Here is a 70,904-nt window from a genome sequence, read left to right on the forward strand (position 1 = left end):
GTAAAGCAATAAGCGAGGAAAGTTTCTGGCTCCTATCTAACTTGTTATATCATCGACTTGGTGCCACTTTGTTGTGAAATGTTCCACTTTTGTCTTACATAATACTTACTACATTTACCAACAGTTATTTAAAATATGGAAAAATGCAGAAGGACAGGACAGGAAGGATCTTTACAAAATTCATAAAACCAATTTTCTTGTTATGACAAGATATTTGCGTTACTAACAAGGATATTTTTCAATGGTAAGTGCTTCCCGGATAAGGTCTAACAGTCAACACAGTGTACGCAGAGTATGTTCGGATATAGGGTTGCCGCACAGATGCCACATGCAGCCACGAAACGCCCACATTTTATCAGTACTCATGGTTGACGCTGGTGGTCGCCTCAAATTGGCGTTGCTCGCTTCTTACGGCGGCGTTCATAGCTCTCGCGCTGACCTTTGTCCGATGACCCTTGAAGTTACAGAATGGATAATAAACATGTGACGTAACGATTTGAGTACATACTAGATCAATTCAATGGATCGTAAGAGAACAAATTTTCTCCATTACAGAAGTGAATTTTATTAAAAGTCGCAGCTGTGACAAGTTCGACGTCCCGGCCGGCGCGGCGCAGCGTGATACTTTCCTACTGAGCAAATTTTGACATCGTCGAAATACGAACTCAACATGAAGTTGCAAATTGAAAGTTAATGGCGAAGTTAACTAAGTTAATTACTTTAATGTTTTATATTACTTTCTATCTGAGTGAGATTAATTCTTTTTTATGACACTTTTTTCGTTCGACTAACAGATTATAATCCGTACTTTTAGTTGTTTATTAAAAAATATCATGTTAAAAATGTTACCAGAATTAATATTCAACCTCAAACAATGACAGGACGATGAATATTGCGATGGATATTGAAAAGCCGTCATTTCGATAGTCAGCGTTCACTGACGAGAGAGCTCAAACACGAATTCATTCTCCTCGAAAAGATTTGTGAAAAACGAGACTAAACGGAAAAAGGCATTTTCAATGGGTTTTAATAAAATTTTCTCTATCACTGCATTATAAATTAAATAAAAAAATTACTAACTATATTTTGCTTCTTTATTTTTAATTTTAATGTTATATTTCGTCATCATTTATATATTGTGTATACTTATATTAAATTTAATACAAAATAAATTATTCAACACGTACAATATCACCTTTTTCATCCTTTCACATTACAATCTAACTCTATTTTCAATTTGTTTAAAAGGAAAAACGAGATTGCACACAAACAGTGAAGCTATCATAGTAATCATTGGTAATCTATCGGGCGCGCAAACTAGTCATAGTGTAATGCTAGTTACACACGAGGGCAGAACTGAAGCAGTACTGAACAGTGCAGTATTTAAACGCACACGCTATCAAAACAGTATTGATATAGGTCTGTCTCGACGTGTGATTAAATTCCAGTACTGCAATGTCATCTTATACTAAGGGTTTGTACCACCCCTGTGTGAAAATCTGTAGTTGTTAAACTCTGCAAACTCAACAAAGGATCCATTAAGTAATTGAATACGATAGGAAATTATAGTGTGTTGCATTTGAAAATAATTTTATATATTCTTTCAAGTCTATTTGCGACTGTAAATAGATTTGAATAACTAATTTGTTTAAGTCCTTTTTATGTGAAAAACATGTTTGATTATTACAGAAATGCGAATTTTAAATCAACAAATAATTAAACAAAGCAGAACGTTGTGTTAAAAATAAGATTCTCATAGATTTTGTTTTACACAGTTTGTTAGGTAACCTACTGGTATTTCAAAGTGACCAAGTTATGCTTGTATACATCAAACCTAAGTAACTTCTATAGTATTCACATACAGTCTAAGAAAATGTTTACCGTGTCAATAACGATAATTTCATATTTATGTTGTTGTGACTTTTCTTCGTAATTGCTCTGTGTGTGTAATGAGTTGAAACGCCCTCGGCTGTACTTCAGTAAACATTTCTGTATAAATAATATCATTTTCATTTTCTAGACACCTTAATTGAATACAAGAACGTGTTAGACGTTCACGGAAAATATATCGTGTTCACCTTTCCTACGTGATCCGCCTTATAACAAACATTGAGTAATTTACTGCAAATGTTTAGATAGAAAAACTCTTTCATCCGTTACTAACTTTTGCCTCCGACTTCGTCCGTTAAGAATTTAAAATATACTTAGTTCATGTATGTATTCGAAAGTGTACGTTTTTCTATGGTCCACATATATGACAAATTATTGTTTAGTTATTGACAAACGTTCAAAATTTGTTAAGTTTTGCAGATATGTAATAACATACAGTAATCCAAACTTAAGCATTTATTAGTATGACTGCGAAACAAAGGTTAACTCTAAAACAACTTTTATAAATCTTGTGTTATTTGTATAGTATATTAGAACTACAATGTGGGTTTCCATTTCATTTCGAATACATATATCTCATCTGTTTTGTTTTTTAACTAAACAAAAAAACACTTTTGTTCTGTTTCAGTATACTTTAATATTTATCATTAGATTTTACACAAATTGTTATACAAATATATCTTGCTAAAATTATAAATGTGAAAGTTTAGATGAAGGGATGTTAGAGTTTGTAGCCTAAACGGCTTAACGGATCTTGATGAAATTTGGCATAGAGTAGAGGATAGTCTGGAAGAACACATAGGCCACTAACTTTTTTTTTGTGCTCCACGCGGACGGAGTCGCAGGCGAAAGTAACATATAATTATAATGAATGTTAATTTTTAAAGTTCAAACAGTCAAGTTTTGAACGTCTAAGTTTAAAAGTAATATCATGTTTGAACTACGCAGAATTCCTCACAGCCGGTTTACGCCTTAACGCCTCAGGGTTGACTTTGTACCACAATATCCCGCTATATTTGAATGGCACCGCCACACCGTTGCCTCCGGCATATGTCTGCGTAGTCTAAAATATTATACAGTGCAAAGTCCATCGTAGTATGAAAATTCTCTTTTAACTTTTATACGAACTTTCGCACTTTTGAAGATTATGTTTACTACTAGTTTTCGCCAGCGACTCCATCCGCGTGGAATTAAATAAAACAAAAGTGAGAAGTCTATGTGTTCTTCCAGACTATCCTCCACAACTATGCTTAAATTTCATCGAGATCAGTTTAGGCTACATACAAACAACCATCCATCTAAACTTTCACATTTATAATATTAGTAAGATTTTTATTATTTAAACATTTTTCTAAGATCATATGTAGCATTATTGAAAACCTTGGATACCATGACGTAGATACTGGTAGCTTAGGTTCAAGCTTTCGTTACTATGTCGTAGACCCACGTAGAAGTCTACAGTAACATTGTCGTAAATGCAATTGCAAGTTGCAACACGGAACTTAACTGTCATTATTGAAGCTATTCGTAGCAATAATTACAATTTATAGCATCAGAATAATCTTTCGTAGCCCTGATGTAGACAAACGTAGCACATGTGAACTTTGGTTACGATGGCGTAGATGCGTGTAGCACTATTCGATACTGCGATTGTGATGGCGTAGATACTCGTAGAACGTAGTAAAATAACAACAAAAGTAAACTATCATTAACGTGAAGGCTTTTGACAATATATTATTGTAATAGGCACTCATAGCACTACACGATAGTACCTATTATTAAAGAAAAAATCAAGCTTTTACAGATGTCAAATGCTGTTTACCATATTCTGTTTGTACCACAAAAATGTTTGCTATAAAACTAAATATGTTGCAAAAAATCACAGGTGATCGCAAACAGCCGGTGTGAAATTAATAATTGATGTACAATAGTGACCTCTGTCGACAGAACGTGTAAACTTTCAACAAAAGCTTCATATAAACCATCATATATCTTCATATCTGATTAAATTTTATTGTTGATTAAATACAAAATTTCTGTTTACATTTAAAATTATTTTTAAATCTCAACAAATTGAGATATAGGAAAATTGTAAAATTCTGAAAAATGTTAACTGAATTCAATTAAAATATTAAATTATGTTTTAGTACAATCGTAAGTTTTATTGAATTCATAACACTTTTAAGGTAAAAATAGTAATAAATAAGTTTTTGTCTGGAATAATTCCAGTGTTACGTCTAAATTAGTCAATAAAGGAGTATAAAAGATAATCATTCTTTTTTTATTTATAAAAGATATTTTAAAGATATGAAAAAAAAGAATTGGAGGTGCCGAGTATCGATCCCGGTACTTCTCGTATGCTAAACGAGCGCTCTACCATTTGAGCTACACCCCCTGTGCTTAAAGCTCTCAATATCGCCACTGTTCCTGCAGGATATCGATTTTTACTAACGTGGGCCTTCAAAACGTATTGTCATCCCGTTCATTTTCTTTGGAAAGAACAGAGATAGTGATATCATTATTACAAGTGCGACGACAGTACGCAGCAGCAGCGTATATATCCTGGGAGTCGATCAAGGGTATTTGCGAGACAGTTCAGGGAGGTATTCGTAACGCCATCGACTTTTGTATGAGATTCCTTGACGTATGTTACGCTCCGTACGCTATAATAATAATACATATTTTGTCGATGACGTTACGAAAACTTTCTCACAAAAAATATTTCTATTTCTATTTTTCTTCTTATTATTTATTGTTAGTAATCCTAAATAAATAACTGCGCTTCATTATTTTCCTGATTTACAGCATATTGAATAATTACTATTGATGGATTAATAAATACTTGCAAAAGTTATTTTTTTTTGTATTTAGTGTAGTTTATGCTTGCTACAGACGTTCAGTTATAACTAAAGAGTTAAACGGATCAGGTAAAACGTTCCGTTTTGCCTACGCATACACTGATCAGTTATAAATTTCAGAGCTTCGTATAGCGGACTTTATGAACCTTACAATAGAAGGTTCTTATTCATAGTACCACAGTAAACTTGATAGATGGCGGTAATAAATAAATTTGCAAATCGATACATGTGGCAATTCTCGCAACAATACATGGGAAGTAACTAAATATTATTTAAGGCCTCATCCGTCGCCACAGATAACTATTGTGTTTAGTATAAGTCCAAATATTGTTAGTTACTTAACTTAAAATATAAATAAAAATAATATGATAAAAGAGAATACAAGTAATAAAGTAAATAACACAAAAAATAACTCATTAATGTAACAAAGATTACGCAACAAAAAAAGACAAACTGCAAAAAAGAGTACGTACCAAAAGAGTCTGTATATGTTAAATTAAAAAAAAAACTAATTATTATCAGAAAAAACTTCATTTTAATAATACCTGAATGTCTTCACAAGTTTATAAGCAGAGTGTTAATTAAACTAAGTACTGTAGACACTACCTAAGTATTACAAAAACTTTAACGAGAAAAGTTAAATTAAGGTGCACTTTAGAGAATGTTCCTGAAGTTTCAACGACAACATTTTCGCCTATTTTTTAGGTCAGCAAACGCAACTGGCTGTGATTGTAAAAATGTTTTTAAAGTTTGAGAAATAATAATCACATCTACAGGAAAATCTATGGTAATATCTTACTTGTAACCATCAATTATTACGCAAAACACACATCTGTGTTAGTACCTACACACTTAGCGGTTAGCTGCATGCGACTTTCTGTATACAGTCGCTTGCTACCACTGTTACAAGCGCAACTACTACGCAAAATGTTACTATTTTATTAATGACGCTTTCGCCCGCAACTCCGTTCGCGTTGAATTAAAAAAAACAAAAGTGAATAGCCTATATGTTCTTCTAGACTATCCTATACGTCTGTACCTAATTTCATCGAAACCGTTAAGCCGTTTAGGCTACAAACTCTAACAAACATCCATCCATCTAAACTTTCTCATTTATAATATTACTAGCTGTTGCCCGCGACTTCGTCCGCGTGGTATTAGAAAACATACGAACTATATAAATAACAAAAAGCTACGTATCCCTCGGGATCCGGACATTTCTCGGGGATGAACCTTATCCCATGTGTACTCCAGTTTTAGTTTTATATCCGTGCCAAATTTCAAAAAGATTTGTTGAACCGTTGCAGAATAACCGAGTAAACATTAAAAAAAACTAAATTACTGTCTCGCACGGAAACCGTAACTATTTTCGGGGTAAAAAGTAGCCTATGTGTTCCAGACTATGTTCTACATCTGTGTCGAATTTCATGGGAACCGTTCAGCCGTTTAGGCAACAAACTCTAACAAACATTCATCCATCTATCTAAACTTTCACATTTATAATATTAGTAAGAAGTAAGATAGTATGAAGTATGATTAGCCGTGCGACAGAGTCGAGAAAATGAAAATAGACACTTAACCCAGACGTGTGTATAAAAGTCTATCTATCGAAGGTAGACTACAGTAAAAAAACATATTCATATACCTCCTCTTTTCGTTTTTAAACCTTATGAATTTTTATTTCACAAAGTATTTGAGTTCCATTAAAACATTTTAAATGGATATTTTAGCAATTCAAGCATCATAAAAAGAACCGATGCGAGCCGTTAGTCACGCGTACAACTGTGCTTCGGGAAACACGTAATATTTTACAGAGACGCAATAAATAACACGAATTTCAACGGTAGAGGAGTAAAAATATTGCCTCTTTTCTATAGTACGCTTGTGAGCCAGGTTTACTTCTACAAAAATAAGAAATTTTAAGTTTCTCGTTGCACATAATCACTAAATGGACAAAGGATTAGACGAAGTTGTCATTTTTTTCATGCTTTATTCCACAAGCATAAATAAACTTTATCTATACCTACTAATATTAAAAAGCGGTAGGGTTTATTTGTATTGAAATACTTTAAAAACTACTGTACCGATGTAAAAAATATTTAACCATTAAAAAAGTACGCTATTAGTGAGTAACATAGGCTATATTTAATATTATTTTTTTAATTGCACGAAAACGAAGTCGCGAGCAACAGCTAGTTAATTATGAAGTGTATGTGCTATCACTTTTTAGCTTCATAAATGATAATCCTAATGATAAAAACAATTACTATCGCAAATATGTTTCTAAAATAAATAAAACCCTCATCAAAAACAATAGAACCTTAAAAACGATAAAAAAGCTTCAAATTCGTTAGTAACATTGAGTAATATTTCGCGCATCGCTCGGCAGAATCGTAACAAGACCTTCATCAAGCGCAACAATGGATTTAATTAAATCTGTAAGGCTGTTGTACTGCGCGTGTCGACTAAAATACGTTCGAGCTTTTTTGTGAATTCCTGTTACCCTTCTCTCGATACCTACATTCAAATGGAAAATAAAACAATTCAGATTATCTGAATTTACAGATATTTGTTCGTAGTAAAATATAAAAGAAACGAAATCACAAGAACATTGCTTTTATTATAGTAAGCAAAATAATAATTTTACACAAAGTAAAGCAAATCCTCTAAATCATAGTAACAATTTCTTCTAACAGATCGACGAAGGTAAACTTTTTAACTTTATGCAATATTTTACAAAAGTTCGGATCCGCAACTAACTTACAAACATAAATATCTTTGTTATCTGTGTCACATTCTAAAGTCTTCAATACTTCTTCGACTTGTTTTACATACAGAGATTCTGTTGTTTCTGGTAATATCACAAAATGCCAGGGCAGGCAAATCTTCAAAACATTCCATATAACTGTTTGACTTACCTCTAAGCAAATGTTGGGATCTCTATACGGGATTGGTGGCTCTTCAACCGGGGGCTTGACAACAGGTTCTTTTTCCGGTTCTTTAGGTTTTTCAACCGGTTTCTCACACGGCGGACAAATCATTGCAGCTTGTGAAACAACTATAGAAGGTGCCTTTACATATTGAGATCCGCGCTTTTGAGAGACATCCGATCGTCCGCTCTGGTTGCCAACAGTTTTCCTTATTCTCGTGGTTTTTCTCTTTTTAACATTCTTTTCTTCGGGAACCGATTCCGTGTACATAACCTCTTCAACTGTTGTACCTTCACATATACTGACGACTCTGTGAATTAGTTTATTAATGAATTGCTCAGTGCACTTTAAGGCACACGCTAAACATTCGTCTCTATATTTCTTCTCATTTATTAGATAAGTGACAATATCACCACAATCATCTAAAGAATGACATATTTCTTGTCCAACCGCCATAGATAATGCAGCAATAAAACCTTTTATTGGATCTACATTTTTACAAAACGCTAACAAAAACGCAGAATAATTCATCATGTCTTCTTCAGTCTCATATAATTCGAACAAGAAATGTTTAATCAAATTCAATTTTAATAAATCCTGTTTATCTTCAGTAATAAAATCTTTATCAAACCATAGTTCTTCTTTTATAAAGTTATCTCTCGATATCAGCTCTGTAGATTCTAAATCTATGCAACGAAATTTTTTTCGAACTTCCAATAATTCCGCTATCGTTGGAAAACTAAGCTGAAGGCAGTAAATTAGAAACTCCCTCCAATCCACGTAAGCTGTTTCACCAAATAAAGAGAACACAAGTTTTTGAACCTGTTCGGGATCAATATTTTTCCAAACATCAGGAAATAGGGAACCTTCTTTACTTTCATTACCAAAAATGATAAAATCTTGCAGTAAATAAATAAAAGCTTTATGCATAATAGTGCCTGAGGGTGCAACCAGTTGAAATTGGGATCGTAACCGCGCTAGCTGATTAGTTTTAAAATTAGAATATCTTTTAATTTCAGATTTACTTTCTGGAATTATCGTTTCCACTGATGGAGCAAACTGGAGAACATTATTGTCTATAATTAATGTATCAAACTCAAGTAGTAATGATTCTGGGATTTTCCTTCCTTTCTCTATGGCCATATGAAAGTACTTACACAACCTATCCACAGCCAATACCTCATTTGAGTAATATGTGTCAATTAAGTTTTGAATTTCTATGAATGCTTTCAATACTTGATCACTAAAGAGCTTCATATCCGCGTAACATTTGTGTTGCAACGCTGATATGCGCAAATTGAAACGTAACATTTCTCCATTAACACCAATAGGCCATTCTTCTAAACATTTTAATGCGTTTTCTTTTAAAATTTCCTCTTGGTGGCAGGACTCAGTGGAGCCGTTTCCTTCCTTCTTCTTCATTGGTGTTATTTTAGATTTTTCACTATATTCCTTACTTATAATTGATCGATAAGATTCACCCAAATCTTTTACAATTTTCGTAGCAAATTTTACATTGCTTTCAATTACCATGTTAAATGGATTGTTGTCGAAATCGAATTCAATGCTCTTTATAAAGAACTCTTGGAAAACAGATTTTAAATGCTTGTACAACTTTTCATCTCCACCTTTCTTACTAGAATGACTGGTTTCCGTTTCACGGTATATCTTTGTTAAATCTTTAGAAGAAAGTCTATCAGAAGGCGGCGCGCCTTTAAGCATCGTAAAATAAAAATCGTTTAGTATTTGAAACGTCATAATTGATCTGAAAAATAACAACTGTTTGTAACAGCAGCCAATCATTTTAATTAAATACCATTAACCAAAAGCAACGTTTGAAGGCAAAAGCGTATTTATATAAAGAATATAAGAGAGTATTGTAGACTAAGTCGTAGATTTGTGTTCGTAGACTTTGACGTAGATGTCTCGTAGACCTAGCCGTAGTAGCCGTAAACATTAACGTTGATTGTATTTTTGACATTTGATTTGTATTTTTACTATTTTATTAGTCCTAGTAAACATATTTAACCGTTTTTTTCAAAATTATTAGTGTAAACTTGTAATTAATATTATTTCGGAAAAATATCTTTTAAAAGCAAGATAAAACGAAAGATTTTGTAATATTTTTATGAACATACCTGTTTAATTCCATTTGCATTAAAGAAATATATGTATTAGCTAAAATAGTGAGTTCTTCAATGGTCCAATTATCACATATTAAAGAATGTCTCTTATCTTCAGCGAAAACTTTTCTCTGGTCACAAATATTATATAATTTATTCTGCAACTCTTTCACTCTACAATGCCATTCATTTCTAGCAACGCTTAACGGTCGCCAGTCATTTTCGAATTCGTTGTATTTCTTTTGAAATTCCGTCACTATATTCTGTTTGTCCGACGGCAATGTTATAATTTGTATCATTTTGTCTTTCAAAAATCGTGTGTATGGTATAACATAGTTCATTTGTAGTCTTGTAGTGAAAAACATTTGTTGTATACTATCAACATATGACTTCTCAAATTCCTCCCAATAGCTAGCTAAAGCTGAACCCATCGGTTCAGGGATCGGCAAAACTCCATAGATCCAATCTTCTTCCCCTGGTAGCACTTTAATTTTGTCAACGCTATATAAAGATTTACTCTTATTATCTTGCGCAATCATACTTTCTAATGTTTTAATACGATTTTGTTCAACATCACCAAAAGAAAGAGGTGCCTTAATTATTTCTAATTCTGTCTCTATAGTAGTTCTACTAAGTTTGGAATTTCTTCTTATTTTTTCTTTCGATTTACTGTTGACAATATCAGATTTAACAATTTTTGAACTAATACGCTTCACTTCTGAATTGGGGAATTCAATCTGGTTTACAATATTTTCGTCGAATAACTCTTCAAATGACTTTATTGGGATGCTAAAGTCGCCAATGACAAATTTACATATCTGACCTATTAAATCTCTATCTATTACTTCATAAAATAAACTGTAGTTAATTCCCATGACGGCATAGAATCTGTCTATGATATCAGAATTTTCCTCAGTAAGTTCCCAAATCATCAATTCCTCTGATATATCTGTAGTCTGCTTAAGATTAATGTAGGCTGTAAAATAAGTTTCAAACGGTTTATCAGCCAGTTTCTTGTGTGGATCTTTAACTATTTTAGAGACCCTCACTTCTTTGTAAACGTCTAATTCTTTTAATCTATGCTTCAGTATGCATTCTTCTAAAAGTTCGTCCTCATTGTCATTCAATTCTTCAAAATCAGGTGGACCGAAACCAACGAAAGCTTCTTCCAGTATTTGGAGTTGTAGATAAGTATTGGGATAGTTAACAATAACAAATCCTACAATATCCTCTTGATGTTTAAGATACTCAACGATCATTGCAGCTAATAAGTAATCAGTCAAAGGCTCTCCAGCTGTTAAGGCATCGTATGCATATTGTCCTAAACTTGCAGCAGGTGACATTATCATTTCATCTTCTGGCAGTGATTTTGGCGTTTGTGTTTGTTTTGTATTAGGTAAAGGCGAAAGAAGTGAACCAGAATTATCAATATCACGACTTTTCACGAGCACTTCATCTTCAGATTTCATAGACTTAATCAGATCTTTAGTTTCCTCTTCTTGTGTTGCGGCTAAAAAACTGTCATATGATAATTGGATTTCAGTACGCCCAATCATATCCATTTGATATTCTCTTAAACAATAGTTAATAACAGATTCAAGACGCACAACGCGTATTTTCTGAGAATTTAACAGAGTTTCTAAAATATTGCTCAAAGACTTGTCTGGTAAACTGCGTAAGAGTACTTTTGATGTGTAATCTGGTAAATCAGCTGGTAACCTTTTCGATGGATACGGATATTTCACTTCTAATAAAGTGTAAACAGCATGACCTAATATTTTAAGTCCTAAGCTCTCCGCTGTGCTCTCCTCCGATTCTGGTTCATAATTTGGTATTAAAACATCCAAATTCCACGGGTATAAGTAATTAAGATATTCTTGAAATTCACAATCATTCATCACCTGCTGTCTATCACGTTCTACATATACAATTTCTTCATAAGTAACAGAGGACGATTCTTCAGCGTCTCTTAATTTTAATATATCTTCAGTAGGAACGAGTACTTCGAAAATAGGTTGTTGCTTGAAAAATAAACATTTCCATTCATGAATGAAATGCTGTGGAACATCGTCTTCCATCAGTTTTTTAAAATACCCATATTTGACCGCATAATCAATCAGCGCTAAGAGAGTTTCGTAACATATGTCGTAATATATTTGTCTTTTACGCTTCATTTTTTCAGCATACAATCTTTTATGCAACTGATTTTGTCTCCTTTGTTCAAAATCAATCTCTACAATGCCTGAATCTATCTTCTCTTTGAGATTGTCGAAAAATATGTTTAGTTGATGCTCTCTTTGTTCAGTATATTCAATTTCACCTTGTATTCTGTTCTTAACTAAATTCCGCGCCTGTTGCTTCGTCTCCATAATTTGTGTGCACATTTGCTTCTCGAATTGTGACAACTTCATAACCTTTTTGGCCAGTTCCATGTCCGCTTTACTTTCTTCTTCAGCAACGCAAGTATTCCATAAAGAATTACTTAATGCACTTGCAACATGTCTTTGAAATTCTTCAGAATCGGATCTTCTTCGAATTCTTAGGAACAGATTACTCAAATATTCATTTGTCCAATCAGAATCCACAAATGACTTCTTTCGCTGTAAAGCTTTTTCTTCAAGCGCCATTAATTCCTCATATGTGTAATTTTGATACTTACAGGGATGTTGCTTCTCAAATTTATCTATATCTTCGTTCTTCTTTGGAACTTGGCGGGAACCTTTTTTCACGTAACAAGGTTTCGGAATTTTGGAATCTTCTATTTTACTAATTATTTTTGAATATTTGTGATGAAGATAATCAAACGATTCTTTAATCTCTTTTGCTTTTCGTTTTTGCCATTCAATGAATTGCCTTTCGTCTAGTAGAGGTTTGGATAGATAATCAACAAATGGTTCTTGTTCTTCAGTAACTTTCTTAACTGTAAATCTATTTTCTAATTTCTCTACTAAACTTGATACCATTTTTCTTTCTCGTTTAATAAAGTTTATGCGGTCGCGTTTATCTAAATGAAGAAAAAGCTGGTAAAACAAACGAAGCAATGATGAGCCTTTGCCCATCATAACATTATTTAGATCTTCATCGGTTAAGTTTACTTCAACTTCTTTCAACCACTCCCTCAAATGTTTCCAATTATTTTTTATATCAGCCTCTTCGTTGCTAGCTCTAATAATATAATGTTTTTCGTCGTTTATAACGTGGTAGGATCTCAAGACTGTCGCAACGACATGTCCATTTTTCATCATATTTCCAAATTCTTCTGCTTCCCATGTAACTGGTCTTTCCAAGGTTTGAGAAAGCCAATCTTTTAATATCTCGGCCATTTTAGTAAAATAGTGAATATTCTAAGAATGTAATATGTGTCAAAAAGATATGCAATCCAACAAAGAGCATAGAAATAATAGAAAACATACGATCACAATAACTGTCATGACAATTTTAATTAAAAGTAAAAACGGAAAAATGTAACGTTACAAATTGTTTTTAATTAAAAACGTAAAAAGAAATTGTATGTGGTAACTTCATTCGTAATTCTTATGTCACTGTCAGTACGTGTGTACTTATTATGACTTTTTTGTGATGTTTATTTTCACACGGTTCATGCAGTTTTGTTAAAATTCGCTTGATTCTATTCATCATGAAATGTAATGAATTTGAAAAGAGTGTATGTAAATCATAACTTTTATAAATATATGCTTCTTTGTTAATATTTTGTCGTATTCAAGGTTTTAATTACGTTGTTTACAGGTACCTCGCCATCACATGAATCTGTCTAACTTGGATAAAGCGCTGCACGATCTGGGGATGTTGAGTGCCATAACAGAAGCGCGTCGGGAGTATTTAAGGGAATCTAGAACTAATTTCAGCGTAATGCGTCTAAATACTCGGTATGTATCTAACGTAACCGTGGGGTATTGCATGAAAAGAACCGCAAACAAAAACAGACTTTGCCCATATGTTATACCAGTCAGGCATAGAACTAAGAGTGAAAATTCTGATGCAAAGAGCGATGTGAGCGACAGCGCATGTGAGTATAAAAGCAGTTACCTCGATCCATCGACAAGCCACAGTCCTTTTGACGTGAAGAGTCCAGCTAAACGATGTCAGTCCCTGGAGAACCTGAACTTGTCCTTGGAACCTCAAACGAACACGGAAACATCACCCGAAATGGATTGTGTGTCAACAAGGATTCAGAAGTTGCAAGTTGATGAATGACAAAACAATATTCTATAAAAAAAAAACCTACAAATCAGTGAAATGACACTGTTTATGTCTGTTCAGTATTGTTGAGTGTAATCACAAATATGGACATAATTGTAGAAAAACAAATGTTCCTAGATTCATGAAACAGTTAGTAAATGTCTTTCTATGTGGGAACTTGAAATCTCAATTGATTTTAGATTATTGTCATTTGCTCAAAATTGTCTTCAATTTGGAAATAATTATGTCTGTGTGTAAACAAAGGTTGTTTGTGTAGTTGTCATCCGATATAGTTACCTCGAATAAGTACCACCATTGTGATCATAAAGAACAAATTTATTATTTCCCTAAGTTGCAGCTAAGCATTTGCCGGAATGTAATAAATATTAGAGTTATTATTTATATTTGATTCTAAATACCATCACATAATTTATTGTTAATTATGTTTACGACACTTAAGTGTTTTTAGATCTCATTTCTTTGTGAAATTTAAATTGAATATGATTGCAATTTTTGTCACTATATTTTTTGCTTTTGTGACTTAGAAATAGTTACTTATCTTTGTTAACATATTTTGTTATTTTTCTTTGTTTAATAAAAATATTTAAAATATAAATAACACTTTGAAAATTATTAATGTCATTTCATTCATTCATCTAGAACTCGCTAGAAACAGTATTTTACTGTAAAATATATTTAAGAGAATTTGTTCCATCGGTTTTACCCTAGTGAACAATCACTTATTTATTTACTAGCTTTCGCTTGAGACTCTGTCCGTGTGGTAGTAGCCTATGTGTTCTTCCACACTATCCTTTACATCTATGCCAAATTTTATTGAGATCGGTTCAGCAGTTCAGGCTACAAACTCTAACAAACATCCATCTAAACTTTCACATTTATAATATTAGTATGATTTAAACTGTACAGTTATCAGATTTTATAATTCCACACAGATTCGCGGGCAAAAGCATCTAAATAATTATGGTATTACTACTATTTCTTAATAATTATAGCTGAGTACTTTAAAAAATCTCCTGGAATTTTCTTTTTAAGTTTTTGTCGCTTTATATTTAGTTAAAAATAATCGATTTTGCACTTTCAACACATGCAGTACATAGATTTTTATAACTAAGAAAACAAACAAGTTTTTTTTAATAGGAAAAAGGAAAAAAATCAATGGAGTACTCCTTATTATTTAAAATTGTTTATTCATAGTACAGTTTAATATAAACGATTATGCACTTTCACCACACAAATGCACTACATAGATTTTCATTATTTATAGTTTGTCTAAATAATTTAGATTAATCTGACAATTCATTTCAAATTTAGTAGGAATAGGTTGTGTAAAATCAGTCATGAATCTTATCGATGTTCGATTTTTATTCTTATAGATGGAATCGACAGATTTATAGTTATAACTATGAAAAAAAGAAAAAAACACTTTTCTCATTAATAATGACCATAACAAATGAGAGTAAATAAATATCTATTACTACAACAGCCGTACGTAATCGAATTGGATTTCGCTATTATTTATGTCATCGCTAAATTCTCTACACTATAATCAATACTAGAATTGTTCTCTAAATTAGTGAATAAGAAAATAATAATTTTAGTTGAGTTTGATAATTATTTAAACCGATATCGATAATTCTAAATTGTTGGCTGTGTGTTTGTTTCGTCACTACTATACCTATTAAGTATGGCATTTGACTTCATATAAATTCGGTACTTCATATGCGTCATTCATCAAACTAATCTAAATTATTTAGACACAGTATAGTTAGAAAACAAACGAGGTATAATTTAAAATTGTTTATTTGCAGTTCTTTGAGTATATTTAACACTTAATTATAATTAACAAAAGGAAACACTGCACATGATTTGTATGACGTTAACAACGTTCACAGTAAATAGATACATCAAAGGGCTTTCACTTTGAGTTGCTTCATCTTGGGTGCTTTGCGTTTGCGCTGACGTTTCTCTTCCTTCAGCTCCCAGCGGCGCTGCTTCTCGGGATCATCCTCCTGTAATTACAATTATATATAACTAGCTGTTGCCCACGACTATATCCACATAAAATTTTAAAATATAGCATATGTTTCTCAGCGATAACGTAGCTTTTTAATAGTGCTAGGATTTTTGAAGTCGGCATTGTATTTTTTGAGTTATTTCAATACATACAAAAATCCATCTTGCTTGTTTACTACTATTGGCTTTTTTTTTATAACATAAGGTGGCAAATGAGCAAGCGGCCACCTGAATCCGCCAAAATGGCGAAGCGACCGCTGCCCATAGACATCCGCAATTGCAGATGCGTTGCCTACCCGTATCCGACAGAGGAAGAGACACACATAAAGAGGATATTTTCCCTTTCTATGCTTCTCCTCTACCGTCAAATCCACCCTCCCTTCCCATCCTCTCCTTATAAGAAAAATGTGGTAAAGAGAAAGGGACTTAAATTAGACCTCCGGCACGAATAAGGCTTGTAGTTTTTATCCTTTTCCTGCATGACAATTAATTTACATAGTCTGGAGCGGCTTTTTTGACATTTGACTAAACTATCGCACAACTGTTACACGATTGTCGATTGTTTCGCAGCCAATTCAACTGTTTAGTTACAACTAAAAATCGAGTGGTGTGCACCTCAAAAGCTCATAGTAAGCGATGAAACAGTTGTGCGATAATTTAGTTTCCAGTGCACATTTGATAAATCGATCTGTGTATTTCTGTGTACTTACAGCGAGTATGCGTTCCTTCTCCTGTTTACGTTTCTCCTCTCGCCTCAGCGCGGCCTGCTCCTGTCGGGCCGCGTGCGCGCCGCGCTGCCACGCCTCCGCCACCTTCTGGCGACGCTTCTCACACTTCGCTAGAGCCTACAAATCATCAAATTATAAACGAACTGTCGCCCGTAAACTTCGTTAGCGTGGAATTTTAAAAAAATGGTCTACAACATTCCCGCGTGCATATTTTACCAGCAACCTTCCAGTCAAAGACCCGTTCCACAGATAGCGGTCCGGTCGACATTTTGACAGCACGGAATTTCAAAAAAATGTAGCCTATAATATGCCCATGAAAATCAGCTACCCTTCAGTGAAAGTCCGGTCGTATTCACCTAGCCGCTTCTAGGATTACCCGGAACAAACTCAGGGATAGACAGACAGGCAAAAATTTTTTAAATGCGATTTTCGTTTTCAGCAAGTCAAATACACATTACCCGTAATCTGGAATTTTTCTTTCGATATTACAGACACTCCAATTTTGTTAAATGTATGTATAGATATAGACATAGATACAGATGCTAAAGTTTTGATGAATGTTTGCTAGAGTTTATAGGCTAAACGGCTGAACGGATTTCCATCAAATTTGATACAGATGTAGAAGATAGTTTGGAAAAACACATATGCTACACAATTTTGTTTTTTTTTTTTTAATTTTACGCGGACAAAACTTGGTGAATTATAATTAACTCATTAACCCCAATTAAGGTTTAAGAGTTCCTTGCCTACAATATTACAAAGCACTGTGAGTATGGTGTGGCTGAGTGTGTTACCTCCTTGCTAAGCCTGAGCCGCTTCAGTTTATCCAGCAGGTAGAAGATGAGAAGCAGCAGAGGACGCAGCTCCTCGCCGTCGCCGGTCAGCGCGAAGCTCGCCAGCAGCACGCGCTCCGTCTCCGGAGGTTTCGTCATCGCTGTCTCTCTGACAAACAAAAAATACGTCATCATGTTTTTTATTTTTTTCATCTGCCCACTACTAGACATAAGCCTTCCCCAATAAAGGTACAGGGGAAAAGGATTGGAAGGCCACGGTCCTCATACGCATCCAACGACTATTCGAAAATAAAATAAATAGCTAGGGAACCAAATATTTGCCATAAATAAGATAGAAAAGACTTGAATTCGACAAAATAGCGAAACGACTGTTCATAGACATCGTAACAAGCAGATGCACTGCCTATTTTTAATCGACGGAGGAGCGGACAGATAGACTATTTTAACCTCTTCTAAGCCTCCCCTACGTCAAATCAACTGCTATACCATTTTCATGAAAATGGATATAAAGGGAAAAAATACAAGCCAATAGCAGCAAAAAAGCAAGATTGCTGGAAATAATTGTTAGCTAATGTCAAAGGCCTTTATTGTTATTCATGTAGTTTTACAAATGTATACAAAAAAAATCTTTTTATAATGTGATGAAGCCGTACGGGGACTGTTAGTGTATTTGTGGTTCAGAACATTTGGGTAAGTATGAATGAAAATAAACTACAAAGTATGAATTGTATGGACTTCTAGCGCTGGTTAGTTCACACTATACTTTTTAGTTACCAGTCCAGTTATTGACCGCTGGCCAACTGTACTGAGCAAGTGTGAACCGTTATACAGGTTAGTTTCCTACCGTTAATAAAAAGTAACTTACTCCATAAGTTTGGGTCCGCAGTATCTATCTGAGATGTGTATGTAGTGCAGGTGGGCGTGGTGCTGCGCGAGCGCGGCGCACACGCGCGCGTCCAGCACGCCCGCAGTCGCCTCCGCGCACTCCGACAGCACGGACATGCCGCCCGGCAGACCGTGCTTCTCGCCCGGACGACGCTCCGGGCAGAACACGCTCTAACACAACAAAACTAATATAAACATTCACTAAACACACTCTAACACACAAGAAAACTAATATTATAAAATTTCTCTAAACACACTCTTACACAAGAAAACTAATATAAACATTCACTAAACACACTCTTACACAAGAAAACTAATATTATAAACTTTTAGTCGTACCCGCATTAAGTTACTATTATATACTAGCTTTTGCCCGTGAAGTCTTAAACATGGTATTGAAAACAAAAAAAAACGAGTAGCCACTACGTTTATGCCAAATTGATTTGAAATCTGTTCAGCCGTTTAGACTATAAACTCCATCCATATAAACTATCGCAATTATAATATTAGTATGAAATATGATATATTTTTTAATGTTAAGGTGGTAAAATAGCGAACAGCCACCTGAATTCGCTAAAAAAACGAAGCTACAACTGCCCATAGACATCCATAATTGCAGATGTCTTATACTGTTTGCATTAAAAAAAAAACAAACACCCGTTTATCCATTCTAGTGACACTTTCTTCTATTTTCCATCCATCTAAAGTTTTGTATTTATAATATTACTCAGATGTAATTATTATGAACAAATGGTTTTAAGGAGGTAACTCCAAACGGCTAAACTAATCTAGATGTAATTTGGAACAAAGATAGATAATTGTCTGGAATAGCGTATAAGCTATTTGTTAGTATAGTTTTTTTTTAATTCCACTACAAAGTCGCGGACAAAAGTAATCGTGGTATCCATCCTGAAAAAGTAATAATTACAGTCTCCGCTACTACAAAAACTGTTTACTCTTACCAAGTCCTGCATCTCCTTAGCCAGTCGTGTGGCGACCTTCTTCTGCGCGACACACAGCACGAAAGGATCGCAGTCGTCCTTGCCGAGTTCCACGCGCACCAGCAGTGTGTCAGGCGTACGCCGGCCCAGGTCCATCGCCACGTGCAGTAAATCCTGACGCTGAAATATAAATAACAATTAATACAGAGTGCTACTAAAGATGTAGTGACATTTTACAGTTCAAGTATTTTTTTTTTAATATAATTCTAGCTCAAGTACCGCGGCAGGCCGATATCGGCCTGTTACGCAGTGAACATTTACCTAAACGATTGAAAAAATTTTGAAAAATGAGTTTCACTCTATTAGATTTTTTAAACATTTTTTTATTGATAAGTAATGTTTAAATACTATTGTGGTTAAACAGAAACCTGAAGCTATGATCATTTGTCACAAACGTCAATAATCATTACAGAAAAAGCCATACATTAACTAAACAGTTAAAGTGACAGTTAAATTTTGCCAACCAGTATTACTGAGCAGTTCGGCTTAACACTTAAAATTACAGAACCATAGCTTAACATTAACTTAACCGCGACTGTAACGATACCTTGATAAGTTTGAGGGTAAGCAGCATTCCTTCGCAGCAAACGCGGCCGCTGCACCACATCGTGAAGCAATGCTCCGCCTCGCGGCGCCACCCGCGCTCCCCCGCCGCGCACGACACGTCCGCCTCAGACTCACCTACGGACACGTAACCCCCTATTATACATACTGAACCACCACAATAAAAAATATAGAACAACAAAGACATTAGAAACATATGTAGGCCACCTGAATTCGCCGAAATGGCGAAGTGACCGCTGCCCATAGACATTCCCAATAGTGGATGCGTTGCTCTTAATAGACAGAAGAGGAAACGCACATAACGAGGATATTTCCTCTTCCAATGCGTCTCCTGCAACGTCAAATCGACGTCCTCTTTTCATATAATTATGAGAAAAAGGGTGGGAAGGAAAAGGGACTACATGGTAGGAGACCCGAGAAATAAGGGATCCCGCGCAACAACGCCTGTCCGTAATAAAATATCTTGCATGTCTTAAACGCGCATATAAGGGTATCCTAAAATTTAAACATATAAATAACATGCATATTTTTATCGTATACATTCCATCCATATAAGAATAATTTGTCGTTATTATTACTATCTCTAAAATATATTATATTCCAACTCATAACTTATAGCATACTATAAAATTTTATTCAGTGTGCCTACCTCCTTAAGGCCATGCTAATTATCATATGTAATAATTAAAATAACTTACCGACTAGAGTAAAATTATCTTCTAACAATGGTTTATGGAGCTTCAAGAAGTTAAGTGCAATAGATGTGTTCTTAGCTCTGCCGACGACGTAGGAGATGGCGTACGCAGCGAGGGCGCAACACAATATACCCTCCAACCAATAGGCATCCCAACGGGGACGCACGGTTATAGGAACCTAAATAAATAAATATCATCATCAGCTCACTATCCGCACTAAGCAGCTCGGACCCTATACAAGTTTATACATTAAAAATATGTTCTAAAAGTATTATGCATTAAAAATATGTTCTAAAAGTATTATCCATTAAAAACATGTTCTAAAAGTATTATACATTAAAAAATATGTTCTAAAAGTATTATGCATTAAAAATATGTTCTAAAAGTATTATGCATTAAAAATATGTTCTAAAAGTATTATGCATTAAAAATTTGTTATAAATGTATTACACATTAAAAATTGTACTGAATTAAGTTGTATGACACTCACTTTAGATATAGTGATTTTTGGTTGTTCAGAACTGCGAGGAGTACTGTCTTGGAAACCTTCAAACTCTTCTGGATCTTGGAAATGTTCAAATTCATTATCTTCGTCCTGGAAAATAATAATAAATCTTACATTAGTAAGCAAACCCAACTTTTTTATTAATCTATACTAATATAATAAAGAGAAAAAATTTATATTTTTATGTTTATTGAAATAACTCAAAAATTTAGAAAATTCTTTCACCATTAAAAAGCTACATTATCAGTGAGTAAAATAAGCTTTACTGTATTGTTTTTTTTTAAATAAATTAAAAATCTGCGCGGACGAAGTCGCGAGCAAGAGCTAGTAGGAGATAATTAACAAACCTCCACAAGCATATCATCTTCAACATCTCTTTGTTCTGAAAATTTCTCTTTTGTTGGTGGTTTCTTTTGTACAGGCACCTCTTTCTCTTCTTCACTGAAATCTAAATAAAAGGAATAATTAATTAAATAAGTTTAATTAAGCATAGATATCATCTTGCTTATTAAAATATATACTGCGGAAAAATAAGGTAGTCATTTTATTTCACCAATAGAGTTTCCACTATTTTTAATAAAGAAAAAAACACACTTGTACCACTGAGCCCTAACACACATATTAAAATGAGACACAGCAGATGGTATAATGCTGATTGCCTACATGTTCCACCTTTGGTAACAACTTTTGAAATTCCTAGTTAGACTATACCTATTCTATGTTTTTTATAACATTAGGTGGCAAACGAGCAAATGGCCACATGAATCCGCCAAAATGGCGAAGCGACCGCTGCCCATAGACATCCGCAATTACAGATGCGTTGCCTACCCTTATCCGACGGAGGAGGAGACGCACATAAAGAGGATATATCCCCTTCCTGTGCATCTCCTCCACAGTCAAATCCACTTCCCCTTCCCATTCTCTCGTTTTAAGAAAAGGGTGGTAAAGAGAAAGGGACTTAAATGAGGCCTCTGGCACCACACTCATCAGACGAAACACGGAATTGCTTCCATTTCACGCCTGTCTTCTGTGTGGTCGTGGTATTACACCGGGCGTGCCGGCCCATTCGTGCTAAGATGTTAAAGCGGGCACTACCACTGTTCCTATTCTATGTAGATTTGATTATGATTATAATATAGTTAACAAGAACTTTTTGTAGTAAATGTTTCTTACCTGCTACAGTTGCATCATCATCCACATCAAACTGTTCAAATTCCGCAAAATCGTCATCTTCCAATGTCGTATCTTCGAATCCTCTAACAACAACACTGCACGCAAGTAGCACTATTGGTAATAGCACTAGACGCATTGTGCTGAAAGATAATAAATACTTTCATAATCTAAACTGTTGATTGCCAAGTTATAAACAAGCATTTACTACCACCCACCCTTTTTATAGAAAAAGGATGGGAAGGGAACGCGGATTTGACGGTGGAGATGTGTCTCCACAGGGAGTGTGTCTTCTCCTTTGTTGATAAAGAGTAGCCATCCATTATTGCAAATGTCTATGGGCAGGGGTTGCTTCGCCATTTCGGCGGAAACAGGAGGCCACTTGCTCATTTGTCACCTCATGATATTAAAAAAAACCAAAACATCACCACTAAACAGCTGAGATGATCAAACACTGGGTTAATCATTATACTGTAATTGGTTGACACATAAGGTTTTAAAGCCCTAAGTTTTGGTTAATTTTTTATGACTGGCCACCTGCCTGATGGCAACCTTACTTTGGAGAAAATAAAATGAAATATTCATTTTTGAAACAAAAAAGATGTAATTATAAATACTGTTTGTTGTAAGTCAACATGAGATCACTGTGCTAGCAAACTTAATAGAAATTTTAATTATATAAGGATAGTGTTTTATTAGGGTAAGCTATTTAGTCAATGTTGCCTAAAGATGTTATCATGGAGAATTCTCACATCTTAGTCTTGTGATTCTTTATCTGTACCTCAAGGTTGAATACAAATAAACTTCTTAACTATATTTAGACAAGATTACATTCAAATCTTTGGTCTTAAAAATTGAGTTTAAAACAGATTGTAACTCAATAATCCATCATCCACAACATAAGGATATAATAAAGCTTCTAATCACTGTTTGGAAAATATAATGGTTATTTATTCATGATCATTATTTACAAATACATTAAAACAGAAGGCATAAAGCCTTTTTACCTCTGTATGATTTTTTTTTTTATGAGTAAGATAAAGTAAAAAAATGACATTGAACTGCATTACAGTGGCATTGAAAAATGTATCTAAACTTAATATACTTAGCACAAATACGACGATTTACAGTATCACGTTACGAAGTAATAGGATTAAGGTAAGGGTCATTAGCCATGGCCTGAATTGGCAAGTCATCAAAATATTTTCGACGTCCAAAATCCAAAGAGCGACATTTTAATTAAAACAAATATTATTTTTTTCAACACCTGTACCTATCCATACACGGAAGAAATCAGCTAGATAAAAATTATACAAACCTTAAATGTATTTATTGACGTAAATTTTGAACACTTTTTGTTCAATTAAATTTTATGCACATCACAATTTAAAACCAAAATATAGGTATATTAAACGTTAACCTTTACATACCTTTCGTTTTTATTTTAAATATTATTTTTTTATCTTAAATAATACTGTTTGCACAAAAATGTAACCTATTTATAAATTATTCTACAATTCTACTTCTACAAAATTGACTAGTTTGTTTTCGTTTACAAAATGGTACTTTCTGATTCCTTTTACAAGTATGAACAGCAAATTACCCAATAAAATTTAAGCTTTGAAATGGCTTATCCAATGAACATGAGCTACGCAAGCAGACAACGCAATTAAGTCACGTGGAGTTTTTTTTGCGGAGGTGAAAACAAACTTGTTATCTTGACAGTTGATGAACTGATGTTGCCACCAATTAAAACATGTTTTTAATGAATTTTAGGTTTTATGTTCACAGTGAATATAATTTGGATTTTATTTTATGAATGTAAACAAATAATATAGTTGAACTTAATTCAACATTTAAAACAATTTAATTCTTACTTAATCAAAAAGTATGGAAGCATGCACGCCATCTAGTGTTGAATAGCCATAATCTAACCTTTTACGAAGTTTCAGTGCAACTGCAAACATTCTCTTGCTAAAATATATGCAGTTTGATACTAGATTTTTTTGCATTTTATCTAATTTCCCTCTTCTTAATTATAGAGCTTTATTATTTGTATTACATTTATTAGTTGTACATTACGTCCCAAAGCGGTCAATGACCGCGATATTCGCTAACGACATTTCTCACATATATCAACGAATATTAATTCATTTTTAATCATTTATATCAAGGAATTTATAGGTGATTGACTTTTCTAAAACTGCTATTTTGATTTATATAACCATTAAACATATGCCTATAACTGTTAAATTAGGTGTGATTTTTAAAAAGAATACTTTTGGGGGTCATTTTACATTTATCATAGTTATGTTTTCTTTGTCAGTTTCGTGGAGACTAAACTGCCTAACAAACTAAATGCAGAAGAGCTAATTTCCAAGGATAAGGTGGTTTTTTGTTATGATAACGAACATAATTATTAACGGGAAAATTGAATTTTCATATTGCTTTATTCGTTTAAAATGTTGTAAACTGGAAGGTTGTTATAACAATTTACCCGTTTAAAATCCTAAAGGTGTTTCACATTAGAAGGCTTGAATGGTCTTAAATCATCTCTGACGCCACAAAATTCTATAGAAGTGGTATCAAGAAATTCACTTATTATTAAATTCACGATGTATGACATCATGGTAAATCCAGATAATAAAAGTTAAAATACATGTAAAATACTTATGTAAACTCTACTATTGTGATGTTCTTAATAAGGTTATGTTACGTATATTATAATTTTGTCGTGTACGAAGGGCGGTACGCGTTTGCGTCACCTTAACCTTGACATACATCAAAATTACCGTTAACAGGATAACTTAATATAATGCGAAATGCCTAGACGGATGTTTTTTATATATTACTAAATGGATAAGATACGAAATGAGTATATTAGAGGAAATTTGAGAGTAGCCCCAGTGGTAGAGAAGGTAAGGAGTAAAAGGTTAACATGTTATGTGATGAGGAGGGATGAATCGCAAGTTACAAGGAGAACGTTAGTTATGAGTGTGGAAGAGTACACCAGTAGAGGTAGACTTAGAAAGAGATAGATGTATTGCGTGAAAGATGACATGATCAAAAAGGGAGTGATGACTGAGATGACGTATGATAGATGTGGATGTACAAAAACCTGTTGCGCCGACCTTACGGGAGCAGGATAGGGAAGATGATGATGATAAAACACAGGAAACTTACTAACTTTTTAATTCCGTCGACGAAGTCATGGGCAAAAATCAGTATGTCTATAAAATGTACATGAGTGTCATCGCAAACTGCGAAACATATGCCGGCGTTATGGAAAAAAACACATATATACAAACATAAAATAAAATAATTCGACTAGACTGTAATGGTACAATAGAGAAAGAGATCACACATCAAAAAGGGGTCAGTCGTAAACGTCTAAGCACTACAGGGTGCTCATTTTGACACCTCTAGTCAAGAACGTACACCAGAAACTAAACTATCGCAATTGTTTAGTCTAGCTTTGATTTCTATGAGCTTATATGGAGGTGCACACTACTCCGATTTTAGTTGTGCAATTAAACAATTGATTTGGCTGCGAAACAATCGACAATCGAACAACAGTTGTGCGATAGTTTAGTCAAAGGTGTGCGTTTTAAGCGTAGTCTGTATGTGGGTTTGTTTGTTCAATCTTACTTCTTACTAATATTATAAATGCGAAAGTTTAGATGGATGGATGGATGTTTGTTAGCGTTTGTAGCCTAAATGGCTGAACGGATCTCCATGAAATTTGGCACAGGTTTAGAGCATAGTCTGGAAGAACACATAGGCTACTTTTTATCCCTGGAATAGTTACGGTTCCCGTGGGATTCTTTAATTTAGTTTTTTAATGTTTACTCGATCATTCTGCAACGGTTTAACATATCTTATTGAAATTTAGCACAGATATAAAACAAAGAGTATACATGGGATAAGCTTCATCCCCGAGAAATGTCCGGTTCCCGAGGGATGCGTAGCTTTTTGTAATTTATATAGTTTGTATGTTTTCTAATACCACGCGTACGAAGTCGCGGGCAACAGCTCGTGGAACATAAAAACATACATACATGTCCTGATTCAGCCAGACTGTTCGATATTATGCTATTAAAATTAAAACATGCAATATTGCTTATTTACGACTCAAAATAATACTTTTTTTAATTATTTTGTTACTTTGTATGTTAAAGTTCAACAAAACGTAATAGATTGAAATAAAATATTTAGCATCTGGTCAATTAAAATGTAGCATTGTCATAAAAATGTTTTTTACTGTTTTTGATATAATTTACAAGCGGGATTTCTGTTTGTTTTATAATTAGAGTTTTATTGTTAGATTTAATAGTAACTAATTTTCGTCCGCGACTCCGTCCGTCCGGAATAAAAAAAAAAGTAAATAGTATATGTTCTTCTAGACTATCCTCTACATCTATGCATAATTTCATCGAGAGAGAAAAACATCCACCTAAAAACGGAATAAATAGCCTATGTCCGTCTCCTGGGTCTAAGCTACCTCTTCACCAATTTTCAGCCTTATCGGTAAAGCCGTTCTTGAGTTATAAAAAGTGTAACTAACACGACTTTCTTTTAATTATTAGATAATATATAATTTTCTATTTTATTAAACTTACTACTATAATTAAACTATTATTTAAGCAAAAATACAGTTGTTTGGAAAACGTCCTCCTTTTTTTATTAATGACTAGCTTCCAACCGCAACTCCGTCCGCGCGAAATTAAAAAAAAACAAAAGCGAGTAGCCTGTGTGTTCTTCCAGACTATCCTCTACATGTATACCAAATTTCATCGAAATCCATTCAACCATTTAGTCTAAAAACTCTAACAAACATCCATCCATCCATCCATCTAAACTTTCGCATTTATAATATTAGTATGATTTATGGACATCGAAGTAATTGTCGACACAAAAACAAATTGTAATGCAAAATAATAATTATATTTCAAGCAAACTAAGAATCGATATGTCCTTCGTAGGCTCGTACGCATTTTAAAGTCGGATAAGCTGTTAGTTCCCGTTGTAAAGTCACTTTGCATGCGATTTTCTTGCTAACTTGGCAACGATTCAGTTTACGTATACATCGTTAACTTGGTTAACTTAGTATTCATAGAGCTTACTTATACTTTATTTATATACCATCTTAATATTCAATACCATTTAAAATCTGTTTCCTTAATAATAATACTGTTTATTAAATTTTTAAGTAACTTTAAATTTTTACGCCTTTTTTTTCTAAATTCCGCAACCTTCTGTTTTAACTTTCGATTCTTGAGTTAAATCTGTGCTTTGAAAAATAACTTGTTTAATGGAGTTAAAGTCACTCATGTTAGCTATTTAACTATTTTGATGTATTCTGTATTCTTGAAGGTTATTAGTCTCTGCTATAAATCAATACCATTTGTCATAATTTGGAATAACGATATAAGCTATGTAATTGTGATCCAAAACATTATTATAAAATATTTATGTCATAGTTTTAAAATGTCGTAATTGTGCTTGTTATGGTAATAATCGGATAGTAGTCGGATGTCAAAAATAGGGGTGTTGCATTGGGTCGACGACACGACGGCCATATTGGTAAGGTTATTTTGTGAAAATTGGAAGAAAACATAAGAGGTAATGAAGACTACATTTTATCAAAGCATAACATGGCTGTGATGCCCATACTTCTGTTTTAACTGTACATTTCGATTGTTGAGTTAAGTCTGTGCTTTAAAAAATAACTTGTATAATGGAATTAAAGCCACACACATCTTCAGTTTTAATTAAATACTAGCTGTTACGGTGCGGCTTCATCCGCGTGAAATTATGAAAATTTTATTTTATTGTTTACATTTGTCAAGTTATCAATTGCAAGGGTCAAAATGACATGACATGACAAACCTTGGCAATCTTGCTTCCTTGATGTTGGTAGCAACTTATCGTCTCTTTCCCACATTAGGGTTTTTACCCAAAATATATACCTCCTAAGTTTAATGGCGTTAAAATATATAGCCTAAAGCATGACGCAAGCGTAGGGCTTTTTATTAAAAAAAGAATTATTCAAAAATATGCTGTAATTACTGACATCTTAGGCAACAAAGAAGCGTCTGTTTACGCTTTATTATAATAGTATAGATATAGATCCCACAGCGGAGACTAGATAATTAACAGTTTAATTGTGCAGTTTTCATTTTAGCCTATAGACGTACGTGTTAACTGTAGAGGCCGACTGATTAGTTTAACAGTAAGTTTGTAGCAGGCTTAATTCTTTAGCTTTGTACAAGAGAATACTGCAAAAGTTTACAGCAATAATTGTAGATTAGCAATTCTATAATTTAAAAAAACAGCACGTAAATTATGTACAAAATGATTCACAATTATATTTGTAGACCGTTTTTACGGAATCTTTTGAATGTCAAAGAAATATCAGCGTGTATTCATAATTTATTAACAACAGAAGAAACATTTGAGAGAAAATGATCTCATAGTCTTAAAAGTCGAAAGATCCTGTTCACGGTATTATTAATAACTATTTTTTTATTATTGAAACAACAAATAAGGAACAAAAGCTATTATCCCAAATCGCTAGATTATATTACAAGCAACTACGTACATGTTTCTTTTTTAGTTTTTCCTAGTGCAGGAGTTGCCAACCTTTCGCGAATTATACAGATGTCCGTTTACACGAGTCCCGAATTGCTGTGACGTCATTGCGTAGGTTATATTTTAAAATAAACACAATAATATAGTATTCCAATAATTTAAAAAATGGTGAATCAGCTTCTGTTGACCATAAAAGCGGTGTTAAGGCCATGTTCAATGCCAGTCGACATTTGCTGCCCGCGCTTAAAACACGCTTCGTATAAATTTATTTATAAGTTTTTTTTAATCTGCCGCAATGGCATCCGCCTTCCTTAAGTTCAGTGCCATAATATTGTTTCTCGGTATTAATGCTGGTATGTGTTTTTTTCTTTTTTTTTTTTTGCAAAAGTTATAGGTAATGTAAGATTTTCAATGATGCTAAGCACATTGCTTTACTAACTGCCATTAACTATAAGATAATATTGCTGTAGGTACATAATATAAGTACTGGTGCTAAAATAAATATTTTCGAGACTTCTTAACAATTGCTTTTTTAATTAGTGCAAACTAGTTTATGTTCATTTGATTATAATTTAAAGTGATATACCACTTTGACACTAAAAATATAGCCTAATACTACATTTGTAGTCTCACAACCTATCGATACTAGTACAAAGAGGAAAGATTTGTATTTTTGTGTGTAATAAATAAAACTCAAAAACTACTGGATCGATTTCAAAAATTCTTTCAACATTAAAGCGCTACTTTTTCACTAACATAGGCTACATTTATTAATATTATTTTAATTCCACGCGAACAAAGTCGCGAGTCTATACTAATATTATAAAGAGGAAACATTGTATTTTTGTATGTATTGAACTCAAAAACTACTGGGCCGATTTCAAAAATTTTTCGCTATTAGAAAGGTAATTTATTTGTGAGTAACATAGGCTATATATTTTATTATATTTTAATTTCACTGGGAGAAGTCGCGGGTAATGGCTAGTTTTGAATAAACAGCGATATCGTGCCCTATTTCAAAGATGTCAAGGTATAAACAAAGGTTAATGAAGATCATCTATTATCAAAACATAATTATAATAAAATCAAGGCGTAATCACGTTAAATGAGTCAGTCCGAACAGAAGACCAAGTCAATCAAAGAAGCTTCCGTGTTACATTATTCCGAACTAATTTGCATAATTCTTACGTATGTTTCTTAAAATATTGCATTGTAATGTAAAAAAGGCAAAGGCAATCTATAATTGCGGCCATTATCTATTGCTTCCTATTGTTAGAAGATATTGATCTTTTATTGAACTGGATTACTAAGAACCGATTTAATCATTAAAGATTCAACAGTGGCAGAGCCCATTTTAACATCTTCGCACGAACGGACCGGCTCGCCCGGTGTAATACCACGACCACGCAGAAAACAGGCGTCAAGTGGAAGCAATTCCGCGTTTCGTCTGATGAATGTAGTGCCGGAGGCCTAGGTTTAGTCCCTCTTCCTTTCCCCCCTTTTTTTTAAGAGGAAAGTATGGGAAGGAAACGTGGATTTGACGGTGGTGGTGACGCATAGGATGGGGATATGTCCTCTTAAATCACATTATATTTAAAAAAATCTTTGCAGGAATGTTTTTATAGTAATAAAGTATACTTAAAAAAAGTTTGATACAATTTGGCGTCAGCGGCAGCGGTCGCTTTCCATTTCGGTGGATTCAGGTGGCCGCTTGCTCGTTTGCCACCTTATGTTATAAAAAAAAACTTAGTATAAACAAACAAAAAAAGAGTATGCCATCTATTTATCTTATCTATTTAAGGAAATAAAGGTAAGCTTCCACTGAGAACCTTACAGCTCAGAACTTTATGGGATTTATTCGCTGTTTTAGCGACACTGTACCCGCTTCTTATAACAGTAGAACTAGTTATTTAAAAATTATTAACGTTAGTTACGTTTATGAGAATTTTCTTTGTAGGATCCGGTTGACGTTACTAACCGGTCTTCGACTCGTTTTGTACCGGATCAAATTTCTTTAATTCCTAGAAGCACACATATTTCATTTCAATTAAAAAGTCGTTTCAGATAATATATTTCGCTTGTTTATAAGTTACTTTAGTTATTATTATTAAATCTTTCATTTGAAAATTATACAATCGCGCGCCATCTTTTGACAAATAAAATTAAATAATGCAATAAAACTATCATTCAAAGAAAAAAAAACAGATTAAAACATGGCAACATTTTTATATCAGGTAAAAAAATTGAAACAAAGATTTCCATCAATAAAGTCCTGTTTTCTTTCTAAGACTTATTACACATACATGTTTGTAATTATACTCTATGACACACTTCCATAAATTAACAACAATTTAAAAAAAATGTCGTAGCTTCCGCATTACGTGAATATAATAAATAATATATGAGGTATTGTAAATTAATCAATCTTGTAAACTCTTCATCTATGTAATTATTGTAATTAATATTTTACTTATAGATGTCATCAATAATTATTTTGTTATGATTTATTATCTTCCACAAACAATTCTAGAATCCTTCCAAGCATTTGTATTACCAACATTTAAAAATATCTAACCTATAAAATCCAACAATTTAATCGAAATCTTTCGAATTGAAAGGGGTAATTATATTAATATTTTATCTTCAAAAGCGGGATAACATACATATGTGGTAATAATCAACAATAAAAATTCTAAAGCAATTTGTAAACACAAAATATGTAATTGTACAAAAACAACATACCAACCAAGCTATTGTTTACTTTGAGAACCTGAGAATTATTTTAATGCAAAACACAATGAAACAAACGAATCGTTTGTTCTATCATAAATTACATTTTACGATAATTCACAAGCACGATGTAATAACTAGGAAAGAAAGAGAAAAGAATCGTTTTAGCAGGAATTTTAAGTAGTCTGCTTTCTATATAAAATCCTGCTTTTAACAACACTATAAGAAGATTAGTAAATCTTATTATCCTATTAATTCATTTTGTAATGCGAAAGTATGGATATGTACTATACTAGCTGTTGCTCGCGTCTTCGTCCGCGTGAAATTAAAAGATTAATAACATACATAGCCTATGTTACTTACAGATAAATTGTCTTTCTAATGATGAAAGATTTTTTGAAATCGGTCCAATAGTTTTTGAGTTATTTCAATACATACAAAAATACAAATCTTTCCACTTTATAATATAAGTATAGATTAGTAAATATATTGACTTTAAGGAGTTAGATAAAAATCACAAAAATCGCACATGGTATGGCCCTTGTTCCTACAGAGGGTCGACGCACTAAGTGCTGCTTTTGCACACATTTCTATCAGACATCATATCTAAATTTACTCCCTTAAGCATATCCTCTTTCACACAGTCCAAACATAACTACTTCGATCTTATAATGTTTGTAAGATACGGGTTTCTTACCAAGATTGGGTTGTTTTAGCTCCCGATATTTCGGCACAGTTGCATGCGCCATATTTACGGGCTGACTGAAGTGATGCGGTAGAGTGGAAAAAAAACCCATATCTTACGAACATTATAATTGTAAAAACGCCGACAGTTTAAAGTTATATATACTTCAATCTTCCTTTAGTCGCAATAGAATTCACAGGACACTTTTTATGTCGTAAATTGTACGCTTCTCAAGCATTTTTACAGTAGTAATAAGTCTCATTTTAGTCCCATTCCCTTACCACATTTTTCTTAAAGTTAACAATGATAAAGAATAGCGGATTTGACGGTAGAGGAGACACATAGGAAGGGAAAATAACCTTTATGTGCGTCTCCTTCTCCGTCGAATAAGGGTTGGCAACGCATCTGTAATTGCGAATGTCTATGGGCACTATCGCTTTGCCATTCCGGCGGTTTCAGGTGACCGCTTGCTCGTTTGCCATCTTATAATTTATAATATAAAAAAACAAGTCTTTGTGTACAGTAAAACTATATCGATAGTAAATATTAGTAATACATCAGGCATGTACAAGGATACGTACAACGAATGACGCACTAAGTATGGAATAAACTTCGCATTCCGGATCTCAAGATGCCAAGGCTCGGTTGTCACCTTGACCGATCATCGATTCCATTGACTTGTCAATGTTGCGGTTTTTAACTTATAAAAATAACTTATCCTTATATTGAAAATCTTTACGTATTGTTTACTTACTACATTGAGTTTCCCTATATTTTTGTCATAAATATGCTTTTTTGAGGGCTATTTTTATATTTTTTGCCATTATTTTTAAAACTGCTCAAAGGGTCTCGATGAAATTTGGCGTCGACGTAAAGGATAGTCTGGAAGAACATAAAGATAACTTAGTTTTGGTTTTGTTTAATTCTCCGCGTACGGACTCAAAGGCGAAAACTAGTGACATTATAAAATGACACTAATTTGAACAGATTATTCGACTATGTTCTCGGAACTAGAATTTACAACTTTACATATATTGTTTTAAATTAAATAATTTAAGTGCCTAACGTCGCGTCCATGTGTTCATATCTTCGTGGGATTGAAGGTTTATTTTATTTATGTATGTATTTATCTGTTCTCCAGGTTTAGCAGTAGACCAGCCCGTCACCGAGGTGTGTCTCGGCTGCCTCTGCCAAGCTGTGTCGGGCTGCAAACAGGGCCTACAGTGCGACGGCGACGCGTGCGGTCTGTTCCGCATCACGTGGGCATACTGGGCTGATGCTGGCAAGCCTACTATCGATGGCAGCTCTCCCGAAGCACCTGGAGGTAAATTCACAAGAGTTTATAAGTTTAAAATGTATTAAAATAAGGTTAAATGACGAATAGCAGTGTTTTAGAAAGACTGTATTTACGCAAGCAGAACTGAGAATGGTTTATTGTCATAACTAAAATTAGTATAAAAGGCCAGCTTGTCAATCCTTATGTTATAAGGTGACTTCGGGGAATGAGCTTTACTATATGAAGTACTATACAACTCAAGAGAAGAATTCAATAATACTTCATATTAATATTATAACTGCCCAAGTTTAGATGGATGGATGGATGTTTGTTAGAGTTTTAAGCGTAATCGGCTGAACGGATTTCGATTAAATTTGGTATGGATGTAGGGGATAGTCTGGATGAATATGTGGGCTACTCACTTTTGTTTTTTTTTTTAATTCCACGCGGACGGAGTCGCGAAAATAAAGAATTTCGAAATTTTTAATATTACTTTAAATTGTAATTTCAGCTTACCCCACATGCACTAACGACCCCGGCTGCGCCGCCAGAACTGTCCAGCTGTATATGAACCGATTCGCTCAGGTAAAAAATAAACTTTTTTATATAAATGAGAAAGTTTGGATGATTGATGATGATTGATACGTACGTCTAAAACGATTTAAAGGAAATTTGCCAAAAATTTAAAATTTTGCACAGGTGTAGAACATAGTCTGGAATAACATAAGCTACAAATGAAGTTCTTTTAATGCCGCACCGATGAATTCACGGACAAAAGCTAGCCATAAATAACAAACTCTAAAGATTTTTTATCTGCAATAAGTCTGAAAGCTGATTTTTTGCTTTTCTAAAAACACGATCGCAATCCATTCAGTATTTTTTAATTACTTTTATTTTTAAAGTGTAGGCAAATAAGTCACCTTTATTACGAAAACGAATTTAACACTTGTGCACTGAAAACTCTATTTTTTAAGTCTTACAATCTACTAGACAAAGAAAATGTACAGGCAAAAAACTAAAGATCAATCTACAAAAAAGTGTACACGATAAAAATCAGATCCCGCCATTCTAAAGGCCACTTGAATCAGGAACATACAAGTTCAATAAAAAACACTTGCACTTTAATAAAGAAGTGATATTTGCATAGAGTTAATAACATAGACGAGTTTAAAACATTTGTATTGTGCCTAACTGTCACTCGTGACTTCATCTGTGACGAATTTAAAAAACTTAATAAATAGCATATGCGTACTTCTATAGACAGTGTTCTACTTTAAAACATCCATGTCAATGCAGACGTTGTGGGGTTACCTTCTAACCTCCATCCATACTATGTGTATGCATGTGTTTTCACTCAAGACTAACTTTTTAATTTACAAGACAATAGTTTAAAAAAAACTCTTTTAATTTCCTCTTAGCAAATCTTTATGAATGGATATCTAGATCGGGTATTTCATCTGTGGAAAAAATCTGCATAAGAGCGTTTTGTTAATTGTACAGTCAGATCAATCCGCGATGATCCACTTACAAATTTGTCTTGTTCCTTGCAATGAAACGACAGACGCCTTTTGTTACAAATAGCCAATAAGTAGGGAGTTGTTCAATGTGGAAAACCATTAGATTACTTGACTGTACATATCGAGAGCATTGTCTATATTATTGTAATACAGGTTATATGACTAACTGTCCTCTCTATTCATTTTACATCTATGGAAGTGTCAAGTTGTAGGCGTTTTGTGTTGGTAATAAGCTTGCTCCAGCTATTAGCATAAGGCGCAGCCGTGCGCGGTGACATCACTCTAAATGCCAGCCACTGCCTTCGGACCGCGAATAAATAATAACAATAGATGTCAACAGAAACACATATGTCTTGATAATAACCTGTTTACTGTTGTAACTAGTTTTGTATTACAAGATACAAACTTTATGACCGCTCGAAGATAGTTGCCAGTGCATTAGACAGACAAGCAGGGTTGTGATCAGCTCAGTCTTATGTCAAATTGAGCGGTCATGAAGTTTGAACAGCAATGTACCTATTATTATTAGCGTTAATTCAATAAATATGACCTTGACCTTGGATATCCGTAAGCCAGAGGTCATCTGTCGTAATATTTGTAAAGATATATGTTAAGTGGACAGGTATTTATAAATAAAGCAGAAATATATGTAACGAAAACCTAACAATATATAAATATAAAATACACACAAATCTGTGGCAATACTGATCAAACAAGAATTCTGTGTTTACGTCATTGTTACGTTAGTCAGCCATAACGGATTGTGTTAACTGTGGACATGCAGTAAAGCACATAATGAACCGTTTACGCGCTTAATAGAAGCCCCCCCTTTTTTTTTGCCCGAAATGAATGCATCTAACGCATGCTCCGCGCCCAGGGGGGCGCGGTAGTTATTTTTTTCTAACCGCTAACCCATATTTTTTTTTGTATATTTATATTGTATGTTCAACGATGAAAATATAATTTCCAGGACTGTAACGGAGATGGTCAAATCGACTGCTACGATTATGCTGCTATTCACAAACTTGGCGGCTACGGCTGCAAGGCAGACCTGCCATTCAAGTTCCACAACACTTTCAACCAGTGCCTAGCATACGTCGCTTCTTACCAGGGTTGAAGATGCCACAGATATAAAAAAAAATCTCCACAATCTATTAAAAGTTAAACAAAAAAATTACTACACATTTTAAGTGATTTTAAAATTCATGAATGAAAATTATAAAAAAAGACTGCAGATATATTTCGAAAATTGTAAATTCTTTATTCATAAACATTTTAGAATTATATTTTAATTTAAGGTCAATAAAAAATCGAAAGTAAATATTGCATTAATTTTTTTTTCAATTTAATTTCAAACAACTTTAATCCCAATAAGCCTAAATTACAATATTTATTTAAGAAAATATATAACCTTTAGAGTGGTAAAAACTATCATAATCTTACTAATACGAGTATTGTAAATGCCATAATGCAGATGGATAGATGTATGTTAGAGTTTGCAGCGTAAACGACTGAACAAATCTCAATGAAAATTGGCATAAATGTAGAGCATAGTCTGGCAGAACACATAAACTATTTACTTTTGTTAACCAACTTCCCAAAAGGAAGAGGTTCCCAATTCAACTATATCTTTTTTTAATCCCACGCAGAGGGAGTCGCAGGCGAAAGCTTGTAATTAATAGTTTTACTGGATTGTCGTATTAGATGACAGAACGGAAGGTCGCAGTTGCAAGAGTCGAAATATTATTAAGTCGTAAATTTAATTAACTTACTTCCGTCGATTTTAAATTTGCTAAAAGTTTCAAAGTAGATTTGTCGGATAATTAAAAGTAATAAGTTACAGCTTCCTCTGGCATTGCGTACAATATTTTAAGTTCATTATTTTAGTTGTTTACTACTGATTAAATATACTGGTAATTACTTATACGCGCGTTATCAATAGGTTATCATTATTGGGTCTTGGTTTTCCTTTATTCATAAAGTTAGCTTTCGAACGCGACTCCGTCCGCGTGGAATTAACTACAAAACACAAAAGTAAGTATCCCAAGTACTATACTTATATACGTACGTAATACGTATAGTTTGTAAAAACACAGAGTATATATGTAGATATATATTCCAAATTACATCCAGATCTGTTTAGCAGTTTACGCTACAAACTCTAACAAACATCCTTCTAAACTTTCGCATTTATAATATTAGTAATATTTCATATACTTAAAGTTTCCTGTATTTAAGTTCAGACCATATTTTGATTATTTCTTGCTAACCTACATATATAAGCGAAATTAAATTAAATTTTTAAGTAGACGCTAAAAGGAATTCCGAGGTAACGATTGTTTTTTTTTTCTAAATTTGAAAGTCTTTTTTAGTGTTTGTTTTAGTGATTTATAAAAATCAAGACATCGAAGAATATTAACTAGTAAGTCTAAATCTAAGAAAGTTCGCACACCTGAAACTAAACTATAGCACAACTGTTTAGTCTGGATTTGATTCCTATCAGCTTATGGAGGTGCTCACTACTCGATTTTTAGATTAACAACTAAAGAGTTGAATGGGCCGCGAAACAATCGACAATCGCAATAGTTGATCGATAGTCAAAGGTGTGCCATCTCTAATTATTATTCGGTTGTTTACTTGTTACGAATATTTTTTACTAAATATCAGTATCCATTTAATTTAAAAATAGTTAATCTAACCTTTGAAGATATACTTGACATTTTGTGGTCATTTTTTTAATAGATAAAGCATAAGCACAGGGACAATAACAACTTGTTATCGTGACTATCGAATATTTATATTAAATTATTAGTCAAAATGTAAAGGAGAGATTATTTTATCTAAAACAACGAAACTATTGAAGGTATATTGCTAATAATTTTATTTTTAGGAAGTAACAACATCCAGAAATAACATCTACATATGTACTATCATATTTCATTCTACCATACTTACTTGATATCGTCAATGCTAATGTTTGGATGGATGTTTTTACTAATATCTCTATAAAGGCTTAGTGGATCTCGATGAAATTTGGCACAGATGTAGAAATGGAAGAAAACATAGGCTACTAAGCTGTTTGTTTGATTCCGTTTACGAAAACTATACAATATAGCTACCCTTTTTTTACTATGTGACTCCACATTTCCATACACTTTTCACACATAGTAAAATAAAAATATCCTAGATTTGCTTAATTTCGGATTGTCCTTATACTTTTTTTTAGGAAAAATGAAGATCATAATTAGTATTTTGATTGGAGTATTGCTTGCGAGTGTATCGAATGCTTCAGTTGGATACGAATCGATGAGGTTTTGCGGCAGAATGTTATTCTATGCTCTTACGGTAACATGTAATACGGACGTAACGCATTTATCCGCAGAAGTTCAACCGATAGAGCACTACATTCTAGACAGTAAGTATAACTTAAGATTCACCAGAAGTTCTAGTATTTTTAAACAAGCGAAGTTATTAGATTCGAAGTACATAAGTGTAACACACACAAACTGCGTTAGATTTTAGTATAATTTCAATACTTGATCAACAATAACTTTTATTTTTACCTAAACGAACTTTTGCCAAAACAGACGTTAACTTTCGCTACGCAATACATGAATGAATGCAGTAGATTTTACTGATTTGCAGTTCGTGTAATACCATAAAAATACTGATAGTATTGCTACTCATTGAAGAAGTACGTAGAATGAAATCGTCGTCGTTTACAGATACCTCGAGCAAAGAAATAGAAGAGAATGATATAGGAATTCAATCGAAACAAATGAAGCGTCAAAAGAGAAGTTTTCTTCTCGAAACCTGTTGTTATAAGGCCTGCACATTGGAAGAGCTGAAACAGTTTTGTTGAATGTATTATTGAATTTGTTTTACAAATAAAAGAATGATTAAAAAACCTTACTTTTTTTTAGTAACTGTTTCAATTTACAGGATCTTGTCGTTTGAAAGAAATGAGAAACATACGAATAAAATTACGCAGAATAGTATAACGGAATTCAATCACTTAATAAAAACAGTACTACCTGGTTTAATACTAATCCGTGATCAGTATCATGTTAAGGCGGTCGCTTATTGTATGTCTCATCTATTTTTTACATCCCGACTCTGAGAACGTTCTAAGAACTTTAGTTTTTTAACATACGAAGCTCCGGTACGTTCATTACATCACGTCTCAAATGTATAATAAATTAAAAAATTGAATCCGGCAAAGACGCGCAGAGTGGAGTGTATTACTTTGAAACAATGGCGATTAATTTGCTGTGTGTGATTTTTTGTCTTATTGTCTCAATTACAGGTATGTATTGAATTATTTTATATTTAACTCAGTATTATACAGTGTTAGCAGCAAAAGCAATCTTGCGAAAAGATTAAATATGGTTAAAAAGTGGATAGTGCGTTGGATAGCGAGGTATAATTGTGGCAAATCCTTAGGATAACCAAAGGACGACTAAAACAATCTTATGTGAAGGTAAAATAGCAATTGTTCTCTTAAAATACAAGTTACTTTCGATAGTTCCAATTAAAAATTTGATAAACCATCGTTTGTTAGACGAATATGTATGTAATTTGAAAGTTTGCACACACTGTATCATGGTAAAAACATACTTTAGAAATGACCCAGTTCCGGATTCTTAATAAAGTGTCAATATAAAGATCGCAAAGGATGAAATGACCGTTTTATCCAGAGAATTCGGGGTTATTCTTTTAACAATTCTTTGTTCATTAAACGGAATATCGACGAGAAAGCTTGTCTTGACAATATCATTCAGGTTGTAAATCTAATGAATATTGTTTGCGTGTTATTAAGGTCACATTTACAATGAATTAATGCAAATATATTTATCGCAACATTAGAAATATAGTAGAAGTAACTACATTTATTATCATTTCCGCGAATTTCAGAATATGTCATGATTGTTAGTTAATATTTGTAAAATTAAAAATATCAAAATAATTAAACAAAATGAAAACGATGTGAAAGTGAAACTAAACGTCTTATATGTTTTTATTATTATTATCTTCCTGAATTTAATCGGCGGGAAACATGTGTATAAAGATCTTCGATTGTGACAATGAAATTAGTCGATATTTTCTTGAAATTCATAAAAAATCAGTAAAGATGAATTATAACCAATATTAAATTAGGCACCTCTAACTAATTATACTTCTATAACTAATTGTTGTTCTAAAGGTGTGCACATATCAAATCTGGACGACTCTTGTCTCCGTTGTCTATGTCATGTTGCTGGATGTGACCTCGCCCACGGATGCTCACAAGGCTATTGCGGCCCCTTCTACATATCCCGGGTGTACTGGGTAGATGCTGGGAAACCCACGTTGCCTGAAGATAACCCGGAAAGAAAAGAAGGTGAACACAATCATATTTTTTGATGAAATTTGGTATCAAAATATGAGATAGAGATCTCGTTATTGTCTCTACACGTAAAGAGTAAACACATATCTTTGTTATATGTGAAAAGTCCTAAACTTATGACACATTAAGTCTATATAGTAAACTTAGAGGGTGAGATGTTAATATAAAGTTCTTTGCGAAAAAAGCCTAAATGATACAAGCCACTACCAGCAACGAAGCAAGGTTGCCATGATTACTTAATTCTCTGCTAATGGCAATGGTCTTCGTTGTCATTTACGTTTTTTAATTACGACATTTTCAATCGAAAGTTGTACAGAATTTAACCATTAACTTATTATTCCATGCGGATGAGGAAACACGAGAGCAGATAATTTTTAATATTGATATACTTTTCATTCCAGCCTTCGAAGACTGTGCTCGAGATTACTATTGTTCGGCGAAAATAGTCGAAAGCTACATGGCGAGATTTGGAAAGGTAAGGCTTTGGTTAGAATCAAGCGCCTACCTTAAGTTAGAGGTGACTTTACCGTGCTACTTCAAGTAATATAACTCGATAGAGTACTAGTAGGAGGTACCTTATTTTAAGGAAATTATCGTAACTATTGAATATGTTTTAAACAGTGAAAGTTAATGTGCATAGTTATTTTTTTTAAGTCGATTTGAATTATGGTCCACTAGCTTTCATCCGTAGCTTCGTTCCCGTGCTATAAAAAAGTTATTAGGCTATATGTATTCTTCCTGAGTATCTACATCTTTGGCAAAATTTAATCGAAATCCGTTCAGGAGTTTAGTCTACAAGCTCTAAACATCCATCTATCTAAACTTTCTCATTCATAATATTAGCAAAATGGTTACCAGGATTGTAACAGAGATGGCGTGACCAACTGTTACGATTATATGATGATCAACCACCACGGCGGCGGCGCGTGCACCGAACCTCTGCATCTCACCAGCCTGGGTCGCCGGCGCCTGCAACTCTTCCAGCAGTGTCGACTGTAACCTGCATTACCTTCCAGAATTAACGAATAATTTGCTTGACAGTAAAGATTGAAAATAGCGCCATCTACTGGTGATTGAAATGTTTAGTATAAGGTTTAATTTATTTAAAATAAAAATTGGTATTTTTGGTTTAAATTAAAAACAAAGTATAGAAAATAACATTTTATTTTTAATAAAATTACATCAGTATTGCTTAAGTTTAACTTTACGTCATTAATTATAATTTTTACAACAATAAATCTCTTTTACCGTTCAGGTAATAAGAAATTAAAATTACAAATCGAAATACACTAATGTAAGCTAATTTTTAAGTATATCTATTTGTTAAATTTAATATAACCAAATGTATTTACAACAAAAAATAAATTTGTTTAAAAAACAAAATTCGTTTTTTTTAATTTCACTGGTATATCATTTAATTTATCTAAAAATATTACCCAATTCCGGACATCCTGTATATCTGAAAATCAGTTATTATTTTAAAAGTCTCTATCTCCCATAAACTACTTCAAAAGTAAAAAATAACTACATGAAATTAAATCTTGTAGTTGTAGTATTCATAACATATATTGACATCTACTATGCTAATTATTTTGTGATCAATTATAGTTAAAAATAAACAGTTTTATAACATATTCCCGCATTTCTCAGGTATCATTTTAACAATCTTCAGTTTCAATCAGTGACCTTTACAGCTAGAGTTCAGTTATTATTTTTAAACGTAAAAAGTCAGGCAAAAGTAACAAGAGGAGCGGGCGACTGCCAGTGTTCATTATCCGCTTCTTCATCTGACTCGTCAGGAAAACGAACCTGAAATTACATCATATGCTTAGTCATACTAATAAATGCGAAAGTTTAGATGGATGGATGTTTGTTAGAGTTTGCTGAAACGGCTGAACAGATTTCTATGAAATTTTGTACAGATGTAGAGTATATTCTGGAAGAACATATAGAATATTATTTTTTTAAAATTTCACGCGGAAGGAATCGCGGGCGAAAGCTAGTTATTTTATTAAATCAACTATCGTTGACTATTTCATAAAATCTTTTGTTAATTCTAGAAGTTACATACCCATGGTGCTAGTTTTTTACTATTAGCTTGGAGGGAACTCGCTTGGTTAGCTTGCCATGCCTGAAACAAAAATGTATCACTTATAAGAGCGGGCTAACACATGAAACTAAATTATCACACTACTCAATTATTAGTTGTACAACTAAACAGTTGAATTGGCTGCGAAATTATCGACAATCGCAGAATAGTTGTGCCATAGTAAGTCAAGGGTGTGGGTCGGCTTTTAATATCCCTTTAAAATAGCTCATACCTTTAATAAATCTGATAAAGAAATAATAGAAAGTTTGTATGTTTCTTATTGAATTTCTATATAACTGTTAGGCATCTTACTGCTGCCCTGTTTTAAAAGGGGTTTCTTTGACTAAGCAGTTAAATTAATTAAATACTTTACCAACCTGGTATGCATCATTGAAGGCATGCGCGAGTGACAGCGCGAGCGCCCGCGCCTGCTTCGCCCTCGCGCATACGAAGACGTGAACCACGTGGTCCTCCTCCGAACCGCTTTCCTTCTTGCCCTCCACCACAGCGAATACACGGGCGTTTGCAGCGTCCGCGGAACAGTATGATATTCTGGAAAGATTACGCAATCTGTGACAGAGTCGGTAACAGAATTTACCCGCCATACCAAAGTAATATACCACAGAGAATAGTGTTGTGAAATACAAGTGTTTCCGCGAATAGACAAAGGTGGACTAATGTACCAGAATACGATCTCCGTTCCCTAAACTTTTCTCATAAGGAAAAGAATAGAAGGGTTAGTGAGTTTGGAGAGGGAAAGGACCTCTGGTTTTTCTATTAAAGAAGGCCAACGCAAACTGTTAAGTTGTTGAAAATATAAGCAGGGGTGGCCTCGCTATTTTTCTTCGTTTACGGTGTTCTACTATCAGTCTCTAAGTTCTGTTATGCCAGACACAATATTCATAATTGTAATAAATTGCAATTAGATATTTTTATCACAATTAATTATGTCCCATTATTAATGGCCGAGTCACTGACTTATAATATTAAGATAAAAAAATGTATTAACTATAACTACAATTATAGTTTAGAAAATAAATAATTATTAAAAACAAAATTACCTGTATATTGATACACTGAGAACATTCTGCTGTGAATCGACGTCTGTCACCAGAATGCCTTTCGCGCTTATGTCTAAAGTCACTCGTTGTAGCTTTTTGTTCGACGCTGAAAAAAAAGAATTAGTTAATAAGAAACTTGAAATACAGTCATTTGAGTCACACCTTTGACTAAACTAAGGTACAGTTGTGCGATTGTCGATTGTTTCGCAGCCAATTCTACTGTTTAGTTGCACAACTAAAAATTGAGTAGTGTGCACCTCCATATATAAGCTCATATGTATCAAAGCTAAACTAAACAGTTGTGCGATGATTTAGTCAAAGGTGTTTGCGTTTTAAAGATTTCCAAGTAAAATCAACAGATCCTTAAATAACCTACTGCGAACTAGACAATTGTGAAAATTTTGCAAAATTACCGAAATGTTATTTTCTTTAGTTGATTCAAAGAGAATAACAACATTTTACACATGTCCTTTGCAGTGTAAACCGGCGGGTAATTAACGTTTTGTAACGTTACATTTCTTTCGCGAAGAGAAACTTAATCAAAGCGCTGTGGACCATTTACGTTGCCTGTGCGATCATTAACATCATATTCCTTGTAGAGAAAGCCGCTGTACTTGTTTAGACCGTGCGAGGAATTGTTAAATAAGAGTCAAAGGAGATAATCACGAACATAACTATCTTATATTACTTCTTACTAATATTACAAATGCGAAAGTTTGGATGGATGTTTGTTAGAGTCTGTAGCATTAACTGCGAAACGAAAATGGATTTAATTTGGCAAGGATGTAGAGGTAGAACACATAGGCTATTTATTTTTGTTTTAATTACAAGCAGACAGAGTCGCGGTAAAACTAGTAATAAATAGTTTGCTTGTTTAAAAAAGCGTGGAGGAGCGTCGGTGGCTCAGTGGTTTGAACACTTGACTTGTAATCTACAGGTGTTGAGTTCGAATCCCGCCATGTACCAATGTGATTTTCGATTTTTCGAATTTTCATATGTACATAATTTACCCGACGTTCTTAGGGTGAATGAAAACATCGTGATGCAACCTGCACATATCGGCGAAGAAATTCAAAGATTTGTGTGAAGTCAACCAACCGGCACTTGGCCAGCGTGGTTGACTATGGCCTAGTCACCCCTTATTAGGGTAGGCTCCGAGCCCTTCGGTGGGGACTTATAGTGAGCTGGTGATGAATTGTTTAAAAAAAGCATTATGTGTTATTTAAATATTGTGTTACCTTTAATAGTGTGCAATGCAGAGCGAACAGCTATCGCGGTAGCCGGTGCGGAGGCTGCACGTTCGACGGGCACGGCGCCGGCATACCTTACCTCGCCTTGCTCACTAGCGCCACGAGCTTCACGCCACCAGCCTTCGCCTTCGCACTCTGCCAACGCCCACTCCTCACACAGCTCTGGGACGCAAAATTTTTTTATACACAACAAAGTTGCGACCAGTAAATTAGAGTACGCGAGCGATCGCCGAGGACAAGTCTATGAATTACCCTCATAAAACTCTTTCTTCTTTTTTAGTTATGGTAAAAAAAGAGGGTGCCATATAAATCTCGCTAAAGGATTTAGTACAGCTAAAACCCTCCCTGCCTATATGTATTCCGAGGTGATGGAATGTGTCGTATATTATCATGTCGAGAAGTAGAAATTGTCAATAAAATATATTAGTCCAGTCCATACTAATATTATAAACAGGAATGGTTTGTATTTTTGTATATATTGAAATAACTCAGAAACTACTGGGCCGATTTCAAAAATTCTTGCACCATTGAAAAGCTACGTTATCAGGCAGTAACATAGGCTCCATTTTTAATAGTTAGTCTTAATTAAAGAAGACATGTTTGTATGTTGACACATCTTAATATATATTTAGATATTTATTGTATTGATACGTTATCTAGGCCAGACGGCGATAGCGCAACTGGGCCAGGGGTCGCGATATTAGGCGCAGTAAGGCGGACCAGATCACAGATTACAACCAGTACCAACTAGCTATTACTATAGTTAGCAAACAACGAAATTGCGCAGTACTCTAGAGCATCCCGAGATCTAAAACTTCATATAGATCTAACTTCTAAACAAATATATGTATAGACTAGCTTTCGCTTAACTACGTCCCCGTGAAATTTAAAAAAAAACTAAAGTAGCCTATGTGTTCTTCCAGACTATCCTCTACGTCTATACCGAATTACGTCGAGATCTAGCCGTTTAGGCTACAAACCCTAACAAACATCCATCTATCTAAATTTTCGAATTTATAATATTAGTAAGGTTAATTATAAATTCATCAGTCCTCTTTTTTAAATTCATGAGAATTAGGTTACATTTGTTAATATGTCCTTTGATATAAATTGAGAAGTTCAATCGGGAACAAAAGGTTCGGATGCCTCTTTCTCTCTCTTTCTATATTTTTCTTTTCTATCTTAATCCATTGCTACACATAACAATAATGTTTAGAATAAGATCTTAACATTATGTGGTCTGCTTGATTTCTTTGTGTAATGTTTTGTAATAACACAAAGTGTTTGTGTGTGTGTACAACTTAATTGTAATAAATCTGTCAGTTTCCTTATAAAGAAGTCATCAACTTGCGAGTTCATTCATCGGATAAGCGTTTAGCGTTGAATAACAATTTATGCCTTTGTTTGCACAAACATTAACGAGTCAATAGTTCAAATCTGTTATTACGTTAATATAGGAAATACTTCGCAATACATCTGCACTTTATGTAATTTAGCTTTGTAATGCACAAGTCAAATAATAAAGTCCTTTGCATTTTAAGTTGGTTTAAATAACTCCAAAAGTCAAACAAAAAAATGGGACCCACCTGCAAGCATTACCTTTCGGATAAAAAAAGAATTATCAAAATCGGTCCACTAGCGGCGGAGTTATGCCGTAACATACATAAAAAAATTAAAAAAAAAACATACAGACGAATTGAGTACCTCCTTCTTTTGGGAAGTCGGTCAAAAATATGTAACTACAGACCCTAAATCTTTTGAAACTTAGCTCGCCTACGAGTAATATTTTATGAGAAACTAGCTTTTGCCCGCGACTCCGTTCGCGTGAAATTTAAAAAAAAAAACAAAAATAGCCTGTCTGTTCTGTCAGACTATCCTCTACATCTATACAAATTTTCATCGAAATTCATTAAGCCGTTTCGGCTACAAACTCTAACAAATATCCATCTATAGATTTCACCAAAGTTTAGATGAATGGATGGATGTTTGTTAGAGTTTGTAGTCTAAACTGCTGAATAATAATAATAGATTTGGCATAGATATAGAGGATAAGTCTTTAAGAACACACTGGCTACTTAAATTTGTTTTTTTAATCCCGAGGGGATGAAGTCGTAGGCGGAATCTAGTTACCTTATAATGTTGACTTTTCACCGTTTTAGACGTGCCTACGAGCTTATAAAACTTATTGTTACTAAAAAAAACTAAACATAAAAATGTAGAGCACAGAATAGTAAAAAAAAACAAGTATTTAGTATGTTACTGTTTTCTTTCAGAGAGTTAGCTTTTATTGGTAAAAATACAAGTCGCATTCTACTCTTAGAACTTTATAAATTATTTATCAACCGAAGAAAGGTTGATTGAACAGATATACAACAGCATTCCTTTTATTAATGTATGAAAAGATTTTACTGCTGTTTTCGATGACCACGATACAGGCATTGCCTAGTGTAGGCATCACCAGATTAATCGTATATTAACCACAATTTTTAATTATCTTTTAGTTGGTATAACTGTTATTGTAATTGTTAATCTCTTGTTTTTCAATAAAATTATTTCTATTTCTATTTCTAATATAAGTGTAAACTAAAGGATTATTATTAGTATTGAGTTTACCGGTAAGGCATTTAGCTAAAAGGAGACAGGGCTACGAAATACATCAACGTATCCCTTCTGCCGATTAAATGCAGACAATGCATCTACGAATTCAATTTCCAAAAAAAAATTTCAGACTCTACGAGATCTGACTCTCACCATAACAACTCAAACATACAATAAGAAAATATTAATGTCCTTCTCTTAGAAAAAAAAAACAAAGATAACATCTTGTATCAATGTGTTACCATTAAATGCCTTCCGAAAATAAAATGATTGGACTTCGATCTATATGTTATCTACCAAGGCCAAACAATCTTATTATTAGTAACTTATCTAGAAAACAGTATTAATGTCAACAAAGTTTTCTTTATATGATTTTGTTTTTATTATGCATTTCGTAGCATAGAATAATCATACAAATCTTACTAATATTATAAATGCGAAAGTTTAGATGGATGGATGTTTGTTAGAGTTTGTAGATCTCGATGAAATTTGGCATAAACGTAGAGGATAGTCTGGAAGAAGGCACACGTTACTCAATTTTTTTTTAATTTCACGCGTTGAACTCTCGGGCGAAAGCTAGTGAGATATAATTTCTAAAAACTAATATTGCACTTTGAAAACCATATGAAAAGTTATGTTTTTAAAAGGGGATTTTTATAAGTGTATAATAATAACTTATATTATATCAAGTTAGAGAAAGCTGCTTGGCTAACGGCAACATATAGGTCAATCATTCCGTTATAAGCAATATATTCCATAGATCCTGCTATACGACCGACTTGTGACAACTTTTTTCCCACCAATAGATCCGCCATTTACGTCTAGAGAGATCCCAATTCCGACGTAATTGGAGAGAAAACACGCATGCACCTGATTCGAGCGCAGCCGCCACCCAACTTGGAATTTTTAATCGAACCTTAGCAAAGCTGTAGCGGTTTTTACAGCGTGTTGCGTTAAAAGTATCGAGGTTTTCGTTTAATTTTACACTATCACTGATATAAAAACATTTGTGTCACGTCCTCCGAAAAAAAAAAAATATTGTAATTAAGTAACTAAACTCTCATGGTGATCACAAAGAAAGGAGTTGTAAAAAAGTGGGCCTTTTTTCGAAAGTCAACTATGAGGAAAACATCCATATATAAAAGATAAATGACGAAATAGAAACAAGAAACATTATTTTTTTTCTCAACCGCCATTTTGTTTTAAATTGAATTTAAAAATTTACTTTTATTCTGCAGATTTAGTTAATGAATAGCAGTGGACATTTAGTTATGACAAGGAAATATTTAACTGGATGTAAGAATGTTTGTTTCTAAGTATTTCCAAAACTTTTTATCGTATTTCGATTAAATTAGGCTCAGATGTTTAAACGTGCGTGCGTAATTAAAAAAGTACGTAAGTAAAAATTAGTTATTTTAAAAAATCTTTCTTATAAAATAAACTATTTAAGTATAAAGAAGATATTGTTAAATGTAACGCTTATTGTTAAACATAACTATTTTCCAAACTAAGATAAGCATACGCAAGACGCATTGTTGACACTGAAAGTAAAAAAAAAAATTGTCGGAATAACTTAAAAATATTTAATATTCAGTTTAGTAGACAATTAAATTTTTTAAACTAAATAAATAACCAGACGAGTAAGAGCCGCGATAAGTTAGTTAACAACAGGCAATTATTTTAGATTAACTTTATTTTACTGTTTAAAATCATTTTAGGCATATTTATAGCGGTATAACAGTAACAAAAATAATGAATTTTCCTGTTAATATGTACATACTGTGGATACATTACATGCTTTTTGTTACCTTTTGTATTTAACAACTTTAATACAAGAAAATATACAGACGAATTGAGTGCCCTTCTTTTAGGAAGTCTGTCAAAAATAAAACTGTAATATTTGGCATACAAAATTGAAAAAAAAAACAAATGTTTGTGTATTTTATTTACTAATTATTACTCTATACATTAAACTATATACATTACAAATATTACAAAAGTAAAAATATTAAAAAAAAAATAGTTTGTAATAGTAAATGAAAAAACTATAATTCTATATCTGATGTTTGTTTTACATGTAAAAAATTACTTACTTTTGTGTTTCGAGTGTGTCTTCAACATTTTTCTTATTAGTGTTGTCATTATTTTATTAATAAAAAACTTTTTAATTCACTTTATAAAAGCGGTTATCCCGCGCGAGGTCTCAGACTGACTGCGATATACGCGCGCCCTCACTTAACCACCCCGTGCTGTGACCTCCTGGTACAAAACAAGTTGATTCTGCGACTTTGCTTCCATAATTAACCACTCGAGACATTTCGAGATACTATACTTATTAATCTTGCGAGTGTTCCTTATATGATTTAGGGCCTGTCCCACCAAATTGTCAATTGTCTGATAACAATCCAATGTGTAAATATGTGATGGAAATATCGGATTTTGTTATCTCGACAGTGACGTCATTTTAAGTTATTTGAGCCTCTATCAGCCAGTGGGACATGCCCTTCATATTTAAATTAATCTCCCAGCTTGTTTCGCATCTGATCTACAATATAGTTTGTATTTTCATACATTTGTATCATCTTTCTTTAATAATTGAGCTATCAAATATAAAAGTATTTCTTAAATCTAATCTACGAGGTTAGAATATTAAAATATGACAAACTATTCAGTTTTATCGTATTAGTACATCATGAGTTTTAATGTAATCTATTCACAACCCTTTTATTGACCTTGGAGTTCATGTATAATAAATAATATGTTTAAACAATGGCCCTTCAGTAAAAATAATAACAATTGTTCTACAACGAACAATCGAATCGATTTAACAAACTCGGATATGAATCCCAAGAATATATTTATCAATATTTTCCCAAATGTCACATTGTGCTTGCCCCCTTATCTTAGTTCGAGGAAATCGGTATTGAGATATAAAAATTGACGTCCATACAATTGTGGGTTTCCACTGTGACAAAACTTGTACAAAAACATTATCGCTTTCATTGTCCTTGTAGAGTTGAATTTATTTAAATTGAGAAATCATATTTAGACAATGTTTTGTCTGAATTTATTTTAACAGAACAAACATGTTTTTACAGTCATGTGATTATGCGATTGTCTAGATATATTTGTTGTAATTTCTCATACGAATTCGATTATAAAGACGTCAACAAACACAATATACTACATTCTCGAAAACAATTATAATATACAGGATTCTGATGCAAACAGTGGCACTGTCCTGTCATGCCTGATGCAATATCGCAAGCTTTTACTCTCAAACCGACCACCCGACTTCACCGAACGCACCCTGCCTACCTTTTTTGCTGTTAAATTACAGTTATAATATTAGGGATGTGACACAAAATCGATAGTATCGATATTTTTGGTGTCAACGAACTTTGCATATTCCCGTTCTCTTTAATTTTAAAGATTCAATTATGTGTAAAGACAAGAAATTTGCTTATAATGCACGAAAATAGCCTTATTTACTTTTCAAATTAAAATAAGAAAATATTTACAAGCAGAAAAAATAAAAATGAAAACTTTTAGTATGTAGTGTGTCGATAGAAACTATCGATATTATTTATTGCACATCTCTTGATATGTCGATGCAAATTATTCCGCAACGGATAATGATATGGTCCAGTGTAATTTCCTTAATCATTTCATAGCAATTACGTACGATTCTGTGCAATTTACGCATAAAGCTTTAATGACTTTCAGTAGCATTAGAGTTAAAGATTATGAACCTCTTTAAATGTTAGCGCCTAATAAATATTACATTAACAAAACCCAATGTTAGGAAAGACTAGAATGCCTCGACATCAAAGTAACCTTAGCTCCATCTGTATGTATTATAAATAACAGGACGATTCAAATAGATCTACAACTGAACAATTTCTTTAATAAGAATCCGTTCAGTCCCAAAAAAATACTACTATATACTAGAATAACAAAAATTATTGTCAGATTTCAATAATAAGTTAAAGTTTTGCTTTATATTGAAGGCACAGTTAATTTATAAACGCCTGTAAAAATGCTATAGCAAATATGCTCAATTTTTATTTAACAGGTTTCAACTAATACACCACCACGAGTAAGACAACCAAATAATACATTTGTATCACGTTGAAGTCTTTCGTTGAAACAATATAGTTCTAAGATAAGCAATTCACTTAATTTTTTCAGAAGATCCGTTGACATTTTTATTAAAAAAAAATGAAACTGGTATTACTGGTAAATAACTAAGTTCTTTAAATAATAGAAAAGCTTGTAAAATTTACTCTATATCTTTTCATCACAACCCTATTGCTTTAGCTTAACATTGTAATATTATGTACAATAATTGTAATATTCGAATATAGTCTGATTTACTGTTATGTGAATATAAAGCAGCTTTAAAATTAGCGCAATTTTAAATTGTATTTCACGCTCAGGGACCTTTGAACAAGGTCTTTTCCGGGAACACGACAAATCCTAATGTTACTAGCATTCAACATGTTCGATTGATTTCTAACTTGTTGCTAACAAAAAGAACATGCGATATGTAATGACGGGTTTCGAAACCCTTGTATTGTTGCTTGGCTATAACTTTCATACCACTTTCACATAGACCATAGAATTTTCCTACCATACTTTTAAATAACATTGCGTTTTTTTTGACCGACTTCCCAAAAGAAGGAGGTGCTCACTTCGTCTGTATGTTTTTTTTTATATTATGTGGCAAACGAGCTAGCGCTATCTGAATTCGCCGAAAGGCATAGCGACCGCTGCCCATAGACATCCGCAATTGCAGACGCGTTGCCTACCCTTAATTGACGGAGGAAGAAACGAACATAGACAGTGTGTTTACCCCTCCTTATAGGTCTCTTCCATCATCAAATTCACTTCCCCTTCCCATTCTTTTCCTATAAGAAAATGATGGAAAGGGAAAGGCATTATAATTAGGCCTCTAGCACCACATCATTAGACGAAACACGAAATTGCTACTACTTCGGGCCTGTCTTTTGTGTGGTCGTGGTATGCACCGGCAAGCCAACCTATTCGTGCAAAGATGTTAAAGCGGGCTTTACCACTGTAAAGTAATAATAATAAATAATAATGGCGTCACAAATATATGAAAAACCCTCTATCAGATTTGTAATAGATGAACGAAATTATTATAGTTGCATATGTCAATTTTCTCATCACTTATAAAAATTAGCAGACGGAGAATACTCATTCATACAAATAAGATACTGCAAAAACCCTCCTACAATCCTCCAGTCCTACACAATCGGTCGTGTCAAAGATACGTACAAAAACGTGTGCCCACAGACCATTCACGAGATGGTATGCGTGTGCGCAAGCCACCTCACTCTGAGTAACTAAAATACGATTACGTACATGGCTTCGGTCACGCATACAACTAACTTGACCCAAAATCCCCACCGATAGCTTCCATTTCAATGCCCAAAAAAGGCTTTCGATTTCAATTATAGATCCCGAATCATTTTATTATCCAACGACATACTGTCTATAAATAAAAATTAAATCAAAATAAGAAAAACGTTGTTTATTAAAATTTCAATATGTTGAAATTAAAATAAAATTATGAATAACACTTAATTATATAAAAATTTCGAAATTCGACATTATTTCATCTAACAGTATCATAACATCCATATTTGGGATATCACACTTTTGCTTATTTTAATTAATAGAATACAATAGAAAAAATAATGCATACATAAATGAAAACAAAATACACAAGAGATGAATTAATATGAAATAATAAGTACGGTAATTTTAATTTACCTTTAAAAAACTAAAAAGGAATACTCGTGAATACTGATCTGCTTCCTTAAGCATAACAGCCGATTTCCACAAAGTATTGGGAGAACAAGAGCATTAAAGTTAAATTAAAAGGTTTAGTTGGAAATTATTACAACTAACAGAATGTGTATAATTTGGATTTACTACAAAATTATTCTATAGATAGCTCTTGTATTGGACATAAATTGGTTTTGGTATTTTAACTCGAGTTAATTAAGTTTTTATATTCAAGTAAAATTGTACATTATGATGAATTAATTACAAATATTATAATACATAAGGCATTGTCAATTACTCACTATTTTATGTAAGTTGTAATAATTGAATATAGGATATATACTTTACAATAAAAAACCTTACCAAAAAATCCATAGACATGTTCATCGGTAGACATAGCTCATAGTAACATGGCAAAAAGTCTATGTCCATTCTTTAACATCTCTTACTCAATGTTATATAAGTTATGTAATTTATATTAGTTTAGTTAACTTTCTAAGTATATAAGAGATTGCTTCATTTAAATTACTTAAATATAAATGTACATAAACATAATGTTATGTACATTGTCTCTTTATTGCTGTTTACTTCTCTATTTGTTTTTTAAAACAAAAATTGTCGCAATTGTTGCAATCAGAGCTTTTCATAAAATTGCTGAATATATATGTTAGATATTAAAATAATTAAACTTGTTTATTCATATCTTAATTTAATTAACAAGTACTTGATTTATTTGCGACAAATACAAAAATATATTCCAATACTTTAGAATTACATGTATTTATTTAATATTGTGAAACTAAAAAATTGTTTTGGCAGTTTTACATTTACTTACTACAGCTACAAATTAAGATATATATTTTGTAATATATTATCACAGATATTTGACAACATAAAACAAAATAATAACACATATGATTGAAAAAAAAATTGATTATGAAAAGAAAAATACATAAATAGTAAAAACTTTATTTATACAAAGTTTAGCACTTCATTAACATTTATACTGGAATGAGGTAAAATCTTTTCCCGATAGATGAAATTTACATAACTTGACCATATAACCATCCCTTAGAAGTGTTCATTTATTTCATCTCAAATATATTGTGACTCCTTAATTTATATATTCTTTGTTTCTTATTTACAAGTCATAACTATTGTATTAACTATTCTCTCTCATTTCAGTCAGTTTGCTTTTCATTTTAAAACATTAATCAACCAAAAAATACTAAATATGTTAGTTAAATTAAATGCTAAATATTTGTCTCCATTAGATTAACGGTTAAAACAATTCTTTCAAATTCACAGAAGGTGAAATAAAATACTATAAATAATTAAATAAATCTTAATTATCCATATGCTTATTTATAAAACTAATTATAATTTAGGCAGTCACTTCACCTCTGACTTCACAGGCATAGTCTTTTCTGCAGTTTTACTTGCGGAAGGTTTAGATGTGGATCATTTTTTCTTCCGATCCTGTGTACATTTAGGACAATACCATTTGCCTTTAGGCTTTATTTTAAGATCGACACAAGCAAAATGGAACCACTCTATGGGACAATCAGGGTTGTCACACCCTATCATCTCACCGTATGACACTTGGTGACAGAGGCAGTAGGTCGGCTCATTAGGGTCTACTGGCATGTCGAGCACATCACTCGGATGCGCCATGCCAGCGACGGAGTCCAGGTCTGCATTTTCTTCTTGTTCCTTGACAGCATTTGTAGCAGTCGTCGCACCTTTCCTCTGTACTTTCTTCTTTGCTGCCGATCTTCCATTCGCTACTGCGTCATCCTCACTCGAAGCGCCCGCACGTTTTTTCTTACCTGTAGACGCAGCTGTCTTTTCGTTAGCCTTATGCTTCTTTCTGCCCTTCTTTACAGTAGTGGTGTTAGTTTCCGGGTCCGTGCCAGGTTGCGCGGTCCGAGAGCTCATTACTTTCTCTTGAATTTCAGTTTCGAAGCGTGCGAGGTCAGAGTCAAGGCGCCGTATGTGCTTATCAACCAACTCGTACGTCTGAATTGCGAGTTGCACTTTATCGTCCCCATACTCCTTTGCTTTATTAAATAATCCCTGAATTGTGTTCACCTTTTCTTTTTTTGTTTCGTCGTCCATTTTTGGAATATTCGGCAATAATTCGTCGGCCATAAGATCGATTGTCCTCATTAGTCCATGAGCTCGGTCATCGAGATCACGCATCAATTTAAAATTTCTTTGTAATTCTATAGGCAAATGTTGAAGACTATCTAAATAATGTTCCAAATAAAGTGCTGAAGTCATTTTGCAATATTTTGTAACGACTCCACTTTATAAAACACAACTGCGATCGCAAACAGAATAAAAACCAAACTTGAAACCGTTCAATATGTTTTTGCTATTTTAATAGTTTTACTTTAAATCACTGCATTATAACTATTTTGCAAGAATTTTCATTAATAAAAAATCAAAGGTAACTTTTTTAATTTATCACCAAGTATAATACAAGCGCGATAGCAACAGCAAGCAGAGAGCACGAACAAATTATATTACGTTCCATTACACAGATTTCAAAGTTATATTGTACGGTTACAAATTACAACAGTTATTTTTCTCTTGAAAGGAAATCAAAACATTTTAATTTTACCCGAACAAATTATTTTTACATACAATCTAACCTTTGACAATTCAATTTGGTATTTAACATATAAACATTATTGCGGTAATTCTAAAAATAAATTTTGCAAGAAACAACGTTCCGTGACTTGAATAAATGCGCGGGAATCTTTAAATGTCAGATGCTCCATAACTCGTTACTCAAAGACTATAATGCCTGGTTTAAATTTGGTCAATACAGCTGGAAAGTGACGCTTGCCTGGCATGGATTACATGGGCTTGCGAGCGGCAGCTAGTATTTCTATCATGCCAGTTCTGATTTTAGCGCTACTGGTCTACATAACTCATAACGTAAACCACGCATAAACTATAAAGAACTATGAGTTGGCAGTAGCAAATCATTCACAAAAACATCTTACTCACTCGTAATAAGTTTTATTATTTGGGTGATGATCGCGGTTACAATTTTTAATTAAAAACACTTTTCACACTAGCACAACTAATATAAATTATAATTCTAAATATCTAATATAAATATCGTAGTCTTTTTTTGTCAAAAAATTCAGTTTTCAGAAATTCTTTAAATGCAATTAACGTAGAAAATGTAATGGGGGCTCACTCTTGCAAAAATTGCATGAGCGCAAACATTTATTTAGGAATTTTTAAATGTCATTACTGGCAACTAGTCTTGGGCTTAATCGGACATCCGCAAGTGGGCACCGTACTAGTACAATTGTGAAAACGTACTAGTACACACTTTTAGTACCTTTAGTACTTCAGATTTGTGAGAACACAATAACATGAATAGAATAAACGAGGGTAATAGATTGCTACACATCAAATTTTAAGCAGGGTCAAACATATTTATGTATGTTATTAGCGAAAACAAATTTAAGTTATAAATTACTTTATCCACTTTTGATTCTTATTACCGAAGGTGGATGCTTCAATCTAGCGAGTATACAATTAAATCAAACAACGAAAAAGCGAACACCGATATCGTGTAGTGTACTAAGAGTACTAAATGTCCGATTAACAGAAGCCGTTCGTTAACATTACTTTTAGTGCAGCAGAGCCGAGTAACATTCCTTTTTAGTACATCGTACATGTACTACCCAAGACTACTGGCAACTCTGCCAGGAGTTATGCGGTTATTCCTTGAATACTCTCATATTTAAATCTAATGAATAGGTTTCCATAAATGAAACAAATGTTTTATTTTTTTTATTGTATTAGCAAATAAACAAGTTATAAAATATTTTCTTAATAGAAGTGACATGACGCTATATTCCGCAACACAAAGCATATTTACGAATTACAATTTATTAATAACGCACATTATAAAGAATATGCTTTGTAAGAGTAAAAAAACACCCTTGTCTACTTCCATTCTTTAAAAATCTATGTACTGAAAGATTCTTGCAATTTTAATAATTGTTACCATAATTATAATAAGAACTAACAAAGTTATTCCTTTATAAAATTTAATGGACTATCATGAAATTTCAGCGGTTACAACAACTCGATTCAGATATATTAACATTAAAAAAGTCATAAACATTTAAAATCAAAAAATGCAAATAAATAATCAGCGTTTGCCTGTCGTGGCAAAATAAAGAGGCGTTTACACAATCTACATAATATAAAACATGCTTTATTTATCTCTTACAGCTATAATTTACATTTCTTAGCGCTAATCACCATCATACGCGAATAAAACTACTATGCTACATTGCTTGCTGCTCGTACATAACACACTGATCAATATCGAAGATTTTAATACACATATAGGCCCATTTGAAATACAAACACATATTATTAATTAATTTGTTCAATGAAAACACACACAAAATTAAATCTCCAAAACTCTTTCATTTGTCTATAAAATAAAACTGGTTTGTTGTTTACACAATTTGCATTTATATGACAAGTGGCATATCACATACAGCTGCTTGTGGAACGGTCTGTCCTCGACGGTATTTCCAAACCAATACGAGTTAGGGTCCTTCAAGAAGCGAACCTACAATTTCCTCAAAGGCCGGCAACGCATCTGTAGTTCCTCTGGTGTTGCGGATGTCCATGGGCGTCGTTGACTACCTCTGTTTCCGCCGCTCGTTTGCCCCCTTCTCATATAAAAAATCATACTATGTAACCACTGATCTTTACAAATGGATAGGTTATTACTTGGAAATGACAGCTTTTACTTCACTCCGACTAAAACTGTTGATGTTAATGACAGTTTATTGTATCTCTATTATTAATTTAATTCCTATCTATTTACTAGAGATCAATGTATGGTTACATTTATATTTGCACATATTGTCTCGGTTTTCTCTAAGAGAATGAAAGGGACGAGTATAAATCGATATCCATAAAAACAAAGACAGGTTTTGTTGTGTTCAAAAGTAAATGACCTATTTATGTATTAAAACCTTGTTACAAATAATACATTTAAAGATGAGTAAATTGCATGATTTAACTTATATTTGGAGACTCTTGGGTCAATTAGTTTCAAGGTAAAGAGAAACTTTTATATACATTAGTGGTTAAATGTTACTTATGTTGTTAAACCAGAATTACTTGTGATGACCAGAGTACCTACTTCGGACATAACACATTCAATGCTACGAATTTCATTCAACTCGAAGGGAGGCAGTGAAGGTGTTAAATAGATTTTCACACTTAAAATGAAGGAATAACTTAACTCTATATATAGATTATACATCTACATTCAAAAATTTGGTACATGTTCGTTGCTCCTTTTAAATATTTGCTTAACATTATGCAAAATAGTTGCTTCAACTTTCAGCAACTAAATTGGAATGAATAAAACGCAAACGTTTTTTTAACCATAGCTACTGTTTATAAAGTAAAAAAAAATAGAAAAATAAGAGTATGTCAATGTTTCTGATTTCTTAGATGAATACGTAATGGAAGCTAAGGATTATGTGATATACAATTGGCACTACATATGCAGTTCACATATGAAATTACAAAAACAGTATTCTTATTTACTATGTATATCTATTTAGATCTAGTAGACAATCCCGTGGTATTACTTTCATCTAAAATACATGTGATTTAAATTAGGACATAGATTTAAATACATAGACAGGCCATTGGGAATACATGGAATGTATGTAAAATGCTAATTTAATATTATAGTATACAAACATTCAACACACAATCATATCAATGAGTGGAAAATGATTTTTTTCCCATTAATATAAAAAAAATAGCAATGAGAGTTACTTATGAAAATGCGTTTATTATAAAAATGCATTAATTTTACATATGTGTAAATTTAGAAAAAGGCAGATCTATGTATTGAAACCTTTAAAGTTAACTGTGAAATTCCACTTAGTAACATTTATATTGAAACATATTTTTTAATCTGTTTAAAATCGACAAAAATATGTTTTACACATGTTTTCAATTGGAAACCCACACTAAGGAATACTTTCTCGGCAATATAGTCAAAATGTCACCAAAAGGACAATAAACCATTCAATTCAATCATAGACTAGCAACTTTAATAAAGCATAAAGTATTCCATTGTTAAAACGCATTATAACATATCAATTTAAAATATAAAATCTCAAAAACAGTATTTCACAACCGCTAATGAAGAGACTGTTCTCAAGACAAACATAATTCCAACAAGCGAAGCACCATTCAATAGATTGTGCTTAGGTGGGTCTAGATTCAATATGAAAATAGCTATGATAGATAAAACATAATTGACTTAATTATAAACGTAGGCGTACCGAAATACTAGTACAAAGGCATTTGTATGAGATATTTGGTAGTGAAAGCCCACTGTAAGTCATACAAAGACCATTCATAAGTGACAAATAAAATACATATGCCAACATTTATAGGTTATAAAATGGGAGTAGATACTTAACTACATCTATATCTCGTACTACTGGTTTATCGTTATTTTTGGTACATCCAAACATGCCTAAACTCATCCACTTCAAACGTTCATAAGCCATAAACCACTGCTCAAACAATAAATATTAATAGCATATAAATACATCAAACTTATGTGAATGTATGACATGTATTATTCCATGCACTGCACCATTAAACACACACACAATTGCCCCGTCCGTGTACACTATCACAATTCACTGTGCATGGAATAGGGCGGGCTAAAACACTATACGAGGGTTTCGTATTTATCCAGGACGTGGCATTGATTATTCTCATCACTGTGTGAACGAGAGCGCGGACGAGGGTTCGCCTCCGCACCAGCGCTCTTAGCTCGCGTCTTCTTATCATGACCACAAGTACAAGCAACTGATGATTGACGTTTCAATGTCTGTGATCTAGTTCCCGCCCACTGCGGATCACAGGACTCGCTTCTAACGTACATCTGACGTTTATTCCTTCCCATAGTGGCGTGCGAAAAGGACGCACTCTGTCCACTATCGGAAGATGGACGCATCGATTCACTCCTCCCGCATAAAGTCCCCCCGGCTCTACGGAACGAATCTAATACTCTCTCCTCGATTTCCTCTATATCTTTTTTCTTAACCAGCCATATTTCTTCAGAGCCCCGTGTGAAGTAGCTGGATCCTTTACTAACGGCGTATTTCTCTTTGTTTTTAAATTTGCATGTTTTAAAATTATTCTGTGTGTCTTCGTTGATCTTGTGTATGTCTCTAGCGCGGGCTGTGTCGAGCGGCGCCACGTTACGGAAGGCGGTGCCCTGCGACGGGAACTGTTCGGGAATTTTAATTCCTAGACTAGGCGACCTGATGGTCACATCGACAGGAGATGGCATCGGTTTGAATTCCGGTTTTATTATCTTTTGGGGTTCCGGTTTCTGTAAGACTTTATCACCTTCAATAGAATTGCTTTCACTTTTCTGCCATTTTAGTAAATTAACCGAGTTTCTAGTTATACTGTGCTGGCGCTCTAGGGTTGTATGATTCCCTTCTGTTGGCGTGTTTTTCCCACTTTGTGCACTCAGCTCAAAGAATACATTATCTTTGAATGGCGTTGCTGGCGGTGGGAACTCCTCTTTACTATCAGAACCGAGGCGCTCGGTCCTAGGTCTCCCGCGCACCGAGCCCGGTCTAGACAATTTACCTACATTAGCACTTGCATCTTCTGCCGCCTTCTCGAACTTTCTAATTTTATCCCCGACCCCATTTGACTCTTCCAATTTATTTGCATTGTCATTATTTTTATTTTCAACATCTGAATTTTCTACAGTTGTCTTCACAGTTTCATTAAGCGGGGCAATAGATATATTTTCTGTTTTAATATGACTTTCCTTGACTTCTATGGCATCATTTTTTATCACTTTAAGTGGAATGCTATTTGCCTCAGTTTTTGAATCACTTCTGTTTAACTTAAATGCGGGAGGCGATGTAACGATTTCTTTCTTTGTAGGTAATGAATGTTCTTTCTTTAAAATAGGGGACACTTCACTAACTGAAGTGGATGACGATGTTTTCAATTGTAACGGCTCATTCTTTAAAATCGGCGATTCTCTCTTGAATGGCGGAGAAGTGAGAGCTTTAAATACAGGAGATTCCTTCAGGTTGGCATCGGCCTTTAATGGAGGAGGTACCTTCTTTGGTGGCGTTGCACTTTTGGGTGGCGAAGCACTCTTCGGTGGTGACGCACTTTTTGGTGGCGATGCAGTTTTTGGTGGCGATGCAGTTTTTGGTGGCGATACAGTTTTTGGTGGCGATACGCTTTTCGGTGGCGATTCGTTTTTCGGTAGCGAAGCGCTTTTTGGTGGCGACCCACTTTTTGGTGGCCATACGCCTTTCGGTGGCGACGCCTTTAATGGCGACATACTTTTGGGCGGAGAAGAACTTTCTTTCTCCGTCTTTACATTTTTAGCGGGTGGCGAAATAACTCGCTTTAAATTCTCCTTTGCCTTCTTCGCCTCGATATCCTTACTGAGGAATGAGGAATTTCGTACATAACATTCGTCTGTTTTCTGCTCGTCGTCCGTTTGCTCGCGTGCCGTGTTCTGTTCGTTTTCCTTGATTTTGATGGGTACATGTTCGCCGGTGTGTGGGGGGTGTTGGGGGTGCGGGTCCGGTGGGCGGGGGTCGGGGGGCGGCGTGGGCGGGGGTCGCGCGGGCTCGCGGCGCGGCGAGGCGCGGCGTCACGCTCGCGGCTCAGTCCACTGGTCGGAGTCGTCAGAGTCGGAGTCAGCGCCGGAGCTGGTGTCGCTGAGCTCGACGGCGACGCGGCGCGCTAGGATCGATGCCACGTCGAGGAATGCGGGCGCGCCGCGCAGCGTGTCGTACCGCCCGGTGTTCTCGTCGCACCGCTTTTCTACTTTGCGTAGTTTGATACCTATTACGAAAACAAATAATTGCATCAATATACCAAAAAATAAAATTATTTACTTTTGTTTCGTCAATTTTTGACAAAGATATATTCGCAAGGGCGGCCTCAGCTTCACGGCTCTCGATGAATTTTGGCACACATGTTGGAACAAAACACAAAGGCTACTTACTAAGTTTTCTATACCGCGTGAAAGTTGCAGACAAAAGTTAGTTACAAACTAAATGTTAACAATAATTTGAAAACTAAAGGTACAACCGTCGATCACATCTTCACTTAAGTGTAAGTGGGATCGTGGTCAAACGCTGGTTGATATATAATAATAAAAAAAAAACCCGTAGAGCCACTGTATATCATATAAGCATTTAAGTAATATGTTACCATCTCTAATGGCCTTGAGTAGATCAGAGCGCGGGTCCGCGTGCGGCGCGGCGGGCGGGCGCGGCTTGAGTGCGGAGGCGCCGCGCAGCAGGGCGGCGGGCGAGGGCGGGCGCGGCCGGTCGCCGGGCGCGGGGGGCGCGGGCGGAGGCGCGGGGGGCGACGGCGCCGGCGGCGGCGGGGGGCTCATCGGCTCCTCCGTAGACATCAGCCCTGGATTAATTTAAAATAATATTAATAATCAATGTACATGCCGCCAAATCGAACGAAATAATTATTTCGTAAATTTTAGTATTACAAAACATATCTATAAAGATTTTTTAAATGCTTTAGTAGCGAATTTTAATCATAAAAACTTATTTTTTTAAAATTCCCTCGTCGAGTTCTAAAACGTAACGCTATTGGTCGAAGCAAGTTATGGCCGAGTTTAATCACTTTTTGATTTTTGATAACTTTGAGAACTTTTGTTGTTGCGTGACGACGTCACAACACTCCGGTCGCATTTTGGCCGGACGAGAATGATTGTGATTGTATTTTATTTCTTTTAGGTCAATGGTTGGTTTGTTTCAAATAATTTTTTTTGTTATCTTATAACAAGTAGAAACGATTATTTTCCATATTGTATTTTATAACGGTTTCAAACTTACCTATAACAGCATGCATCTGATCGAGATGTGCGTCGAGCGCGGTGCGGTGCGGAGGCGAGGCTCCGTTGATCATTGGCGGGGGCGAAGCGCCCTCGGGCGGCGGCGGCGGAGGAGGTAACGCCGACCTGGTCGTACATATGAAATATTAGAATCACCTAACGAATCAACTATCACTACTAGTGCTTCCACTAAAATTGTTACTATTGTTAGACATTCATATATTTGTTAATTAACTCAAAAACTCAGACCACCAACTCCTGTCAGAATGGCGCACTATTCTAGGTCTGAATGACATTGACAGATGTCATATTTTCTTTGCACTATTAAAACCCCTTTCTCTTACCACCCTTTTCTTATAAGGGCTAGATGGTAAGGAAAAGTAGATTTGGCGGCGGAAACGCATAGGTAGGGGAAATATCCTCTTTATGTGCGTCTCCTCCTTCGTTTAAGGGTAGGCAACGTCTGCAATTGCGGATGTCTATGGGCAGCGGTCGCTACGCTATTTTGTAGGATTGTCGCTTGCTAGCTTGCCACCTCATATTATAAAGAAACTATAATGTAGTGTTGGTTTACCTCGTGGGTGTGAGATGTGCGGGCTCGTCTGGCGGGGGTGCGGGGGGTGCTGGGGGCGGCACGGAGGGTCGCGCGCGGCGCGGCGTGCCCGCGATGCTGCCGCCGTAGATCGGCTCCGCGGTCCCGTATGGACTCTCTTCAGCCACCACTGCAATAACACAAGTTAAACGTCCGATATTTTTTTTAAACACGCTTATTTATTTTTGCATGTCTACAAATAATAAGAATGAAAAAAATCACCTATTTGACTTCTTTAATTTACAACCAAGCTCAATTTTAATCAATGTTAAATATTACCTCTTAATTTTTTTAAAAAACTTACTTCTTAATTCTGAGTGTAATATTAAGTACTTGTTTTTTATTCTTCTCTTCTGTACAACTACGCATTCTCCTATTTTAGGGCGCATTGAAAACCGACGGTTTGATATACAATGCAACACATGCCGAATGAATTCTTTCTTACGAATAAATGAATTTCTTCCTTTCTTAATAATTGAAATTCGTTGTACTAACCATGTCCATTGCCGGTGAGACGAGGCTGCCTGTTCTGTTGGTTCTCAATCTCAATGGAGTTAGGTCTGGCAGGCTGCGAGGTTGGCGGCCGGCTCTGCGGCGCTCTGTACCCGCCGTCCGTCACATTCGTAGCTGGAATATATTAATGCTAAAATTCACAAGCTATATACAAGAGCGAAAGAAAATAATGGTTTGAACAGACCTATCATAGAATAAAAATAAATTTAATTTCAAACAAATTACAACTTGGTAATTACACATTTACGTGTTTTTAAAACATTTTTAAATTCACTTACAACTAAGTATTGTTTTTAACTGTTAATAATTTCATGTTTCTGTACTTCCAAGAACATAAGAGTTTCATAACAATGAAAAAAATATTCTGTTGAATATAAGAGTAAAAATAGTCAAATTCCAGCATGTTCTCTCCTCTTCTATGAAAGTTCCACTTCTATATAGCAGAGAATTATAGATTTAGGTTGATAGGTCCCTGGAATATACATGGAAGTAGATATAACAGTAAAATAAGTGTAAATCTACTAATATTATAAATGCGAAAGTTTAGATGGATGGATGGATGTTTGTTAGTTTGTAGCCTAAACGTCTGAACGTATCTCAATGAAATTTGGCATAGACGTAGAGCATAGTCTGGAAGAACACATAGACTTCTAACGTTTTTTTTTTTTATACCACGCGGACGGAGTCGCGGGCGAAAGCTAGTAGTTAATATTACATACTCTGATACAACGGTTCCCGGTAGTGCGTCTCTATGTTGTAGTGCCGCAGCTGGCTGGGCGCCATGATGTGCTCGCCGCGCGTCACCGCCTCCGCCTTCTGGCGCTCGCGCGTCGAGTGCGGCGTGCGCACGCGCCGCGTGCTGCGCCCGTCCGCGTTGCCACTGCGCGGCTGCCGCACCTGCACACAATATACTAAGTACTTAGCCATATTTTATAAGAATGGACTTATTAAACAAAATATTGAGGAAAATGTAACTTTAAACTTTCGTGGTTTTTGCAAACATAATGCTATCATCATCTCCCCTGCCTTATCCTACTCCCGTAGGGTCGGTGCACCGGGTTTTCGTCCTCCAAAGCATTCTATCATCCGTCATCTCAGTCATCACTCCCTTCTTGATCATGTCACCTTTCACGCAATCCATCCATCTCTTTCTAGGTCTACCTCTACTGATGTACCCCTCCACATTCATAACTAACATCCTTCTTGTTACATCTGATTCATCCCTACTCAACAAACATAATGCTATGTTGATTTTAAATTGTAATAGGATCAAGATATAGCAACATATACTGTTTTGACTGGTAAGTACTGAAGATTGTTAACTCATACCTTCTTCCCCCTATCGTGCTGTATACGTTCGGTATCTTGCAACATTTCCCGTCGCCACAGTTCAAAGAAGTAATCCGGATCTGTGTAGAATTTGCGAGCATCGCGGCCATCGTCGCGGAATTCGTTCAGTTTCTCAAGCGGCGGCGGGCGGTCGCAGCGCGCGTACGTCGCCAGCATCGCTGACGGCATCGAGCCGCGAGAAAACAGCTGCTGTTGGAATGTTCGAGACGAACGGAACGCCTTGCGCATTTGTATGTCTTGTAGTGATACTGGAATAATCGTTTTAATATTAAAATATTGTAATTTAATTTTTCTTAAACATTGAAACGGATAGTAAACTAAACATAGATTAATATATTTTTTCTAAATAGTTTATTACGTATAGAAGAAAAGACTGATGGATAAATGCATTTATCTTAAGGGTGAATTAGTTAGGCGGCTATAGGAGTTGCCTTATTTCGCAAGCTACAAACATAGCGATGAAATAACTCAAGTATTTTTGTTGATTTATTAATATTTCTTGTACCATTCAAACAAAACTTTAGACTTGTGCCAGTGTATGGTTTGAAACAGTCGGAATTCGAAACCTCGACCACATGATCAGAAATCCCTACTAACCATCAGGCTAATGGCATTTCTATACTTGGCTTTCGTTTTATATCTGATACCAACCTTCCTCTACGCCCGAGTCTAATTGCGTGACCTTGATAGCCAGCCGGTCTATCCTGGCCTGCAATATATTCGTCCTCTCCGCTAGATCTGTTGCTTCCCGCGTCAGCTCTCCAAACATATCCTCCGCATGTTTCGAAAGTGAAGACAACTGCCTGTAAATTGTCAAACATGCAAATTATTTCCTCGTCTAATATAATGTTACATATTTATCATATTTCATACTCCATACTAATATTATTAAAGCGAAAGTTTAGATGGATGGATGTTTGTTAAAGTTTGTAGGATTAAGATGAAATTTGATATAGATGTAGAGGATAGTCTGGAAGAACACATAGACTATTCACTTTTGTTTTTTTCTATTCCGCGCAGACGAAATCGCGGGCGTAAGCTAGTTTATTTATAAAGTACACCAACAGATACTTTATACAATCACATAAGAAATAAATTATAAGACATAAGAATGATAATAAAAATCTATTTATAGGTATAAATTTTTAGGGAAAAAAACATTACGGTTAGTTTACAGTAAATGTGGAACAAACGAACAACTAACTTATTAATTTAATAATAAAAACTCATTCTAATTAATAAAACAAAAAAAAAATAAGAAAAAAAATAGTTACATATTGACTAGGTTATGAGTATTGTGTCAACATCGTAAGGAATAATGGAAGGGCAATAATTATGCGTCATTGCATCTATTGCATTATACTTTATGAGGCAAATGGTCCCACATTGAGTCAGGTAACAAGTCTTAGTACCGTTGGTTCCAGTTACGATTAAAACCTATACTTATGGGATCTCACAGAACAGCTAGCATGAAGTACAAATATCAAATTATGTTTTCGACAGCTATCGCTTGGACTTTAGGCCACATTAATGGCTTTAATATATTTAAACAAGCTGTCGGCCGCAAACTTCGTTAGATTTTTAGAAAAATCACCAGCTATCAGTCAAAGTCCCGTCATTTAAAAATGGATTGCCCAAAGTTAAAAAAAAGAGTCTAATATGCCCGTCTATGTCAGCTACCCTCCAGTGAAAGTCCGGTCGAAATTGGCCCAGCCTTTTCCGAGATTACCCGGAACAAACACGACTTGCGGACAGACAGACAGACATTTTTTTTAATGCGATTTTCGATATCAGCAACGCAAATACATCATCTTTCCGAAATCTTGAATTTTTTTGTTGATATTCCAAACAGACACTCCAATTTTATTACTTGCATAGATGTATAGATAGATAGATTCATGTTAAAACTGTTATTATTTGTGGTGTACCTGACAGTGTTGGCGAGCGTGCCATTGGTGACGGCCTCTAGCTCGGACGGCACCGCGAGCCGCTCGGGCACCGTGCCACGCGACACGTGCACCGGCTCCACGCAGCGCTTCGGCAGCGGCATCGCTGCGGCGCCGCCGGCTACCTACTCTGCATCACTGGAAATACAACACACGTCAATTAATATATATCTATACTAATATTATGAAGAGGAAATATTTGTATTTTTGGATTTTTGCATGTATTAAAATAACTCATTAAATTACTAGACCGATTTAAACAATTCTTACATCATTAAAAAGCTATGGTATCAGTGACAGATAGTAATCTGTTTACTCAATAACTAGCCTAGTTTAAGTCTACGGACTTCGTCCATTGGACAAGACGATGCGATTTTAGCATACGACTTTTCAAAACGCGGATATCTCCATTTAAAACTTCATATATTGTAATTAAATATTGCTAAATGCTATATAAGATATCAGCGTTATGTATCGGATAACGTTAATAATCACGATATGAGCGAAAACGTAGTAACGAAAACGTATAGTTAATTCATAATTCTCAGCATATCGTTACGCTTGGCTCGCTCACGTCGGGCCGATAGATGATAATAATTAACAATTAACAACGAGGAACCGATGGCGGGAAGTGAAAACCAGGAAAGCACTAATTTGTACAACCTTTTTATTTTGCATTCGTTCTTTGATGTTATTGTCATACACGAATAGTCGTGTTTGATTAAGTTATTCCGGATTACTAGTGTGTACTATTAAAAATTTCCTAAGCCACAAGACAAATTTGGATGATTGGTAGGACATATTCACGGCACCAGGGAAGCTATAAAATTATTTTTCATGTTTGTTTTTCAAATATTTGTCTGTAAAGCGGTGGAATACATTCAAACTACGATTCGTATTTTAAGATCGCGTATACCTTGACTAAACTATCGCACAACTGTTTAGTCGCGATATGATAGTTACGAAATTAAATAATTGAATTGGCTGAAAAACAATCGACAATCACAGAACAGTTATGATAGTTAGTTTCACTTTTGACGATAGTTTAGTCAAAGGTGTGCCCGCTGTAAAGACCGCTTACAATCTGTCAGACGTAAAAATATTAATGGTAATTGACATGTCCAATATGCCTTATTAAAGACGCTGTACCTTCAGTACACGACGTGAGTAAAATATTACAAAATGTCATTGCAATAGGTCCAGCTAGTGGGCAGTGTCAATATTTTACAATGAATACAAAAGCGATATATCATAACATGTGCGGGTTCAATCTCATTGGACAGTATTCCCGCGTATTGTGATCGTGCTGGTTGCTACGTTGTAGTACCGCCACGTATTAGTAAACACACTCACGTATTATCTACAGCGGTGTGTGGATTATCATTATTTACAATGATTAAAATGAAGGTTGCGAATATAGCGTTAACATCATCTTCTACTATACTAAAAGTACAACTGTCCTTTAGCTCTACAAGACATATTCTTTGTCCACCTACATGTCTTAACATTGCCTTCAATGTAACAACATTGTCTTCAGTGTTGTTAAGGACATGTTGGTGACAAAATAAAATATTTACAGGAAACAGTCATCATCGTCTCCCAGTCCTTATCCTACTACCGTGGGGTCGGATCACCGAGTTTGTAGATTAATCTTTTCCTCATTGCAGCCGTCATTCCTTTACAGATTATCACCTTTCACGCGACCATTTACCTTCCATCTATCTCTTTCCAAGTTCAAAAATACAGAATTCCTTATTATAGGCTGACTGGACCGATGAAATAGCACCTTCGCCATATCGCGAAAAAAAAAACAGAGCTAACTTTGCCTTCATACAGTGATCTAATAAAGAAGCCGATTGAAGCACCTCTAGGTCACTTTTATAATCGCAGTTAGGCTATAACAATAAAACTACGCTACGCTTTCTATCCGTTTATGTTTTTGTCATCAATTAAAATTAAAAAGTGAATACATCAGTCATATCCAATTAACAAGTATAAAGAGAAATTTTAACAGATTTCGTATATTTAAAAATTATAATATCGACATAATTATCACAGTTGAATGAACTTAAAACCGGAAAAGTATAAAAAAACGCGAAACAACTTATCATTTCAAGTGTTAAGTTTGAAAGTGTTTACAAAATTTAAAACGTCTAAATGAAATATGTTATATTAATAAAATATTCATCACTAGCTGTTCCCGTGCGACTTCATCCGCGTGAAATTATAAAAATTTTATTTTATTGTTTACATTTGTCAAATTATCAATTACAAATGTCAAAATGACATGATATGATGACAACCTTGCTTCCTTGATGTTGGCAGCAACTTATGGTCTCTTTCCCACATTAAGGTTTTTATCCAAAATGTTTACCCCCTAAGTTTAATATCGTTTAAATATATAGCCTAAAGCGTGACGCAAGTGTAGGGCTTTTTATTGAAATAAGAATTATTCAAAAATATGCCGTAATTGCCAACATCTTGGCAACAAAGAGATGAGTATTTACGCTTTATTATAATTGTATACCAGTATAGATAAATGTAGGACTTTGTAAAAAGCTTTCCTCTAATAAACTTCGTATTAGTTACACGCTATTTATTAAATCTAACATTTCCTTTGATCAAATAACACGACTTAACAAAAACATTTACATGTAGTAATTAATTAAAACAGGATTCAAAATCATTGAACTTGTTAAAATTTATTTGTTTCTCTGTTCCCTATAACTACATAATGTTTATCCTCGTTTTGTTGTTTCCTAGTACCATGGCTATGGAATAAAATAGTCATATATATTTAATAGAAACTCAAACATATAGAACTTTGTCGTCACATGTACTCAAATATGCTTTGAATACCTTTGAACATATGATTTTAATATGGTATGCGATTACAAGAACGCGAGTACAGTTAGACGTTAACGACGTTTTAATATATACTACATCCAATACCAACCTCTATGTACTGCAATACTAAGCTGCTGATCGATTTTGGTGGATTAATCTCATCATCAATCTTTTACTAAGAAGGGACCTACTAAAAGTTAGGTGAAAATACGCTAAAAAGTACTCAGAAAAAAGGATCTGTTACCATAAGTTTATACTGTCTAACAACTCATACAAAAACATGTTTATCCCTCTCATTTACTTTGAGAAAACTGAGATAAATACAGTTACAGGTCTTACCAC

At 34.2% G+C, this 70,904-nt stretch overlaps 9 protein-coding genes and 1 non-coding gene across 13 annotated transcripts in view; 3 read left to right on the forward strand and 7 right to left on the reverse strand.

The window, feature by feature from the left end:
* Positions 1-4,212: 4,212 nt before the first annotated feature.
* Trnaa-agc lies at positions 4,213-4,285 on the reverse strand. Its single transcript has one exon. It is a non-coding gene; the product is annotated as a tRNA-Ala (tRNA).
* Positions 4,286-7,348: 3,063 nt separating this feature from the next.
* On the reverse strand, positions 7,349-13,257 carry LOC106105286 (sperm flagellar protein 2-like). Its single transcript, XM_013285579.1, has 2 exons — positions 9,817-13,257; positions 7,349-9,443 (listed from the first exon to the last, which is right to left on the reverse strand). The coding sequence occupies exons 1-2, from the start codon at positions 13,122-13,124 to the stop codon at positions 7,415-7,417; spliced, it is 5,337 nt and encodes a 1,778-aa protein (XP_013141033.1). The 5' UTR covers positions 13,125-13,257; the 3' UTR covers positions 7,349-7,414.
* Positions 13,258-13,333: 76 nt separating this feature from the next.
* LOC106105113 lies at positions 13,334-14,542 on the forward strand. The gene is made up of 2 exons (XM_013285345.1): positions 13,334-13,465; positions 13,549-14,542. The coding sequence occupies exons 1-2, from the start codon at positions 13,439-13,441 to the stop codon at positions 14,014-14,016; spliced, it is 495 nt and encodes a 164-aa protein (XP_013140799.1). The 5' UTR covers positions 13,334-13,438; the 3' UTR covers positions 14,017-14,542.
* A 1,262-nt stretch (positions 14,543-15,804) lies between these two features.
* Positions 15,805-23,890, reverse strand: LOC106105269 (coiled-coil domain-containing protein 47). 2 transcript variants are annotated; one of them, XM_013285561.1, is made up of 11 exons: positions 23,696-23,890; positions 22,381-22,520; positions 21,555-21,655; positions 21,193-21,297; positions 20,706-20,880; positions 19,991-20,124; positions 19,405-19,563; positions 18,423-18,613; positions 17,558-17,705; positions 16,746-16,880; positions 15,805-16,031 (listed from the first exon to the last, which is right to left on the reverse strand). In XM_013285561.1, exons 2-11 carry the CDS (start codon positions 22,514-22,516, stop codon positions 15,927-15,929), a joined length of 1,389 nt encoding a protein of 462 aa, XP_013141015.1. In that variant the 5' UTR covers positions 22,517-22,520; positions 23,696-23,890; the 3' UTR covers positions 15,805-15,926. The 2 variants fall into 2 exon arrangements, with proteins under 2 accessions (XP_013141015.1, XP_013141016.1); XM_013285562.1 differs by having other exon boundaries at positions 23,808-23,865.
* Positions 23,891-29,175: 5,285 nt separating this feature from the next.
* On the forward strand, positions 29,176-36,502 carry LOC106105260 (lysozyme 2-like). Its single transcript, XM_013285544.1, has 4 exons — positions 29,176-29,321; positions 33,525-33,707; positions 34,171-34,244; positions 36,147-36,502. Exons 1-4 carry the CDS (start codon positions 29,264-29,266, stop codon positions 36,291-36,293), a joined length of 462 nt encoding a protein of 153 aa, XP_013140998.1. The 5' UTR covers positions 29,176-29,263; the 3' UTR covers positions 36,294-36,502.
* A 689-nt stretch (positions 36,503-37,191) lies between these two features.
* LOC106105247 (lysozyme 2-like) lies at positions 37,192-42,083 on the forward strand. Of its 3 annotated transcripts, none has more exons than XM_013285530.1 (6): positions 37,192-37,210; positions 38,403-38,591; positions 38,902-39,482; positions 40,380-40,556; positions 40,964-41,037; positions 41,421-42,083. In XM_013285530.1, the coding sequence occupies exons 3-6, from the start codon at positions 39,431-39,433 to the stop codon at positions 41,559-41,561; spliced, it is 444 nt and encodes a 147-aa protein (XP_013140984.1). In that variant the 5' UTR covers positions 37,192-37,210; positions 38,403-38,591; positions 38,902-39,430; the 3' UTR covers positions 41,562-42,083. The 3 variants fall into 3 exon arrangements, with proteins under 3 accessions (XP_013140984.1, XP_013140983.1, XP_013140982.1); XM_013285529.1 differs by lacking the exon at positions 37,192-37,210 and adding an exon at positions 37,426-37,505; XM_013285528.1 differs by lacking the exon at positions 37,192-37,210 and adding an exon at positions 37,513-37,598.
* A 165-nt stretch (positions 42,084-42,248) lies between these two features.
* LOC106105246 (low density lipoprotein receptor adapter protein 1-like) lies at positions 42,249-49,804 on the reverse strand. The gene is made up of 6 exons (XM_013285527.1): positions 49,654-49,804; positions 44,951-45,124; positions 43,713-43,818; positions 43,029-43,203; positions 42,634-42,693; positions 42,249-42,371 (listed from the first exon to the last, which is right to left on the reverse strand). Exons 1-6 carry the CDS (start codon positions 49,700-49,702, stop codon positions 42,291-42,293), a joined length of 645 nt encoding a protein of 214 aa, XP_013140981.1. The 5' UTR covers positions 49,703-49,804; the 3' UTR covers positions 42,249-42,290.
* Positions 49,805-54,327: 4,523 nt separating this feature from the next.
* Positions 54,328-55,898, reverse strand: LOC106105099 (inhibitor of growth protein 5). The gene has a single exon (XM_013285327.1). The coding sequence runs from the start codon at positions 55,655-55,657 to the stop codon at positions 54,836-54,838; it is 822 nt and encodes a 273-aa protein (XP_013140781.1). The 5' UTR covers positions 55,658-55,898; the 3' UTR covers positions 54,328-54,835.
* Positions 55,899-60,134: 4,236 nt separating this feature from the next.
* LOC106105073 (serine/arginine repetitive matrix protein 1-like) lies at positions 60,135-61,787 on the reverse strand. Its single transcript, XM_013285299.1, has one exon. It carries the CDS (start codon positions 61,785-61,787, stop codon positions 60,135-60,137), a length of 1,653 nt encoding a protein of 550 aa, XP_013140753.1.
* Positions 61,788-62,041: 254 nt separating this feature from the next.
* Positions 62,042-70,904, reverse strand: part of LOC106105186 (wiskott-Aldrich syndrome protein family member 3) — a 19,062-nt gene continuing 10,199 nt past the window's right edge. The window contains exons 2-10 of the mRNA XM_013285443.1: positions 67,698-67,853; positions 66,421-66,572; positions 65,749-66,017; positions 65,139-65,316; positions 64,402-64,533; positions 63,889-64,036; positions 63,316-63,440; positions 62,672-62,881; positions 62,042-62,299 (exon numbers count right to left, since the gene is read on the reverse strand). Coding sequence (XP_013140897.1) covers positions 62,106-62,299; positions 62,672-62,881; positions 63,316-63,440; positions 63,889-64,036; positions 64,402-64,533; positions 65,139-65,316; positions 65,749-66,017; positions 66,421-66,572; positions 67,698-67,819 — 1,530 coding nt within the window. The 5' untranslated portion in view covers positions 67,820-67,853 and the 3' untranslated portion in view covers positions 62,042-62,105. The remainder of the gene's footprint in view (positions 62,300-62,671; positions 62,882-63,315; positions 63,441-63,888; positions 64,037-64,401; positions 64,534-65,138; positions 65,317-65,748; positions 66,018-66,420; positions 66,573-67,697; positions 67,854-70,904) is intronic.

This window comes from Papilio polytes, unplaced genomic scaffold (assembly GCF_000836215.1).
Source record: "Papilio polytes unplaced genomic scaffold, Ppol_1.0 DF823177.1, whole genome shotgun sequence".
Lineage (NCBI taxonomy): Eukaryota > Metazoa > Arthropoda > Insecta > Lepidoptera > Papilionidae > Papilio > Papilio polytes.

Coding starts and splice junctions, on each gene's coding strand:
- LOC106105286 (XM_013285579.1), bottom strand. CDS start 13,124: ATGGCCGAGATATTAAAAGATTGGCTTTCTCAAACCTTGGAAAGACCA. Junction 9,444..9,816: donor ATGCAAATGGAATTAAACAG/GTATGTTCATAA, acceptor GTTATTTTTCAG/ATCAATTATGACGTTTCAAA.
- LOC106105113 (XM_013285345.1), top strand. CDS start 13,439: ATGAAATGTAATGAATTTGAAAAGAGT. Junction 13,466..13,548: donor GTAATGAATTTGAAAAGAGT/GTATGTAAATCA, acceptor CGTTGTTTACAG/GTACCTCGCCATCACATGAA.
- LOC106105269 (XM_013285561.1), bottom strand. CDS start 22,516: ATGCGTCTAGTGCTATTACCAATAGTGCTACTTGCGTGCAGTGTTGTT. Junction 20,881..21,192: donor CAAAAATCACTATATCTAAA/GTGAGTGTCATA, acceptor TTATTTATTTAG/GTTCCTATAACCGTGCGTCC. Junction 20,125..20,705: donor AGATAATTTTACTCTAGTCG/GTAAGTTATTTT, acceptor ACGTGTCCGTAG/GTGAGTCTGAGGCGGACGTG.
- LOC106105260 (XM_013285544.1), top strand. CDS start 29,264: ATGGCATCCGCCTTCCTTAAGTTCAGTGCCATAATATTGTTTCTCGGT. Junction 29,322..33,524: donor GTTTCTCGGTATTAATGCTG/GTATGTGTTTTT, acceptor TCTGTTCTCCAG/GTTTAGCAGTAGACCAGCCC. Junction 33,708..34,170: donor CTCTCCCGAAGCACCTGGAG/GTAAATTCACAA, acceptor TTGTAATTTCAG/CTTACCCCACATGCACTAAC.
- LOC106105247 (XM_013285530.1), top strand. CDS start 39,431: ATGGCGATTAATTTGCTGTGTGTGATTTTTTGTCTTATTGTCTCAATT. Junction 40,557..40,963: donor TAACCCGGAAAGAAAAGAAG/GTGAACACAATC, acceptor TTTTCATTCCAG/CCTTCGAAGACTGTGCTCGA. Junction 41,038..41,420: donor ACATGGCGAGATTTGGAAAG/GTAAGGCTTTGG, acceptor AATGGTTACCAG/GATTGTAACAGAGATGGCGT.
- LOC106105246 (XM_013285527.1), bottom strand. CDS start 49,702: ATGACAACACTAATAAGAAAAATGTTGAAGACACACTCGAAACACAAA. Junction 43,204..43,712: donor CTCAGTGTATCAATATACAG/GTAATTTTGTTT, acceptor TAATCTTTCCAG/AATATCATACTGTTCCGCGG. Junction 42,694..43,028: donor CCTTCAATGATGCATACCAG/GTTGGTAAAGTA, acceptor TTTTTGTTTCAG/GCATGGCAAGCTAACCAAGC.
- LOC106105099 (XM_013285327.1), bottom strand. CDS start 55,657: ATGACTTCAGCACTTTATTTGGAACATTATTTAGATAGTCTTCAACAT.
- LOC106105073 (XM_013285299.1), bottom strand. CDS start 61,787: ATGTCGCCATTAAAGGCGTCGCCACCGAAAGGCGTATGGCCACCAAAA.